Here is a 72,089-nt window from a genome sequence, read left to right on the forward strand (position 1 = left end):
AACAATACTTGGAATAAAAAACTGAAAAGGCATAAAGAACCCAAGTCATTTCTCTCAGTTCATCTGTCTGAATACTGGTTTTCATTAACTGTACACAGAGAAAAGAATTCCTCCTCCTTAGTCTGTCATGAATGTACATATACTCCATTTGATGTGAGAACTGGAATTTGAAGTCCAAATAGAACAATTCCAGGGAGAGAAACTATGTGGTTGGCATGTGCAGAAGCTAATTTTTAAGACTTCTTTCTTATTATATACCAAATTAATTTTAGCAATGATCATGAAATAAAATAAATAATATTAATGGCCAGAAGAATTGTGGCCAGTGAAAAACATTTCTATTGATCTATGTGTATATAATCTTGCAGATGAAAGTTAACCAAATGTATATAAAATAAAATGAACCAAATGTATATAAAATAAATAAATATTACAGACACCAAAATGGGGGAAAGTAATGAATCAATACTTTTTGAACTACATTAATGTATAGTCTTTAAAAGAGATAAAACGTTTATACCTATATATTGGTCTCAGTGAAGAATAAGAACATTAGAGTTTCTGTTTCTGGGTCTTAAGTCTTGTAAGTATGTCATGACATTGTAGAATTTTTTCTTCTATTCATGTTCAATAGACAATGAAGCCAGATTTGTTACTCTATTTTTGTTCATAGTTGATAAAATCACTTTTTCTTTAACTCTAATTTTTAAAATTTATTTTACGTGGAACAACAAATACACAAAAAGCTAAGAAAATTCTCAAATGTGTACAAAAGTTTGGCAGAATTCCACAAAATTTCATTTTACAGAAAATTCCTGAAAGTTCAAGTCTACTGAATGAATCTTAAAGACTGATCCAAGATAGCTTGGCCAATTTGGCAGAGTAGAAAGACTCTGAGCTCACCTCCTTTCATGAGCACAACAAAATCACAACTATCTGCAGAACAACCATAAATGAAAAAGAGTGGAACCTACTAGAAAAAGATCTTCTACAACTAATGACATAAAGAAGGAACCACAATAAAATGGGTAGGAGGAGCAGACTCATGATATAATCAAATACCATACCCCTGGATGGGCAACCAGACAAACTGGAGAACAATTATATTGCAGAGTTTCTCCCACAGGAGTGAGAATTCTGAGCCGCACATTGGTCTCCGCAGCCCCGTGCGTCCTGCACCAGGAAGATGATCCCTCAGAGCATTTTATTTTGAAAACCAGCAGGGCTTAATTTTGGGAGCACCACAGGACCAGAGGAAAAACAGTAAGTCCCCTACATATGAACCTTCAAGTTGAGAACTTTCAAAGATATGAATGTGTGTTCATATGTCCAATCATGTAAGTTAATTCACGTGTCTGGCGTACATTTTCACATGCATGCATCCTCTATAAGTGGTTGTGCTTTTGTGTACTTTACTTTACAGTACTGTATAGAGTAGAGTAGTACAGTGTCTTTATTTCAAGGCTAGGATGTCTCCAGAAGCAAGCATAATAGCAGCAGTGATGTACCTGGCACTGCTAAGAAGTGCCAAGCACCAAGAAAGGACAAAGAGAGACAAGAGGAAGAAGAAGTAATGGAAGAACTGAAGAGGTTCATGACACAGAAAGTGACACTTAGTTTTTGAGGCACAGGACCCGAAAATAGAACAGTACATGAAGGTTGCAGTAGCCGTTCAGAATGCAATCCAGTGCTACTATGTCATCTATGATGAGAAAAAGAGAGCTACTAACCAGATATCACTGGATTGTTTTTTCAAGAGGGTGGTTAGAATTGAATCCAGCAAGGAAGTAGAACCTGTGCCATCAATGTCAGGTGTGAGTGAAATTGAAGCTTGCCCTCTGTCTCCTATTGCTGATGATTCTTCAGCTCTACCATCTCCCACCTCCTCTCCCTCCTCCAGTCAGTAACTCTTCTTGCCTGTTCACTCGATGCCAGCCCCTGTATGCCAGCTGTTGTACTGTACTACTGTACTTTTCAAGGTACTGTACTGTAAGATTAAAAATGTTTTCTTTATTTTTTGTGTTTGTTTTTTATGTATTATTTGTGTGTAAAGTATTATAAATCTATTACAGTACAGTACTGCATAGCTGATTGTATTAGTCGGGTACCTAGGCTAACTTTGCTGGACTTATGAACAAATTGGACTTATGAACATGCTCTTGGAATGGAACTCATTTATATGTAGGGGAAACTTACTGTAGAGACTTCACCCTTAAAGAGCACACACAAAATCTCATGTGCACTGGGACCCAAGGCAAAAGCAGTAATTTTGTAGGACAATGCAACAGACTTACCTGCTGGTCTTAGAGAGTATTCTGGAATGGTAGGGGGCAGCTGCAGATCACCCTGGGGACATAGAAACTGGTGGCTGTCATATTTGAAAAAATTCTACTGCTTGAACACTGCTGCTGGTGTCTTCCATCTTGGCTCACTAGTACTAAGTCCTGGTCCCACTCAACAGCCAGTAAGTACCAGTGCTAGGATGCCTCAGGCCAAACAACTAACTGGGCTGGGACACTTCCCCACCCACCAGCAGACAGGCTACCTAAAGATTTCCTGAGCCTACAGCCACCTCTAGACATGCCCCTTGACACAACCCTGCTCACTAGACAGTTAAGACCCACCTCCACCAGCCAGTGGACAGGTACAATCTCTTCCCTCCAGGAAGCCTGCACTAGACAAGCCTCATCCACCAGGGGGCAGACACTAGATGCAAGAAAAAAACAATCTTGAGGCCTCTAGACCTAGTCCCCCACAGAAGGCCAGACCCTACACTGGGGCAAGCTGGGCCCTGGCCCTGTCCACTAGGAGGCCAATGCAGACATCAGGACACCACAGCCACCCATAACCAACTGTGTCAGGAACTGCCATTCCACACCCTCGGGGATCTGAAATGAACTCTGGGATCACTGGGCCCAGGATCCAGACTCCAGGAACTGGCTCTGAATGCCAGTGACTGCACTAACCTCAGGACCAGGCTTCACCCACCAGTGGGTGGGCAAGAGTCCTGGAGTTGGGGCTTCCCTGGTGGTGCAGTAGTTGAGAATCTGCCTGCCAATGCAGGGGACACGGGTTCGAGCCCTGGTCTGAGAAGATCCCACATGCCGCGGAGCGACTAGGCCTGTGAGCCACAATTGCTGAGCCTGTGCATCTGGAGCCTGTGCTCTGCAACAAGAGAGGCAACGATAGTAAGAGGCCTACGCACCGTGATGAAGAGTGGTCCCACTTGCTGCAACTAGAGAAAGCCCTCACACAGAAACGAAGACCCAACACAGCCATAAATAAATTAAAAAAAAAAAAAAAGAGTCCTGGAGTCTTCAGGACCCTGATTTTGCTCAGCAGTGAGCTATCTCTGGTCTCAGGGTCCCTAGGATTCTGTGACCCAATGCCGTGTGGCCAGGGTCTGTTAACCAGCAGCCAACAACATCTGCACAAGGCAGGGCTTAGAAGCAAATCAGGTTAGGGGCCAACAAAGTCTACCAGACCACCCACATAGTGAGCACACTACTGCAGAAGGGCACACGCAGCCCTCTTAGGGGGAATCCCTAGATGATATAGCATAGGTGATAAGATGGGTGTGCACTACTGGGACTCAAAGACATCTCCTACAGTAGGTGAATTCTCCAAGGTTGGGAAATGTAGCAAACCTACTACATACATAAAAAAACAAATAGCAGAGGAGCTTCAAGATGGCAGAAGAGTAAGACGTGGAGATCACCTTCATCCCCACAAATACATCAAAAATACATCTACATGCGGAACAACTCCTACAGAACACCTAATGAACGCTGGCAGAATACCTCAGACCTCCGAAAAGACAAGAAACTCTCCACGTACCTGGGGAGGTCAAAAGAAAAAACAGACACAAAAGAATAGGGATGGGACCTGCACCAGTGCGAGGGAGCTGTGAAGGAGGAAAGGTTCCCACACACTAGGAAGCCCCTTCGCAGGCGGAGACTGCAGGTGGTGGAGGGGAGAAGCTTCAGAGCCACGGAGGAGAGCACAGCAACAGGGGGTCGGAAGGCAAAGCAGAGAGATTTCTGCACAGAGGATCGGTGCCAACCAGCACTCACCAGCCCGAGAGGCTTGTCTGCTCACCTGCTGGGGCGGGCGGGGGCTGGGAGCTGAGGTTCGGGCTTCAGAGTTCAGATCCCAGGGAGAGGACAGGGCTGCGTGAACACAGCCTGAAGGGGCTAGTGCGTCACAGCTAGATGGATGGGAGTCCGGGAAAAAGTCTGGAGCTGCCGAAGAAGCAACAGACTTTTTCTTGCCTCTTTGTTTCCTGGTGCACGAGGAGAGGTGATTAAGAGCACTGTTTAAAGGAGCTCCAGAGACAGGAGCCAGCCGCGGCTATCAGCGCGGACCCCAGAGACGGGAATGAGATGCTAAGGCTGCTGCTGCAGCCATCAAGAAGCCTGTGTGCGAGCACAGGTCACTCTCCACACCGCCCCTCCTGGGAACTTGTGTGGTCCGCCACTGCCAGGGTACCGTGATCCAGGGACAACTTCCCTGGGAGAACACATGGCATGCCTCTGCTGCCGCAGGCTCGACCTGCATTTCGTAACCCTCCCTCCCCCTGGCCTGAGTGAGCCAGAGCACCTGAATCAGCTGCTCCTTTAACCCCATCCAGTCTGAGCGAAGAACAGACGCCCTCAGGTGACCTACACGCAGAGGCGAGGCCAAATAAAAAGCTGAACAACAGGAGCTGTGCGAACAAAGAATAGAAAGGGAAATTTCTCTCAGCAGCATGAGGAGCAGTGGATTAAATCTCTACAGTCAACTTGATGTACACTGCATCTGTGGAATACCTGAATAGACAATGAATAATCCCAAATTGAGGACGTGGACTTTGGGAGCAACGATATATATATATTTTTTCCCTTTTTGTCTTTTTGTGAGTGTGTGTGCATATGATTCTGTGTGTGATTTAGTCTGTATAGATTTGCTTTTACCATTTGTCCTAGGGTTTTGTCTGTCCGTTTTTCTTAATTTTTTTGTATTTTTAGTATAGTTGTTACCACTTGTTCTCATTGATGGATTTGTTTGTTTGGTTTGGTTGCTCTCTTCTCTCTTTCTTTTTTTATTATTAAAAAATGTTCTTTAATAATTATCTTTAATTTTTTATTTTAATAAATTTATTTTATCTTCTTCCTTCTTTCTTTCTTTTTTTCCTCCCTTTTATTCTGAGCCTGTAGATGACAGGCTCTTGGTTCTCCAGCCAGGCACCAGGGCTGTGCCTCTGAGGTGGGAGAGCAAAGTTCAGGACAGTGGTTCACAAGAGACCTCCCAGCTCTATGTAATATAAAATGGCAAAAATCTCCCAGAGATCTTCACCTCAAAGCCGAGACCCAGCTCCACTCAACGACCAGAAAGCTACAGTGCTGGACACCCTGAGCCAAACAACTAGGAAGACAGGAACAAAATCCCATCCATTAGCAGAGAGGCTACCAAAAATCATAATAAGGCCACAGACACCCAAAACACACCACCAGACGTTGACCTGTCCACCAGAAAGATAAGATCCAGCCTCATCCACCAGAACACAGGCACTATTCCCCTCGACCAGGAAGCCTACACAACCCACTGAACCAAACTTAGCCACAGGGGACAGACACCAAAAACAACGGGAACTACGAACCTGCAGCCTGTGAAAAGGAGACCCCAAAACACAGTAAGTGAAGCAAAACAAGAAGACAGAGAAACACACAGCAAATGAAGGAGCAAGGCAAAAACCCACCAGACCTAAAAAATGAAGAGGAAATAGGCAGTATACTTGAAAAAGAATTCAGAAAAATGATACTAAAGATGATCCAAAATCTTGGAAATAGAATGGAGAAAATACAAGAAACGTTTAACAAGGACATAGAAGAACTAAACAGCAAACAAACAGAGATGAACATCACAGTAAATGAAATTAAAAATTCTCTAGAAGGGATCAATAGCAGAATAACTGAGGCAGAAGAAAGGATAAGTGACTTGGAAGATAAAATAGTGGAAATAACTACTGCAGAGCAGAATAAAGAAAAAAGAATGAAAAGATTTGAGGACAGTCTCAGAGACCTCTGGGACAATATTAAATGTACCAAATTTCGAATTACAGGGGTCCCAGAAGAAGAAGAGAAAAAGAAAGTGACTGAGAAAATATATGAAGAGATTATAGTTGAAACCCTCCCTAATATGGGAAAGAAAATAATTAATCAAGTCCAGGGAACACAGAGAGTCCCATACAGGATAAATCCAAGGAAAAACACTCCAAGACACATGTTAATCAAACTATCAAAAATTAAATACAAAGAAAAAATTAAAATCAACAAGGGAAAAACAACAAATAACACACAAGGGAATCCCCATGAGGTTAACAGCTGAACTTTCAGCAGAAACGTGGCAAGTCAGAAGGACATAATTTAAAGTGACAAAGGAGAAAACCTACAACCAAGATTACTGTAAACCGCAAGGATCTCATTCAGATTTGGCAGAGAAATTAAAACCTTTACAGACAAGCAAAAGCAAAGAGAATACAGTACCAGCAAACCAGCTATACAACAAATGCTAAAGAAACTTCTATAGGCAGGAAACACAACAGAAGGAAAAGACCTACAATAACAAACCCAAAACAATTAAGAAAATGGTAATAGGAACATACATATCGATAATTACCTTGAATGTAACTGGATTAAATGCTCCAACCAAAACACATAGACAGGCTGAATGGATACAAAAACAAGACCCATATATATGCTGTCTACAAGGGACCCAATTCAGACCTAGGGACACATACAGACTGAAAGTGAGGGGATGCAAAAAGATATTCCATGCAAATGGAAATCAAAAGAAAGCTGGAGTAGCAATTCTCATATCAGACAAAAAAGACTTTAAAACAAAGACAATTACAAGAAACAAAGAAGGACACCGCATAATGATCAAGGGATCAATCTGAGAAGAAGATATAACAATTGTAAATATTTATACACCCAACATAGGAGCACCTCTATACATAAGGAAAATACTAACAGCAATAGAAGGGGAAATCGACAGTAACACAATCATAGTAGGGGACTTTAACACCTCACTTTCACCAATGGACAGATCATCCAAAATGAAAATAAGTAAGGAAACACAATCTCTAAATGATACATTAAATAAGATGGACTTAATTGATATTTATAGGACATTCCAACCATAAAGAACAGAATACACGTCCTTCTCAAGTGCTCATGGCACATTTTCCATCATAGATCATATCTTGTGTCACAAATCAAGCCTTGGTATATTTAAGAAAATTGAAATAGTATCAAGTATCTTTTCCAACCATAAGGCTATAAGACTAGATATGAATTACAGGAAAAAACCTGTATAAAATTCAAACACATGGAGGCTAAACAATACATAACTTAATAACCAAGAGATCGCTGAAGGAATCAAAGAGGAAATCAAAAAAAACCTAGAAACAAATGGCAATGAAAACACGATGACCCAAAACCTACAGAATGTAGCAAAAGCAGTTCTAAGAGGGAAGTTTATAGCAATACAATCCTACCTTAAAAAACAAGAAACATCTCAAATAAACAACCTAACCTTACACCTAAAGCAATGAGAGAAATAACAAAAAAACCCCAAAGTTAGCAGAAGGAAAGAAATCATAAAGATCAGATCAGAAATAAATGAAAAAGAAATGAAGGAAATGATAGCAAAGATCAAGAAAACTAAATGCCAGTTCTTTGAGAAGATAAAAAAATTGATAAACCATTACCCAGATTCATGAAGAAAAAAAGGAAGAAGACTCAAATAAATAGAATTAGAAATGAAAAAGAAGAAGTAACAAGTGACACTTCAGAAATACAAAGGATCATGAGAGATTACTATAAGCAACTATATGCCAACACAATGGACAACCTGGAAGAAATGGACAAATTCTTAGAAATGCACAACCTTCTGAGACTGAACCAGGAAGAAAGAGAAAATATGAATAGACCAATCACAAGCACTGAAATTGAAACTGTGATTAAAAATCTTCCACAAACAAAAGTCCAGGACAAGATGGCTTCAAGGGCGAATTCTATCAAACATTTAGAGAAGAGCTAACACCTATCCTTCTCAAACTCTTCCAAAATATAAGAGCGGGAGGAACACTCCCAAACTCATTCTACGAGACCACCATCATTGATACCAAAACCATACAAAGATGACACAAAGAAGGAAAACTACAGGCCAATATTACTGATGAACATAGATGTAAAAATCCTCAATAATATACTAGCAAACAGAATCGAACAACACTTTAAAAGGATCATACATTATGATCAAGTGGGGTTTATCCCAGGAATGCAAGCATTCTTCAATATATGCAAATCAATCAATGTGATACACCATATTAACAGATTGAAGGAGCAAAACCATATGATCATCTCAATAGATGTAGAGAAAGCTTTTGACAAAATTCAACACACATTTATGATAAAAACTCTCCAGAAAGTAAGCATAGAGGGAACTTTCCTCAACATAATAAAGGCCATATATGACAAACCCACAGCCAACATTGTCCTCAACAGTGAAAAACTGAAAACATTTCTACTAAGATCAGGAACAAGACAAGGTTGCCCACTCTCACCACTATTATTTAACATAGTTTTGGAAGTTTTAGCCACAGCAATTAGAGAAAAAATAAATAAAAGGAATCCAAATTGGAAAAGAAGAAATAAAGCTGTCACTGTTTGCATATGATATGATACTATACATAGAGAATCCTAAAGATGCTACCAGAAAACGAGTAGAGTTAATCAATGAATTTGGTAAAGTAGCAGGATACAAAATTAATGCACAGTAATCTCCTGCATTCCTATACACAAATGATGAAAAATCTGAGAATGAAATTAAGAAAACACTCCCAATTATCATTGCAACAAAAAGAATAAAATATCTAGGAATAAACCTACCTAACGAGAGAAAAGACCTGTATACAGAAAATTATAAGACCCTGATGAAAGAAATTAAAGATGATACAAATCAATGGAGAGATATACCATGTTCTTGGATTGGAAGAATCAACATTGTGAAAATGACTCAACTACCCAAAGCAATCTACAGATTCAATGCAATCCCTGTCAAGCTACCACTGGCATTTTTTACAGAACTAGAACAAAAAAATTCACAATGTGTATGGAAACACAAAAAACCCCGTATAGCCAAAGTAATCTTGAGAAAGGAAAATGGAGCTGGAGGAATCAGGTTTCCTTTCTTCAGACTATACTACAAAGCTACAGTAATCAAGTCAGTATGGTAAAGGCACAAAAATAGAAATATAGATCAATGGAACAGGATAGAAAGCCTAGAGATAAACCCACACACATATGGTCAGCTTATCTTTGATAAACGAGGCAAGGATATACAGTAGAGAAAAGACAGCCTCTTCAATAAGTGGTGCTGGGAAAACTGGACAGCTACATGTAAAGGAATGAAGTTAGAACACTCCCTAACTCCATACACAAAAATAAACTCAAAATGGATTAAAGACCTAAATGTAAGTCCAGACACTATCAAACTCTTAGAGGAAAACATAGGCAGAACACTGTATGACATAAATCACAGCAAGATCATTTTTGACCCACCTCCTAGAGCAATGGAAATAAAAACAAAAATAAACAAATGGGACCTAATGAAACTTCAAAGCTTTTGCACAGCAAAGGAAACCATAAACAAGACCAAAAGACAACCATCAGAATGGGAGAAAATATTTGCAAATGAAGCAACTGACAAAGGATTAATCTCCAAAATTTACAAGCAGCTCACACAGCTCAATATCAAAAAAAAAAAAAAACCCAATCCAAAAATGGGCAGAAGACCTAAATAGTCATTTTTCCAAATAAGATATACAGATTGCCAGCAAACACATGAAAGAATGCTCAACATCATTAATCATTAGAGAAATGCAAATCAAAACTACAATGAAATATCATCTCACACCGGTCAGAATGACCATCATCAAAAAATCTACAAACAATAAATGCTTGAGACGGTGTGGAGAAAAGGGAACTCTCTTGCACTGTTGGTGGGAATGTAAATTGATACAGCCACTATGGAGAACAGTATGGAGGTTCCTTAAAATCTAAAAATAGAATTACCATACAACCCAGCAATCTCACTACTGGGCATATACCCTGAGAAAATCATAATTCCAAAAGTGTCTTGTACCAAAATGTTCATTGCAGCTGTATTTACAATAGCCAGGACATGGAAGCAACCTAAGTGTCCATCAGCAGATGAATGGATAAAGAAGATGTGGCACATATATACAATGGAATATTACTCAGCCATAAATGGAAACAAAATTGAGTTATTTGTAATGAGGTGGATGAACCTAGAGTCTGTCATACAGAGTGAAGTAAGTCAGAAAGAGGAAAACAAATACCGTATGCTAACACATATATATGTAATCTAAAAAAAAAAAAAATTATCATGAAGAACCTTGGGTCAAGACGTGAATAAAGACCCACACCTACTAGAGAATGGACTTGAGAATATGGTGAGGGGGAAGCCTAAGCTGGGACAAAGTGAGAGAGCAGCATGGACATATATACAGTACCAAACGTAAAATAGATAGCTAGTGGGAAGCAGCTGCATAGCACAGGGAGATCAGCTCGGTGCTTTGTGACCACCTAGAGGGGTGGGATAGGGAGGTTGGGAGGGAGAGAGATGCAGAGAGACGAGATATGGGGACATATTTATATGTATAACTGATTCACTTTGTTATAAAGCAGTAACTAACACACCATTGTAAAGCAATTATACTCCAATAAAGATGTTAAAAAAAAACAAAACCAAATAGCAACTTAGATAAAATGAGGTCACAGAGAGACACAGTCCAGACAAAGGAACAAGATAAAACCCCAGAAGAAGAACTAACGGAAATGGAGATAGGAAAGCTACCTGAGAAAAAGTTCAAAATAATGATTGAAAGATCATCAAAGAACTTGGGAGAAGAATGGATGCACAGAATATGTTAGAGGTTTTTAACAAAAGTTAGAAAACTTAAAGAACAACCAAACAGAGATGACAAGTACAATAAATGAAATGAAAATTACACTAAAAGGAAACTACGGTAGACTCGATGATACAGAGGAATGGATCAGAAAACTAAAAGACAGAGTACTGGCCATCACTGAAGATGAACAGTTAAACAATAGCATAAAATGAAATGAGGAAAGTTGAACACACCTGTGAAGAACATCAAGTGTACTAACATTTGCACTATACTGGTCCCAGAAGGAAAGAAGGAAAGAGAAAGGGGTGTAGAACATACCTGAAGACATAAAAGCTGAAAACACTTCGTACCTGGGAAGAAAAACAGACATCCAGGCCAAGTAAACCAGTAAGGCCAAAACAGATGTCAACCCAAAGAGGGAACCACAACCAAGACTCATGTAATTAAAATGGCAAAAAATAAGATAAAAAGACACTATTAAAAAGGAGCAAAGGAAAAGCAACAAAGTACAAAACATGGGAACTTGAATAAGTTATCAGCATGACTTTTCACGGATAACCTTGCATGCCAGAAGGAGTTGCATGGTAATTTAAAGTCATGAAAGGGAAAATCCTACAACCAAGAGTACTTTACCCAGCAAGGCTCTCCTTCATATTTGATGGAGAAATCAAAAGCTTTACTGACAAGCAAACACTAAAAGAGTTCAGCACCACAAAATCAGCTTTACAAAAAATGTTCAAGGAACTTCTCTAGGCAAAAGAAGAAAAGGTCACAAGTAGAAACAAGAAAAGTATAACATAATAAAGCTCACTGGTAAAGACAAACATACAGTAAAGGTATGAAATCATTCACACACAGAGTTGCTAGAGAAGTAAAAGACAAAAGTACTAAAATCATCAATATGCATAATAAGCAGTTAAGGGTTACACAAAACAATTATTTGTAAAATATGATATCAAAAAGAATAATCATGAGAGGAGGAGAGTACAAATGCAGGGTTTTTAAAATGTATTTCAAAAGGCAAGCATACAGTAAATGTAGGAAATCATCCACACACAAATTTGATATCAAAACCAGAATCATGAGAAGAGGACAGTACAAATGTAGAAATGCATTTGACATTAAGAGAACAGCAATTTAAAACAGTCTTGCATATGCATATATATAGACTGCTATATATAAATCTCATGGTAACCACAAATCAAAAATCTACAATAGATACACACACAAAAAAATAAGAAGTAATCCAAACGCAACACTAATGATAGTCATGAAATCACAAGAGAGAGAAAAAAAAAAACAAGGGAAGAAAAAAATCCCTACAAAACCAAAATAGCAATAAGAACATACATATCAATAATTACCTTAAATGTAAATGGATTAAATGCTCCAATCAAAAGATATTAACTGGCTGAATGTATATAAAAACAAGACACATGTATATGCTGTCTACAAAAGGCCGACTTCAGATCTAGGGATATATATTGACTGAAAGTGAGGGGATGGAAACAGATATTCCAAGCAAATGAAAATTTTAAAAAAGTTGGAGTAGAAATACTTATATCAGACAAAATAGACTTTAAAATATTGTTACAAGAAATGAAGAAGGACACTACATAATGATCAAGGGATCAATCCAAGAAGAAGATATAACAATTAGAAATATATATGCACCCAACATAGGAGCACCTAAATACTAACAGACATAAAAGGAGAAATCAACAGTAACACAATAACAGTAGGGGATTTTAACACCCCACTTTCATCAATGGACAGATCACCCAGACAGAAAATCAATAAGAAAACAAAGGCCTTAAATGACACATTAGACCAAATGAACTTAATTGGTATATATAGAGCATTCCATCTAAAAGCAGCAGAATACACACTTTTTTCTCCAGGAACATTATCCAGGATAGATCACATGCTAGACCAAAATACATGTCTCAGTAAATTTAAGAAAATTGAAATCATATCAAGCATTTCTTATGACAACCATTCTAGGAGACTAGAAATCAACAACAAGAAAAAAGATGTAAAAAGTACAAACACACCAAATGTAAAATAGATAGCTAGTGGGAAGCAGCCACATAGCACAGGGAGATCAGCTCAGTGATTTGTGACCACCTAGAGGGGTGGGATAGGGAGAGGGAGAGGGAGACACAAGAGGGAGGAGATATGGGGATATATGTATATGTATAGCTGATTCACTTTGTTGTAAAGCAGAAACTAACACACCATTGTGAAGCAATTATACTCTAATAAAGATGTTTAAAAACAAAAGTACAAACATGTGGAGACTAAACAATATGCTACTAAACAACCAATAGATCAGTGAAGAAATTAAAAAGGAAATTAAAAGGTACCTATAGACAAATGAAAATGAAAACACAACATTCTAAAACTTATGGGATGTAGCAAAAGCAGTTCTAAGAGGGCAGTTTATAGCAATACAAGCTTATCTCAAGAAAAAAGAAAAACCTCAAACAACCTAACCTTGAAGGAACTAAAAAATGAAAAACAAACAAAACCCAAAGTTAGTAGAAGGAAAGAAATCATAAAGATCAGAGCAGAAATAAATGAAATAGAGACTAAAACAATAGAAAAAAATCAATGAAACTAAAATCTGGTTCTTTGAAAAGATAAACAAAATTGATAAAACTGTAGTCAGACTCATAAAGAAAGAAAGGAAGAGGGCCCAAATGAATGAAATCAGAAATGAAAAAGGCAAAGTGACATCCAACACCATAGAAATACGAAGAATCATAAGAGACTACCTCAATTAACAATACACCAATAAAATGGACAACCTAGAATAAATAGACAACTTCAAAGAAGGGTACAATCTCCCAAGAAGGAACCAGGAAGAAATATAAAATATAAACAGAAAAATTAACAGTAATGAAAATAAATCAGTAGTATAAAAACTCCCAACAAAGAAAAGTCAAGGACCAGGTGGCTTCACAGGTGAATTCTACCAAATATTTAGAGAAGAGTTAATATCTATCCTTGTGAAACTATTCCAGAAGACTGCAGAGGAAGGAACACATCCAAACTCATGCTATGAAACAAGAATCACACTGATACCAAAACCAGACATAGATATAAAAAAGAAAAGTACAGGCCAATGTCACTGATGAACATAGATACAAAAATCCTCAACAAAATACTTGCACACTGAATCCAACAATACATTAAAAGGATCATACACCATGATCAAGTGGCATTTATCCCAGGGAAGCAAGGTTTTTTCAGTATCCACGAATCAATCAGTTTGATACACCACATTAACAAACTGAAGAATAAAAACCATATGATCATCTCAATAGATGCAGAAAAAGCTTTTGGTAAAATTTAACATCCATCTGTGATAAACACTCTTCAGATAGTGAGCATAGAGGAAACATACCTCAACATAATAAAGGGCATATGTGACAAACCCACAGCTAACATCATATTCAATGATGAAAAGATGAAAGCATTCCCTAAGAGATCAGGAAGAAGAAAAGGCTGCCCACTCTTGCCACTTTCATTCAACATAGTTTTGGAAGTCTTAGCCACAGCAATCAGAGAAGAAAAAGGAATAAGAGGAATCCAAATTGGAGTGGAAGAAGTAAAAATGTCACTGCAGATGGCATAATATTATACATAGAAAATCCTAAAGAAGCCAACAGAAAACTACTAGAGCTCATCAATAAATTGGTAAATTGGCAGGATACAAAATTAATACATAGAAAACTCTTGCAGTTCTGTACACTGAGATATCATAAAGAGAAATTAGGAAACAATCCCATTTATGATTGCATCAAAAAGAATAAAAAACCTAGGAATAAACCCACCTAAGGAGGCAAAAACCTGTACTACAAAAACTATAAGACACTGATGAAAGAAATGGAAGACAACACAAACAGATGGAAAGATATACCATGTTCTTGGATTGGAAGAATCAATGTTGTTAAAATGACCATACTACCCCAGGCATCTACAGATTCAATGCAATACATATCAAAATACCAAAGGCTTTTTTATTCTCAGAACCAGAGCAAATAATTTTAAATTTTAAATAGGAACAAAAAAGAGACCCCACATATCCAAAACAATCTTGATAAAGAACAGAGCTGGAGGGAATCATGCCCCCCTGACTTCAGACTATACTACAAAGCTACAGTGATCAAAACATTATGGTGCTTGCACAAAAACAGACACATAGATCAATGGAAAAGGGTAGAAAACCCAGAAATAAACCCATGCATTTATGCTCCATTAATCTATGACAGTGGAGGCAAGAATACACAATGGAGAAAATACAGTCTCTTCAATACTTTGTGCTGTGAAAACTGGACAGCTACATGTAAAAGAATGGAATTAGAATATTCTCTAATAGCATACACAAAAATAAACTCAAAATGGATTAAAGACCTAAATGTAAGACTGGATAGTATACAACTCCTAGTGGTAAACATAGGGAGAACACTCTTTGACATAAATTCTAGCAATATTTTTTTTGGATCTGTCTCCTAAAATAAAGGAAATAAAAGCAAAAATAAACAAATGGAACCTAATTAAACTTAAAGGCTTTTGCACAGCAAAGGAAACCATTGACAAATTGAAAAGACAACCCTCTGAATGGGAGGAAATATTTGCAAGTAATATGACCAATACGGGATTAATGTCCAACATATATAAACAGCTCATACAACTCAACATAAAAAAAACCCCAAAAAACCCAATTACAATATGGTCAGAAAAACCGTATAGACATTTTTCCAAAGAGGAAATGCAGATGGCCAACAGGCACATGAAAATATGCTTCAGCATCAATAATCATCAGAGAATTGCAAATCAAAACCACAATGAGATTGTGGTTTTATCACCTCACTCCTGACAGAATGGCTATCATCAAAAAAGAACACAAATAACAAATATTGGTGAGGGTATGGAGAAAAGGGAACCCTTGTACACTGTTTTTGGGAATGTAAGTTTCCAAAATGTAGCCACTTTGGAAAACACTATGGAGGTTTCTCAAAATACTAAAAATAGAACTACTGTATGACCCAGCAATTCAAGTCCTGGGTACCTATGTGAAAAAAATGCGAACACTAATTCAAAAAGATACATGCACCCAATGTTCATAGCAGCATTATTTACAATTGCCAAGATATGCAACCTACGTGTCTATCAACAGATGAATGGATAAAGTAGATGCAGTACATATATACAATGGAATGCTACTCAACCATAGAAAAGAATGAGATTTTGCCATTTTCAGTGACATGGATGGACTTGGAGGCTCTTATGCTAAGTGAAATAAGTCAAACAGAAAAAGACAAATACTGTATGATATCACTTACACGTGTAATCTAAAAAAAATACAACAAACTAGTGAATATAACAAAAAAAGAAATAGACACAGATATAGAGAACACACTAGTGGTTACCAGTGTTGACAGGCAATATAGGAGTGGGGAAGTGGGAGACACAAACTATTACTGGATGTAAGATAGGCTCAAGTATGTATTGTACAACACAGGGAATATAGCCAATATTTTGTAATAACTGTAAATGAAAAGTAACCTTTAAAAATTGCATTAAAATTTTAAAAATTAAAAATAAAAAATCTAACAGAGTAATTTGACTGACTTTTAGATGTCTCTGTAAGCAGTTTAAACAGATAACATCTCCAAGTAGTCACTTAGACAAATTGAAGTAACTCAAGTTCTGATTCTTCATTTTTATTATCACTGTGGTACCACTGTGGGTCATAGTCGTGAATTGTAAGTGAAGGGAGTTGGAACAATTTTGAACTCTTAAAAACATATTAGAAACGAATATAACCAAATCTACTTGTTTTGAAGGCCATTGTTAAAGGGAGAATTAAAAAAATTCCCCTTTATGTTCAATATTATTAAAGATAAGAAATAACAAATGTGCTAAATCAAAAGCTCATATATATTATTATAACTCAGTAACCACAGCACAAAGTTTAAACCTCAGAATAACAAATTATTTGGAGAAAAGAAGAGAATTTTGTCACTGAAATTGTTCTAATTTCTGGCTTATGATGATCATAAAATGTAAAGTAATTAGAGTCTTTTTTTTTTTTATTTCTAAAAGCAAAGCACCCCTATTTCCTGCACTGTGGGGGAATCCTCTCCCACCACCCTGACCTTTGTTTCTTTTCCTGTCTGGATGTTATCCATTGGTGACAAAGTAGTTTACTATTAAGACAAATGTGTCTCTTGGGATGTCCATTCTGAGAGAAAGGATAGTTAAGAGAAAAATCCTGATCTGGATAGGTGCATCACAGTAGTTGATAGTTTACATTCAGGAAGAATGTACTAGACTTTCTATGTGTAAGGGATTTCTCTATGATTCAAGTCTTCTGTCATGCTGATTAATAACTGTGATTTTTTTCATAATAAACATATACACCTTTTGTTGAATTTATACTTAGTTACCTTATATTGTTAATTAGGAGTTTTTATCTGTAAAAAAGAAGATAATTTCTACACTCTAATAAGTCCATTCATGTCTCTGTGTTGGCTTTCAGTCCACAAACACGCTGACCTATTTTATTGGTTTTTATACTTCTTAGTTCTCTCGGATCATTAATATTGAATATAAATTCAATGCATATTTCTTATTGAATTGACTAGAACAGCCAGTAGAGTGTGACTTAGAGGCAAAAATAATGGGCCTACCTTTATTGTCCTCAATTTAATGGAAATATTTAAAGAGTGTCACCATAAGTATAATGAATGCTATTGGTAAGGATTTTTTAAAATATTACAATCTTTTCTCTCTATTCCCTGTTACTTGAGATTTTTAAAATCATAAGTGGGTTATGAATTTTTCAAATGTTTTAAAATATCTCTTACAAAAGCCATGTTTCTTTCCTTCTTTTAATCTATGGAAAGTAAGATAAAAATTTTTTCTGTCAATGAATTCCTAAGATATATTACATAATTATGATGTATTTTCCATTATACAAAAGTACATTCCTAGAATTTCCTTTAGGAGTGTTACATCTATGTTAATAGGTAATATTTACCTATAGTTTTCTTTTATTACACAAATATTTTTGTTTGTTTTACAATCAAGTTATACACTCATGATAAATTATTTGGATGTATGTCCCTCCTTTTTTAACTCTCTGAGAGAGTTTAAGAGAGGGATTGTCTTTGCCTTGAAGTTGTGTTCAAACTCATTGGCAAAACTATCTTTTCCAACTGTATTTTCCCTTCTTTTTAAAGGAAAATATCTTTTTACAGGTCCAACTACATAAATATCCATGGTTTTATTTAGAGTTTCTATTCCTACTCAAATCAATTTTGGTAATTATTATTATTTTGTTAGACAATAAACTATCTCATGTAAGTTTTCAAATTCATCATAAAGATTTTATTGTACTCTCATATTTTAAAAATATTCTATTCTTTTTGTTTTATATCTATTTATTAATTCTTAATACTGTTTATTTGTACTTTTGACAAAAAGTACAAATGATTCATCCTGGTAGAAGTATATACATTTTTTTTTTTTTAATTTACAAAGAACCTGCTTGTAATTGTGGTGCTTCTTTGTATTATTTCTGGCTTTAAATTTCATGAATTCCTACATATCTTTAGTATTATATTTTTCATACCCACTTTAACTATATTATGTCATTTTCTCAGTTTCTTGAAGGCAATGCATACCTCATTTAAGGCTATTCATTTACTTTTAAATGACTTTAGCTGCATCCCAAGTACTTTCATTTTCATTTGTTTCTATTTATTTGGAATTTCCATTTTGATATTCTCTTTAACCCATAAGTTACTTAGTAATGTTTTTGTAAGTTTGTAAACACTTGTGTTTGGGGAAAAAACCTCAATTGTCAGTTTCAAATTTAATTGATTTACAGTAATGTGCTATATATGTGCTATCAATTATTTGATATAGCTTGAGGTTTCCTTTGAAATCTATTATGTAATCCATTTATGTAAAGTGGCCACATGTACACATATATTAAAGTTGCTAATTGTGGTAATCAGTTCTTCTATTTCCTTGCTAAATTTTTTTATAAGCAAGAACTCTTAGCTTACAATAAAAACGAATTTAAAAATCTTTGAAGTTGATTATGGATTTACTAAACTATTGTAAAATAATCCTGAGAATTTTGCTTTGTGTATTTGAAGGCTTTCTTGTCAGCTTACCTTAAGATATTTTCTTTGTGCATTTTCTCATTCATTAATATGCAGTGATGATACATTTATTATAAGGAATTCTACTTTAAGGTATCTTTTGTATGTTATTAAAATTTTTGCATCAACATTCTTAGGTCAATGTTTCATAGATTAGTTTTCTCTCTCCCTTGATTTTCAACATTTTTATGTAGTTTTTTTCAAACTAAATCATTTGGGATGGCTAAATAATTTCTTCATAGTCACTGTTATTATTGATATATTTTAATTTATTTCTACTAGAGTATGATGTGTTTTTTTATTTTGAATTGTTTTCCTTTGCTTCAACTTTAATTTTTTTTTTCCACTGTCCTAAGTCTGCATGAAATTTTCATCATATTCTACTCTCTTAAGTCTCTTTTGGTTTAAGAATTATAGATTATATTTCTAGTTAGTTAGGCAGGTCTCTTAATTATTTAGCACAAAATGTTTAACATATATTTTAAAATAACATACTTCTAAAAATTTAAATTCCTTGTCCTTGACCAGGACAAGGAGGTTAAACATGTTTCACCTAACCATCAAAAACCTCCCTCCCTTATCTTTTTATTGCTAGCTGTAGTTTTAGTTTTACATTTCTAATATATAATTATTATTAATTTTTATAGTCACAGTTAAATGTCTAATAATTGATTTACTAATTCTTTGCTTTTGTTTTTTCTTTAGTCCCATAACATTCCAAAGTTATTCCTTTTTTCTTATTGAAATGAATACTTCAGTAATTGTTTATGCAAAGGATGTGAGAATGGTAAGCTTTGTTTTCCCAATGTATCTGATTATGTCTTTATTTTCCCTCATTCTTAACTATGCACTCTAGAGAACATCCCTGCTGGTTATCTGATTCTGATTCTAGGGGTGGATTTGAGTCTTTTAAGCTTTTGAGCTTTAAGTGAATTTAAAACTTCATAAATTGTGTATAACTGATAGCCCTGCAAAATAACGCTTGTCTGTGGAAATACAAACTCTGTCCAGTAGCGATTCAGTTGACTTTCTTTTCCCACTGAAAGAAGATAGTTATACTTCAATTTGCACATTATTTTCAATATTCCTGATGCATACATGTGTCTACTATATGTATTACCCTTTGAACTGCTTGTAACATCCTACTGATTACCTGATTAACAATGAGTTAAATACACTCTTTAACAGGTGGTCACTTTGTATCTCTATGAAAGTCATTATTTTACTATATTTTGAAAATTATCCTTTAACACACGTATTATTTGTCAGGAATAATCATGAAATCAGTTTGGGCATGCTAAGTTTTAAATGTCTATCAGACTGAGAGAAGATGTTGAGTGGGCAATTGGATTTGTACTTGTTTAAGAAAGTTCTGGTTTGCAGCTATGTATATGGGAACTATAAGCATATAGATGATATTTAAACTTGTGTGGATGAACTCACCACAGGATGATTGTAAGTAGATATGAGAACTAAGGCTTAAACTCTGACATATCATTTCTGTGTCAATAGAATAACATCTTAAATATGTTTCAATTTAAACTGTTTAAAAACACCAAATGAGGTATGTTTATCTCTTATCAATTTGCATTTAAAACTGTGTATTATGTGCAACCATATGTCAACTACAAATTGGCACTTGCCATCTAACTCTATAAGGATTAAGTCATGAGTTGCTGCAGCCCCTGACTTTCAACACCCCCTGAAAGGAGTTCAGGGTGGAGAGCAGAAATGTGGCACTCTGTGCCCTGGGAAAAACTGTCAGAACAGGTCTTCAGATAGTTAAATATTTTCAGGAGATGATTTTATGAGCTCAATTCTTGCATCTCATCATGTCTAGAAAGGCATTAAAATCCTTCATGATGACGTCTGCTCCTCGTGACTAGCAGTAACCTTCATGAGACTAGCAGAAACCTTCTGCAAAAAAATATGTGTTTGATTGCATGTACTCCCCCTTCACCAAAATCACATATATACTGACCCTCTGCCCTACCTCTTTGGAGCAGTTTCTCAGAGCTATCTGAGATTCTGTCTCCTGGGTTATAGTCCTCATTTTGCCCAAAATAAAATTTAACTCACAACTCTCATGTTGTGCATTTTTTTAAGTCGGCACATAGAAGACAGTAAATATGTGTTGAGTACATCTATTCATTCATTTCATGAACCATTTATTTTCTTATTCTATCAATATTTATTGAATTAAATACCATCTATCTCTGGTCCAAGTCTAATCATGGTCAACTCAAAAATTTATAGTTGGTTAGGCTTACTGACACATAACAATGTTCATTTCCTTCTAGGCTTTACTCATATTTTGCAGATGATTGTAGGTTCACGTGTTAGGAGTTTGACTCTTTCTCTTAGAAAACTGTTTCATATTACATTATCTTCTTCTGGCATGTGATTATCTCTAACACTCTGTATCAGGCTAATTCAACTCTATATCAATAAGTTATTATCCCAAGTGTCATCTTCTTTGATAATTGTATATATAGACTGTGCATACCTTATCAAGCTGGCTTTTTATCATCTTAGCCTTCTTGATCTGTTTCCTAGATTCATCTCTTTTGTAGGGGCAAAATGATAGACAATTTACAAACATTCTTTTCTTTGCTAGGTTGACAATAAGTAGAAAAATTAAAAGGTCAAACGCATTTATGACTATAACTTTCTAAAATGGTGAAGAAAGTAATTTTCCTAGGCTATTTAATTTCATAAGTCACAGGCAAACAGCACTCCCCAAAAGCTCCAATCAGTCTCAGTGTTCTTTCACTGAAAACACTATTTGACTTTAAAGTATAGAGCCATTAAGAGTCTCCAGTGAAAAAGGCAATATCACAGATATTTTTTACATAAATTTGCAAAAATCAGACAGTCAGTTTACACATTAGCATCTTGCATGCCTTAGTTGATAACATCTAACAGATCTAAAATTTAGGAACATTCTTGGTCACACAAGAAGAATCCAATAAAATTCCAAGTCAGGAGCCCATAAAATAATCCACAAAAGACTCCTAATTAAAGAATATATCCAGAATACTAGGTAGGAATCTATTTGGCATTCAGGGATAGGAAACATTTTAGGTATAGAAATACAGGTTTAAATATAAGATATGATTATTTATAATAGCAAAAAAGGGTATGTTGAGAAAATATAATTACAGATATGAAGTTCAAGAAACAGAGAATCCTCATGTCAAATTAATATTTACTGTGGGTTTCATGCTGTCTTGTGTTGATAAAACAAACTTCTTGAAAGCAAAAATCCAACCTTTTTGATCAATTTCAGTTTCACATAGCTCTTTTATGTAGGTCCTACAACATGTGAATTTTCAACTGCATTTCAGTGACAGTTTTTACCATAGTACCAAATGTCCTTTAGGGTGCATTTTAAGATTCAATTGCTTCTTGTCCTTAATAGATATAATCAAGTAAGTCATGCAAGCCATTAAAAGAATAATGTAAATTTGGAGACTTCTCCACCTGTTGCTTCAGGCCACTGAGTCTTTTCTTGTGCTATGTCCTCTTCTTGAAATGTCCTTTCTTAAATTATTTATCTAGCTGATACTCTTAATAATTCTTATTTGCTTTACCTGTTCCATACTACAGGTATTATTTCTTTACTTCTTCAGTCTGAGTCAATCATTCTTTTTTCTAACAGCAGTTTCTACACTGTTACAACTTTACCCAGGTCTTTGTTTTTTTTGTCCACCAAATTGTAAACTGTAAACTCCCTGTAAACATGCACCATTCATTTTGGCCATTAGAAATCTGACAACATTCCCTATTTGGGGAATTTCCTACCTTGTGAGGCTTGGTGGGAGAAAATATGTCCCCCTATGAAAGCTAAAAATACTGGATTATCTGCTTTTCAAGTTCTCTCACATCTGTGGTCTGGGAAAGTGGACTGGATCCCACCAATCAGACACACAGTCAAGACTTTGACTCAGGAGCTCAAGAGGGACCTGATGGTAGCTCTTTTTCTATCTCTGGAATTAAGAGAATCAGAGACTTAAAGGTGGAACTCCTAACTCATAAAGACAGGGGGACATATTTCAGCATCTGGTTGTGGTCCTGGCTGTTTGAGCCTGGTTCTCCAGCCTTCCTAACAATTCTATGAGCTATCTTAAAAAATTTCTAATAAACTCCTTTTCATCATAATCAGCTAAATCCTTTGGCTTCCCAGGAGTAAAGATTATGTATTTTTTTTCTCAGTTTTTTTATCAACTCTAATGATCTCTGACTAAGAACAATTTTCTCAATAAATATAATATTTGGCATTCTAAACCACTTTCATTGGACACCTGTCCTTCAGGGAGGGAGAAGAGGGAAATAGAAGAGAGGAAGGGATACAGTACCAACTGGCAATTTGCCTTTGATAATGTAATCCATAAGGTCCTTAGTACCCCAATTCTTTTGTTGACGATTGCCACATTCACATTGACCTATAGATATGCAAATTTTACTTTATGGATCTCACTGTTCTCTGGCTGGAAAAATCAAAATGCCACAAACAGCACTTGTTCTCTGGAAATTGAGCATAAGAGATTCTTCTGTCTTCATTAAGGTGTTAATGAGTAGGTCAGATGCTTTTAGATTTTCATCATATTAATCAAAGAACCTTATAGTTAACTTGACTTCCTTTTTCCAAAGTATTAAAGTATAATCTTTGGCAATTAACTGAAACATTGCTTATCTGTTGTTGGGATACTATTTTCCTCCTCTAGTCAATAAAATACTTATGATAGAAAGAGAGAAAAATAATGTTTGGCCAAATGCACATCTGGAAGGTATTCACTGTTACCCCAATATTAGCTTTCATAAGCTACTGGAGCATAGTAAAACTAAAAGGAAAAATAGTCTGAAGAATTTCTTTTGCAATTGTGGAAAATTTTACCTAATGTCAAGAACTCAAACACTTAAGTTCATATAGAAAATTACGTGTAAAATATGGGCAGGTGTATTGTATCATATTTTCATTAATTTTGTTTGTTTCCCTAAATAAAGGTTCCATTGTGGCTATTCGATCCACATTGTCCTTAGCAAAATATGTTTAATTTCTCACTCTACACCCTTGTGTGTAGTTGTTCCTTCATGCTAGAAAATTATCTTTCTTTCTCTTTCTCTCTCTCTCAAAGCCATCAGTAACGAGAGTTCTAGAATGAGCCTAAAGAGGAGTTTAGGACTATTATATTATATCTGGAAAACTTGGTAGATCAGGATGCTAGAAGCCTATGGAGAACAAAATCATATATCCCCATAAACAGATGGGCACTAAGGACTGAAAGAACCTACTCCCTCCCACCACCAGCTTACTGATTACAAAACATGACATTACTATTCTGTTGTCTTCATTAGCATAACAATATTATTCCAGGAAATTCTCCCTCATGTAAATTACCTGATTATTCATTACAAGAACTCCTCAAAAGACTCATCAATTTTCAATAGAATTTTGCCTTTTTATTTTCATCAGTTCTCCCATGCTGCCATAATCCTTATCTAATCTTTTTTGAAATAAATTTTTATTGGAATATATTTGATTTACAATGTTTTGTTAGTTTCTGCTGTATGGCAAAGTGAATCAGTTATATATATATATACATATATCCACGCTTTTTTAGATTATTTTCCCATATATGTCATTACACAGTATTGAGTAGAGTTCCCTGTTCTATACATTAGGTCCTTATTAGTTATCTATTTTATATATAATAGTGTGTATATGTCAATCTCAATCTCCCAACTTATCCTATCCCCTTTCCTACTTGGTAACCATAAGTTTTTTGTTGTTTTTTTTTTCTATATCTGTGACTCTATTTCTGTTTTGTAAATAAGTTCATTTGTGCCATTTTTTTTTTTTTTAGATTCCACATGTAAGTGATATCATATGATATTTGTCTTTCTGTCTGACTAACTTCACTCAGAATGACAATCTCTAGATCCATCCATGTTGCTGCAAATGACATTATTTCATTATTTTATATGGCTGAGAAATAGTCCATTGTATATACGTACCACTTCTTCTTTATCCATTCAACCATCGATGAACATTTAGGTTGCATCCATGTCCTGGTTATTGTTAAAAGTGCTATGATGAACATTGGGGTGCATGTATCTTTTCTACTATGGTTTTCTCCAGATATATACCAGGAGTGGGATTGCTGGCTGATATTGTAACTCTATTTTTAGTTTTTTAAGGAACCTCCATACTGTTTTCCATACTGTCTATATCAATTTACATTCCCACCAGCAGTGTAGGAGTGTTCCCTTTTCTCCACACCCTCTCCAGCATTTATTGTTTGTAGCCTTAGAGAAAGAAGAACAAAAAAAACCTTCAAGTTAGTAGAAGGAAAGAAATCATTAAGATCAGAGCAGAAATAAATGAAATAGAGAGAAAGAAAACAATAGCAAAGCTCAATGAACTAAAAGCTGGTTCTTTGAGAAGATAAACAAAATGGATAAAACTTTAGCCAGACTCATCAAGAAAAAAAAAAGGAGAGGACTCAAATTAATAAAATTAGAAATGAAAAATTACAACTGACACTACAGAAATACAAAGAAGGATAATCAGAGACTACTACAAGCAAACGTATGCCAATAAAGTGGGCAACCTAGAAGAAATGGACAAATTCTTAGAAGGTACAACCTTTCAAGACTGAACCAGGAAAAAATAGAAAATATGAATAGACCAATCACAAGTACTGAAATTGAAACTGTGATTAAAAAAACTGCCAAGGAACAAAAGTCCAGGACCAGATGGCTTCACAGGTGAATTCTATCAAACATTTAGAGAAGAGTTAACACCTATCTTTCTGAAACTCCTCCAAAAATTGCAGAGGAGGGAACACTCCCAAGCTCATTGTATGAAGCCACCATCACCCTGATACCAAAACCAGAAAAAGATATTACGAAAAAGAAAATTACAGGCCAATATCGCTGATAAACATAGATGCAAAAATCCTCAAGAAATTAGCAAACAGAATCCAACAACACATTAAAAGAATCAGACACTATGATCAAGTGGCTTTTGTCCCAGGGATGCAAGGCTTCTTCAATATTTGCAAATCAATCAGTGTGATACACCACATTAACAAACTGAAGAACAAAAAAACATATCATCAACTCAATAGATGCAGAAAAAGTTTTCAACAAAATTCAACACCAATTTATGATAAAAGCTTTCCAGAAAGTGGGCATAGAGGGAACCTACATCAACATAATAACGGCAATATATGACAAACCCACAGCTAACATCATTCTCGATGGTGAAAAACTGAAAGCACTTCTCTAAGATCAGGAACAAAACAAGGATGTCCACTCTTGCCACTATTATTCAACATAGTTTTGGAAGTCCTAGCCACAGCAATCAGAGAAGAAAAGGAAATAAAAGGAATACAAATTGGAGAAGAAGGAGTAAAACTGTCAGTTTGCAGATGACATGATACTATACATAGAAAATCCTAAAGATGTTACCAGAAAACTGCTAGAGCTCATCAATGAATGGTAAAGTTGCAGGGTACAACATTGATGCTCAGAAATCTCTTGCATTCCTACACACTAACAGCAAAATATCAGAAAGAGAAATTAAGGAAACAATCCCATTTACTATCACATCAAAAAATAAAATACCTAGGAATAAACCCACCTAAGGAAGTAAAAGACTTGTATTCAGAAAACTATAAGATACTGATGAACAAAAAAAAGATGACACAAACAGATGGAGACATATATCATGTCTCCATATATCATGTTCCTGGATTGGAACAATCAATATTGTCAAAATGACTATACTACCCAAAGCAATCTACAGATTCAATTCAATCCCTATCAAATTACCAATAGTTTTTTTCACAGAATTAAAACAAAATAATTTTACAGTTTGTATGGAAACACGAAAGAACCCAAATATCCAAAGCAATCTTGAGAAAGAAAAACAGAGCTGGCTGAATCAGGCTCCCTGACTTCAGACTATACCACAAAGTGACAGTCATTAAAACAGTATGTTACTGGCACAAAAACAGAAATATAGATCAATGGAACAGGATACAAAATCCAGAGATAAACCTACACACCTAAGGTCAATCTATGACAAAGGAGGCAAGAATATAAAATGGTGGAAAGACAGTCTCTTCAATAAGTGGTTTTGGGAAAACTGGACAACTACATGTAAAAGAATAAAATTAAAACATTCTCTCTAACACAGTACACAAAAATAAACTCAAAATGCATTAAAGACCTAAATGTAAGACTGGATACTGTAAAACTCTTAGAGGAAAACATAGACAGAACACTCTCTAACATAAATCACAGCAATATCTTTTTGGATCCACCTTCTAGAGTAATGAAAATAAAAACTTAAAAACTTTTGCACAGCAAAGAAAACCATAAACAAAATGAAAAGATAACCCACAGAGTGGGAGAAAATATTTGCAAATGAAGTGAACAACAAGGGATTAATCTTCAAAATATACAAACAGCTCATGGTGCTAAATATCAAAAAGCAAACAACCGAATCAAAATATGGGTAGAAGATCTAAATAGACATTTTCCCAAGGAAGACATACAGATGACCAAAAAGCACAATAAAATATGCTCAAAATCACTAATTATTAGAGAATGCAAAGTAAAACTATACTGTGGTATCACCTCATACCAGTCAGAATGGCCATCATCAAAAGGCCTTCTCAAATCCTAATCAAATTCCCACTTTGAAATATTTGCCTTAAACCAAACTTCAAATTCTTACTAAATCCCTTCCTTGCTTTTTCCCTTTGGTGACATTCCAAAGGTCTGCCCAGGTAGGATTCTCCTTTACTGTTGTAAAAGATAAACAGCCTATTTTACCAACAGGTTGTGTCAGTGATATTGAGGGAGAGGGCATTTGACACTGCACAAAGACTGAAGAGTTTTCTGGGAGAAAATGTGTCCTCATGGAGGAAGGAGCCCAGAATCATGAACTTAAAGAAATCAAATGTGAGTTTGAGATTGCACATCTCCATATAGCAAAGTGTTTTTAACATATTTTGTCTTCTGGGTTGGGCCAACATTGGAAAAATAACCAAAACTTAATTAGAAACCCTATAGCATATTGAGGTAAAAACAGTGTGGGTATTCTTGTTAGTCAAGGTTAACAGGAAACAAATAATTGAGTAACATATAGTGGGGAAAAGTAAAGATTGCTGGAAATTTCACCCAATTAAAAATAAATAATCTTAGCAAGTACAAAGAGCTGAGTGGTCCCTTGATTACAGCAGCAATCTGTAAGTATTCTGTGGAGGACACAGTGATTGGTTGCAGCTCAGATCAAATCACTCTTAGATTCTTTCCCTCACGTAACTTCTAGGCTTCCTGACTTCTGACTGTTCAAGAAGGACAAATTCCCAGTATAAGTTAAACATCCACCTATGAATGCTCTGAACCCGAGAGTAGTTGCATGTTATAGAGATATGGCTGCTGGGAGCTCATCTTGAGGAAAAAAAATGTTTTTCATGTGAGTTTCTCTGATTAATATTATTAATGAAGAAGTTGAGTATTTTTAATATTTACCAAAAATTTGTGGTTCTGCTTTTATAATTTTCTCTTTTTTGTGTTTTACTTATTTTCTCTGGATATGTCCTTTTCTAATCTTATTGCCTAGAGTAAGTTTTCTTCTATTAAAGGTATAAATCTTTGGTCAGGCGTATGTGGAGAAAATATTTTTCTTATTGAGTTTTTGTCTTTTAATGTTATTTATAGCGTTTTGTGCTGTACAAAAACATTTAATGTTTTGACGTCAAATCAGTAATTCTTTCATTTTTACAGTTTCTACCTTTGAGAATAAAGAATAGGTCCTTCCTAATCCCAAGACACTATCATAATTGATTTATATTTTGTTCTGGTAATTTTATAATTACCTTTACTCTTAAAATTTGAAATCTACTTTTAGATTGTATCAGTGTGAGGTATAGATCTTCGTTTATTACCTTCTCAATGTTATTTGAACAGTTTTTTTTGTGAATGATTCTCATTCATCCACTAATTACTCTCTGTGTAATGAAATCTGTTTTCAGAATCTAAAATCAGACTAGGATTGACTGTTTACTCCTCAGATATATTTTGTTTCTCTGCTCGTTTTACCCTATACCAGTACAATACTGTTTGAATTACCTGGGCACTGCAAATATTTTAATGTTTAGTAGAGAATTGCTTCCTTACTATCCCTTTTTTCAAAATTATGGTCAATGGAAGGTCTTAATTATCTCAATAAACTATGGAATCATGTGTCAACCTCCAAAAATCACTCACTAGAGGTTTTAATTGGAATTACACTGATTTATAAATTGAATTGATGAAAAATTTTAAATGTGTGTGTAATACAAAAGCTTGTGTGACTGAATTACAATCTTCATTTGAAACTTTGTTAGTAGAAAATATTCAAAACAGATAAAATTATACCATTTTAAAGTTGTATAAGAGAGGGTATTTTGGTTATTAGCAACTGAAACTGATTCTGATAAATAAGTCACAGATGGCTTTACTGCAAAAGTCAGTGTAGCTCCCAGAATCAAAGGAAGACCTGAGAAACTAAGCCTTAGGAAGGAAAAGCATCCAGAGAGCTCTGGAAACCAAGAAAGAGGGACTTCTGACCCACGATCAGATGAGTTGTTTCCACCACCTTCTGATCTTTCCTCTATGGGGAATGTGTTTTGCTACAAAAGTTTTTGTTTGTTTTGCTTTATTTAAATCATAACATACATACTGACAATGTACAAAACACAAACGCAAAAGTCGAACACACAAAAACAAACAAAAAACCATACACACACAAAACATCCCTTAAATACATTGCTTAATTATTCATCACAAAATGAACACTTGGATAATCACCACTGAAGTCAAGACAGTATTGTCAGCACCTTCCAATCTCTAATTATGGCCTTTGTAATCCCTACTCCCCTTTTCCTCCAAAAGGTAATTATACTGACTTTTAACATAGGATCATTTTGCGTGTTTTATAGTTTAATATCAATCAAATTATATGTCACATATTATTTTCATCTAGCTTCTTGGACTCACTATTATGTTTCCTAACCATGTAGCTGTAGTTTGTTCTTTTTCTCTACAGTGTAGGAGAATATTCCATTGTATATAATTTATTTATCTTTCCCCTCCCACTCTTCATGAACATTCATCTCTTATGAGTAATTTTGCTAAGGACATTCTTGTGCATTTCTCTTGGCACATATCCTCTAGTGAGCATATATCTGAAGAGTGGAGTCAGTAGGGTGTGGCACATTAATATTTTCAACTCTAGCAAATAATGGCAAATACCTTTCCAAAGAGGTGTAACAATTTACACTACAGCCATCAAACAGACTTTTCCTCTTGTTCCACATCAACAAAAACAATTGACTGCATGAGTCTTTTTTTTGTTTTCATATTTGTATTGGAGTATAAATGCTTTACAATGTTATGTTAGTTTCTGCTGTACAACAAAATGAATCAACTATATGTATACATATATCCGCATATCCCCTCTCTCTTGAGACTTCCTCCCACCGTCCCTAACCCATCTCTTGTCACAAAGCATCAAGCTGTGCTATGCAGCAGATTCCAACTACCCATACATTTTACATTTGGTAGTCTATATATGTCAATGCTACTCTCTCACTTTGCGCCAGCTTCCCCTTAACACCCTGTGTCCTCAAGTCCGTTCTGTACATCTGCATCTTGATTCATGCCCTGTCACTAGGTTCATGAGTACCATTTTTTTTTAGATTCCATATATGTCCATTAGCATATGGTATTTGTTTTTCTCTTTCTGACTTACTTCACTCTGTATGACAGACTCTAGGTTCATCCACCTGATTACAAATAACTCAATTTCATTCCTTTTTATGGCTAATATTGCATTGCATATATGTGCCACATCTTATTTTCATTCCCCTGTTGCTGGACATTTGTGTTGCTTCCATGCCCTGGCTATTGTAAATAGTGCTGCAATGAACATTGTGGTACATGTATATTTTTGAACTTTGGTTTTCTCAGGGTATATGCCCAGTAGTGGGATTGCTGGGTCATATGGTAGTTTTATTTTTAGCTTTTTAAGGGACCTCCATACTGTTCTCTATAGTGGCTGTACCAACTTACATTGCCACCAACAGTGAAAGAGGGTTCCCTTTCCTCCACACCCTCTCCAGCATTTACTGTTTGTAGATTTTTTGATAATGGCCATTCTGAATGGTGTGAGGTGATACCTCATTGTGGTTTTGATTTGCATCTCTCTAATGATTAGTGATATTGAGCAGCTTTTCATGTGCCCCTTAGCCATCTGTATGTCTTCCTTGGAGAAATGTCTGTTTAGGTCTTCAGCCCATTTCTAGATTGGGTTGTTTGTTTTTTTGATATTGAGCTGCATGAGCTGCTTGTGTATTTTGGAGATTAATATTTCATTGCTTTGTTTGAAAATATTTTCTCCCATTCTGAGGGTTGTCTTTTTGTCCTGTTTATGGTTTCTTTTGTTGTGCAAAAGTTTTCAGGTTTCATTAGGTCCCATTTGTTTATTTTTTATTTTATTTCCATTATTGTAGGAGGTGGGGCAAAAAGGAGCTTGCTGTGATCTATGTCAAAGAGTGTTCTGCCTATGTTTTCCTCTAAGAGTTTTATAGTGCTTGGCCTTAGGTCTTTAATCCATTTTGAGTTTATTTTTGTGTATGGTGTTAGGAAGTGTTCTAATTTCATTCTTTTACAGGTAGCTGTCCAGTTTTCCCAGCACCACTTATTGAAGAGGCTGTCTTTTCTGCATTGCATATCCTTGCCTCCTTTGTCAAAGATAAGGTGACCATATGTGCATGGGTTTATTTCTGGGCTTTCTATCCTGTTCCATTGATCTACATTTCTGTTTTTGTGCCAGTACCATACTGCCTTGATTACTGTAGCTTTGTAATACAGTCTGAAGTCAGGTAGCCCAATTCCTCCAGCTCTGTTTTTCTTGCCAGGATTGCTTTGGCTATTCGGGGTCTTTGTGTTTCAAAAAAATTTGTAAATTTTTTGTTCTAGTTCTGTGAAAAATGCCATTGGTAATTTGATAGGGATTGCAATGAATCTGTAGATTGCTTTGGATAGTATAATCATTTTCACAATGCTGATTCTTCCAATACAAGAACATAGTATATCTTTCCATCTGTTTGTATTGTCTTTGATTTCTTTCATCAGTGTCTTGTAGTTTTCTGTGCTCTGGCCTTTTGCTTCCTTAGGTAGGTTTATTCCTAGGTGTTTTATTTTGTTGTTGTTGTTGCAATGGTAAATGGGAGGGTTTCTTTCTGATTTTTTGTTGTTTGTGTATAGGAATGCAAGAAATTTATATGCACTAATTTTGTATCATGCTACTTTACCAAATTCATTGATGAACTCTAGTAGTTTTCTGGTGTCATCTTTAGGAATTTCTATGTAGAGTATCCGGTCATCTGCAAACAGTGACAATTTTACTTCTTTTCCAATTTGTATTCCTTTTATTTATTTTTCTTCTCTGATTGCTGTGGCTACAACTTCCATAACTATGTTAAATAATAGTGACGAGAGTGGGCAACCTTGTCTTGGTCCTGATCTTAGAGGAAATGCTTTCAGTTTTTCACCATTGAGAATGATGTTGGCTGTAGGTTTGTCATACATGTCTCTTATTATGTTGAGGTAAGTTCCTTCTATGCCCACCTTCTGGAGAGCTTTTATCATAAATGGGTATTGAATTTTGTTCAAAGCTTTTTCTGCAACTATTGAGATGATCATTTTGTTTTTATTCTTTACTTGTTAATATGGTGTATCACATTGATTTGGCTATATTGAGGAATCCTTGCATTCCTGGGATAAACCTCACTTGATCATGGTGTATGATTCTTTAATATGCTGTTGGATTCTGTTTGTTAGTATTTTGTTGAGGATTTTTGCATCTAAGTTCATCAGTGATATTGGACTGTAATTTTCTTCTTTTGTGATATCTTTGTTTGGTTTTAGTATCAGGGTGATGGTGGCCTCGTAGAATGAGTTTGGGAGTGTTCCTACCTCTGCTCTATTTTAGAAGGGTTTGAGAAAGATAGGTGTTAGCTCTTCTCTAAATGTTTGATAGAATTTGCCTGTGAAGACATCTGGTTCTGGGCTTTTGTTTGTTGGAAGAATTTTAATCACAGTTTCAATTTCATTGCTCATGATTGGTCTGTTTATATTCTCTATTTCTTCCTGGTTCAGTCTCAGAAGGTTGTGCTTTTCTAAGAATTGGTCCATTTCTTCCATGTTGTCCATTTTATTGGCATGTAGTTGCTTGTAGTAGTCTCTAATGATCCTTTGTATTTCTGCAAGGTCAATTTTTACTTCTCCTTTTTCATATCTAATTCTGTTGATTTGAGTCTTCTCCTGTTTTTTCCTGATGAGTCTGGCTAATGGTTTATATATATTGTTTATCTTCTCAGGGAACCAACCTTTAGGTTTATTGATCTTTGCTATGGTTCCCTTCATTTCTGTTTCATTTATTTCTGATATGATCTTTATGATTCCTTTCCTTCTGCTAACTTTGGGTTTTTCTATTGTTGTTATTGTTCTTCTTGTTCTGTTCCTAATTGCTTTATGTGTAAAGTTAGGTTGTTTATTTGAGATTTTTCTTGTTTCTTGAGGTAAGATTATATAGGTATATACTTCCCTCTTAGATCTGCTCTTGCTGCATCCCATAGGTTTTGGGTCATTGTGTTTTCATTGTCATTTGATTCTAGGTATTCTTTTATTTCCTCTTTGATTCCTTCAGTGATCTCTTGGTTGTTTAGTAGCATAACGTTTAGCCTCCATGTGTTTGGTTTTTTTTACAGTTTTTTTTCCTGTAATTGATATCTAGTCTCATAGTGTTGTGTTCAGATAAGATGCTTGATATGATTTCAATTTTCTTAAATTTATTGAGGCTTCATTTGTGACCCAAGATGTGATCTATTCTGGAGAATGTTCCATGAACATTTCAGAAGAAAGTGTACTCTGTTGTTTTTGGATGGAATGCTCTATAAATATCAATTAAGTCCATCTGGCCTAATGTGTCATTTAAAGCTTGTGTTTCCTTATTTATTTTCTGTTTGGATGATCTGTCCATTGATGTAAGTGGGGTGTTAAAGTCACCTACTATTGTTGTGTTACTCTCAATTTTCCCTTTTATGGCTGTTAGCATTTGTCTTATGTATTGAGGTGCTTCTATGTTGGGTGCAGAGATATTTAGAATTGTTATATCTTCTTCTTGGATTGATCCCTTTATCATTAGGTAGTGTCATTCCTTGCCTCTTGTAAGAGTTTTTATTTTAAAGTCTATTTTTTCTGATATGAGTATTGCTACTCTGCTTTCTTTTGATTTCCGTTTGCATGGAATATTTTTTTCCATCCCCTCACTTTCAGTCTGTATGCATCCCTACATCTGATGTGGGTCTCTTGTAGAAAGCATATATGTGGGTCTTGTTTTTGTGTCCATTCAGCCAGTCTGTGTCTTTTGGTTGGGGTATTTAATCCATTTACATTTAAGGTGATTATTGATATGTATGTTCCTATTACCATTTTCTTAATTGTCTTGGGTTTGTTTTTGTAGGTCTTTTTTTTCTCTTGTGTTTCCTGCCTAGAGAAGTTCCTTTAGCATTTGTTGTAAAACTGGTTTGGTGGTGCTAAATTCCCTTAACTTTTGCTTGTCTGTAAAGCTTTTGATTTCTCCTTCGAACCTGAATGAGATCCTTGCTGGCTAGAGTAATCTTGTTTGTAGTTTCTTCCCTTTCATCACTTTAAATATATCTTGCCACTCTCTTCTGGCCTGTAGAGTTTCGGCTGAAAGCTCAGCTGTTAACCTTATGGGGATTCCCTTGTATGTTATTTCTTACTTTTCCCTTGCTGCTTTTAATACTTTTTCTTTGTGTTTAATTTTTGTTAGTTTGATTAATATGTGTCTTTGCATGTTTCTCCTTGGATTTATACTGTATGCGACTCTCTATGCTTTCTGGACTTGATTGACTATTCCCTTTCCCATGTTGGGGAAGTTTTTGACTGTAATCTCTTCAAATACTTTCTCAGACCCTTTCTTTTTTTCTTCTTCTTCTGGGACACCTATAATTCGAATGTTGGTGCACTTAATGTTGTCCCAGAGGTCTCTGAGACTGTCTTCTGCTCTGTGGCAGTTATTTCCACCATTCTATCTTCCAGCTCACTTATCTGTTCTTCTGCCTCAGTTATTCTGTTATTGATTCCTTCTAGTGTATTTTGAGTTTCAGTTATTGGTTTGTTCATTACTGTTTGTTTGCCCTTTAGTTCTTCTAGGTCCTTGTTAAATGTTTCTTGTATTTTCTTTATTCTATTTCCGAGATTTTGGATCATCTTTAACTATCATTACTCTGAATTCTTTTTCAGGTAGTTTGCCTATTTCCTCTTCATTTATTTGGTCTTGTGGGTTTTTATCTTGCTCTTTTACTTGCAAGATATTTCTCTGTCTTCTCATTTTGTCTAATTTACAGTACTTTTTCTCTCCATTCCCCAGGCTGCATGGTCGTAGCTCCCCTTGCTTCTGTTTTCTGCCCCAGTGGTGAAGTTGGTCGAGTGCCTTGCCTAGGCTTCCTGATGGGAAGGACTGCTGCTTGCATTCTTGTGGGTGGAGCTGAGTCTTTTCCTTCTGGTGAGCAGGGCCATGTCAAGTTGTGCTTTGGGGAGTCTGTGAGCTTAGTATGATTTTAAGTAGTCTGTTTGCTGATGGGTGGGTTTGTGTTCCTGTGTTTGTCGTTTTGTGTGAGTCATCCAACGCTGGGGGCTGCTGGCAATTGGTTAAGGCCGGGTCTTGAATTCAGATAGAGGCCTGTGTGAGAGCTCTTGGAGATTAATCTCCCCTGGGGCCAGGAATTCTCTAGTGGTCTAGCATCCTGGACTCAGTGCTCCCACCCCAGAGCCTCAGACCCAACTTCTGGTCGAGGGACCAATACACCACAAGTCACTCATTCTGGCTTTAAAGGGGATAAAAAAAAAAAAAAAAAAGACTAACAGAACCCCAGACAAATGGTTAAAAAGTAAAATCAAACAAACAGAAGCAGAAACAAGGAAACATGCACACACACAAAAGAAACAACAGAACCAAATAAATCAAAAAGTGTGAGAACAACCAGATAAACAAAAGAACCCAAGAACGAAATCAAACAATTAAAAAGAAAACTGACAAAATCACAAAACCATAAAACAAACCAAAGCAGAGTGTCAACTGAGGAATGAAGCAAAGAAACAAATCAAACAGACAAAAACAATTAAAGAAAAGAAAAGAAAAAAAAGTGTGTGTCTTTTTGAATTTTCCATTTTGAAGAATGTCATGACCTCATGGTTTTAACTGCATTTTCTTATTATTAATATAGGTGAACCTATTTCATATGTTAACTGGCCATTAATATAGGTGAACCTATTTCATATGTTAACTGGCCATTTGTAAATTCTCATTTGTTTATCCCCTCTTAAAGTTCCTGATTAGTGTCTTGCCTATCTTAACATTTGTTTATTTGTAATTTTTCTTTCTGACTTGTATGGATATTTTATATCTTTCAGGTATAGGCTCTATGCCTGCTCTCTGTGTTGCAAATAATTCATTTTTATAATTTATTTGGCACTCTCTTAATAGTGTCTTTTAGTGAAAAAAATTAATTTTAATATATACAAATTTGCCAATACTTACTACTGGATTGTTTCCTTTGTCCTGTTTAAGAAACAGCTCACATCCCAAAATAATGAAGAAATTATCTTATAGAAAATTTAATGTTTTGCCTGTCATGTATCAATCTTTAATACTCTTGGATTAGCTTTTTGTTAATTCTATGAGAAAGGGAATCAAACATTTGTTTTTAATTCAGGTGTCTAATTAATAGGATAATTATTTGTCCTAACTCCTCATTACTTTGGTGGAATTATCAAATAATGCTCTTTCACTGCAAATTGTCCTAATATGGAAAGTAAAATATATGATCACCCTCCAACTGATCATCCTTTAAGTCATTAATCAACAGTTAGCTTTGTCTTAAATTCAGTTTCCACATATATATGGTTCTGTTCTTGGACTCTCTATTCTATTTAGAGGCATAATTGCCTATTTTTGTACCAATATCAAACTGTTTTAAATTGGCTGTATAGGAAGTCCTATCATCTAATATAATAAATCAGTTTTTCATCTCATTTTGTTCATCTTCAATACAGAGCTCTTCTTTTTCCTTTTCCTTTTCACATACAATTTAGATGCAATTTGTTAATTTTTAAAAAAGTTCTGGTTTTAGTTGGTATTCATTGAATCTATAAATGAATTCACATATTCTAATTTGTAAGTAATGTTTATCCATTTATTTAAGTATCCGTGAGTCTTTCTAAATGGTACTTTACAGTCTTTTGTGTCGCTATCTTACAGTCATTAGTTTTATTCCTAGATATCTGATGTATTTACTACGATTTAGCTGGTATCTTCAGATTAATTTCATTAAGTATGTGTAAATGGCATAAAGAAATAAAATCTATTCTTTTTGAAATACAACAAATTTAGTTAATATCCAGAGATATGGAAAATATACAATTTTAAATATAAAACGAGAATAAATTGTTAGGAAAAAGAACTAAACATTTTGGAAATAAAAGCTGTGATCATTGAAAGTTGTATGTGAGCTACAAGAAATATATGCTCATTCCAGAAAGCTGAAAAATTACTGAAAGGTATTTGAGAAGCTGGAAATATCACGCCATAAATTTACCACTCAAAGATTACTGCTGTTAATGTTTAAGCATATTTGTTTCTAGTCATTTTCTCTTCACATTTTTTACAAATTTCATCATACTGAGTATAAGATTTCTACCTGTTATTTTTCCAGAACATTTTAGGAAAAAGATAATTTGAGGTGCTATACTAGATACCTTTCCTGATAATTAATATATATTATTCACTGAGCTTTTCATACATAGAACTTTTTGGAACATTTTATGATAATGCTTTACATTAACAAGGAGTCCAGTTATATGGCTTGTGCTTGACTCTTTAACAATCTGGTGGCCCCTTCATTGTCTTCTTTTTCACATTAACTTTGGCAAAGATATGAGCATACACTTTCCTTTTCAATGTAGAGTGTTACTTTCATGCTTAATGCTTATGACTCTTATAATTACTCTTATAATAGATCCCCACTCTTATTAGAAATTTCAGCTCTGAGGTTAATAATCCCGCTTTTTTTTTTTTTGATCTTTATATGTTAACTTTGATAGTCAGCAGCTTCAATAAACTAATTTATTATTTCTCATATATCTGCATATTGTTTTGCATTTTGTAGGGAAATAACCAAATTGTATGATAATGTTAATTATTTTCTAATTAACATTATTGTTAGCATTATTTATTTATTTTTATTGCTTTTTATAACACCTAGATCTCTAGGACAATGTTAAAAAGAAACAGTAATAGTGGACATCTTTTTCTCCTCCCCAGTTTTATAGGAAAATGTTTCAGTGTTTCACCATTAAGCATAATCCTGCCATAGTTTTTTTTTTTTAACATATCCATTGTGAAATTAAAGAAATTCTCCTCTACTTATAGTTTAATAAATGTTTACTCATAAATAAATGTTAAATTTTTATCAAATTGCTTTTATTATCAATTGAACAATAATATGATTTTCCCCTTTATTTGGTTAATAGAATGAATTGCATTGACTGAGGACAGGGGAGATTCCCAACCTCTTCTTTGAGGAACAATAAGAAGTCAAATGAAATGACTAAGGAGCTGGATGGTGACAAAAGAGACAATGAGACTTAGAAGTGTGGAGCAAGACAGTTTATCACTCACAACAGAGTAAACAGCAGAAGCTTATACATGGTAGCTCCAGTTCCACTAAGCCCAAGTCCCACTGTGTAAGGCAACCAGCCTAGATGATGGCTATACCCAGTGGGTTGTGCAGTAGCCGAGGAAACCAAGGTCAAGTGCTCAGCATCATTTGTAGCACAAAACAAATAAACCAGTTTTGCTTCTCCAAGGATTAACCAGTTGCATGATAATCATGTTGTGGTCATCTCGACATATTTCATTGTCTATGTGGCTATTAAGAGGACTCAGAGTCAGAGGATGGCTAGGGCTCGCACCAAAGATATATAGGAGAGCTGCGCTCATGGATGACTGCTTCTCTCAACCACTGAATTTTGTAAAAGGCCAATCTGACAATCTATTTCTTTTAGTAGAATATAGTTAGGTACATCTAATGTTACCAAAGATATAATTGAGTTTATATCTGCTATCTTAATTTGTCCTATTTGACACAACTTTTTACATTTATTACTTATTTCCTTCTCTCTTGTCTTTTTACAAATTAATCAAATTTTAATCTCCTTTTTCTCTATTGATCTTTTAATTATACATTTTAGAACAATTTACAGGAGTTATCCTGGAGATAAATCTTTGATTCATTTCAGTCAATTAAAAATTATTATTTTTACCACTTCCTTGATGCTTTTAGATATTTAGAAATTCTTCTCTATTTTGCCTCCTCCAAATAATCTTGTTATTGTTGCCATGCATTTTTTTTTTACTTTTTTAATTGAAATATAGTTGGTTTACAATATGATAATAGTTTCAGGTGGACAACATAGTGATTCAATATTTTTATAGATTATACTCCATTTAAAGTATTACAAAGCAATGGCTCTATTTCCCTGTGCTGTACAATATATTCTTGTTGCTTATTTAGTTTTTACATAGTAATTTGTGACCCTTAATCCCATACCCCTATCTCATGCCTCCCCCCTTCCCTCTTCCCATGGGTAATCAGTATTTTGTTCTCTGTATCTGTGAGTCTGCTTCTGTTTTGTAATATACATGTGTTTGTTTTATTTTTTAGATTCCACATATAAGTGAGACCATAAAAGATTTGTCTTTCTCTGAGTTATTTCACTGAGCAAAGTACTCTCTAGTTGCATCCACATTGTTGCAAATGGCAGAATTTTATTCTTTTTATGGCTGAGTAATATTCCACTGCATAAATATACCACATCTTCTTTACCCATTCATCTGTTGATGGACACTTATGTTGCTTCCATATCTTGCCTATTGTAAATTTGTAAATAATGATACTATGAACTTTGTGGTATGTATATGTTTTCAAATTAGTGTTTTCACTTTCTTTGGATATATAACCAGCAGTGGAATTGCTTGATCACATGGTCATTCTATTTTTAGTTTTTTGAGGAACCTCCCTACTGTTTTCCATAGTGGCTGCACCAATTTACAATACCATCAATAGTGTACTAGGGTTCCTTTTTCTCCACATCCTTGCCAACATTTGTTACTTGTAGACTTTTTGATGATAGCAATTTGACAGGTATGAGGTGATATCTCTTTGTGGTTTTGTTTTGTATCTCTCTGATGATTAGCGATGTTGAGCATTTTTTCCTTGTCTGTTAGCCATCTGTATATTTTCTTTATTTTGCATACCATGCATTAGTTTGTGTAATGAACAATGTTATATATTCATTTATGTTTTAACACCCCTAACAAATTGTAGTTTTGTACTGTTAATGGTCATGTAATTTAATTTTTTTACTTAGGTGAAAGTCACATGACATAAAATAAGCCTTTTTAAAGTAATCAACTCAGTAACAGTTATTGCATTCTAGTTCCCAAATATTTTCATCACCCCAAAGAAACCCTGTACCCAATGAACAATCAGTTCTCCTATCCTCCTTCTTCCTGTGGCAAGCACTACTAGGACATTCTGCCTCTATGAATTTACATATTTTGAATATTTTATATGTGAAATAATATAATTTGTGGGGTTTTATATCTGGCTTCTCCACCTAGCATAATGTTTTCAAGGTTCATCCACATTTTATCATGTATCAGTACTTCATTCATTTTTATGGCTGAATAATATTGCATTGTATGGATATACCACATTTTATTTATTTATTCATCTGTTGACGGACATTTGGATTGTTTTCACCTTTTGGCTGTTTGGTGCTGCTATAGACATTTTTGTAATGTATTTGTTTTAGTATCTTCCTCAGTTCTTTTGGGAATATATCTAGGAGTGGACTTGCTGGATCATATGACAATTCTCGTTTTAACCTTTTGAGAAGCTGCAAATTTTTTCCATACTGACTGAATCATTTTACAATCTCACAAGTAAGATACAAGAGTTCCAATTTCTGCATGTCTTTGCCAACAAAGATGTGCATTTTCCATTTTTTAAAATTATAGCCATTTTAGAGAGTGTGAAATAGGTCCTCACTCTAGTTTTGACTTGCATTTCCCAATGACAATAATGTTCAGCATCTTTCCATATGCTTGTTGGATATTTGCATATCTTCTTTGGAAAAATATCTATTCAAGAACTTTGCCTATTTTAAAATTATGTTTTTGTATTTTCATGTTTGAATTGATATTCACTTTAATTTACTCATTAATCTTTTTCTTATCCTTTATTTTTTCTTGCATTTGCATATTTTTATCTGGAATTGCCTTACTCTTTGTCTGAGGAAGTTTCTTTAATATTTCTTTTTTTTTTTGTTCAACCAACAGGCTTTTATTACCAGGCACCACTGGCTGGCCTGGGACACCTGGAGACAAATGAGCCTTGTTTCCTGCCCTCTGTTCATCACAGCAAGACATCTGTGATCCATTTTACAGGTGAGAGAAACAGTAGGAAAGATGAGAATGGACTTGTAGGAACAGAAGTGGGATCCATTTCTTTTTTTTTTAATTCAGGATTTCTGATGGAAAATTTCCTCAATCTTTTTATGAAAGTCTTCTTGCTTTATTGAAATATAGTCAATGCACATTATTATGTTAGTTTTAGATTACTACCTAGTGATTTGACCTTTACAGACTTTACAAAATGATCACTATGATAAGGCTAGTAATCATCTGTCTTTGTATAATATACAAAGTTATCATAGTATTATTGACCATATTTTTAGGCAGTGTGTTATATCCCCATGGCTTACTAATTTTATAACTGGAAGTTTGTACTTCTTAATCATCTTCACCTATTTCACCCAACTCTCCACCCCCTCCCCTCTGGTAACCACCCATTTGTTCTCTGTATCTATGAGTCTGTTTTTTGATTTGCTTTGTTTGTTTTGTTTTTTTGAGTCCATGTATAAGTGAGATCATACAGTTTTTGTCATTCTCTGACTTATTTCATTTAACATGGTACTCTCTAGATCCATCCATGTTGTCACAAATGGCAAGATTTCATTTTTTTTATGGCTGAGTAATATTACATTATGTATATATACATACATGAAAAACAACTTCTTTATTGATGGAAAATTAGGTTGCTTCTGTGTCTTAGCTATTGTAAATAATACTGCAATAGACATTGGGGTACATATATCTTTTCAAATTAGTGTTTTCACTTTCTTTGGTAAATATCCAGTAGTAAAATTGCTAGATTGTATAGTAGTTCATTTTTAGTTTTTTGAGGAAACTCCCTACTATTTTCCATAGTGGCTGCACCAATTTACAATTCCACTAACAATGCACGAGTTCTCTTTTCTCCACAACCTCTCCAACACTTGTTATTTGTTGTCTTTTTGATTATAGTCATTCTGAAATGTGGGAGATGATATCTCATTGTAGCATTTCACTTAAGATTAGTGATGTTGCGCATCTTTGTATGTCCCTCTTGGCTATCTGTATGTGCTCTTTGGGAAAATATCTATTGAGGTTGTGTGAACATGGTTTTATTTCACCTTTACTTTTTTTTTAACCAGGATATTTTTACTGGGATAGAAATCCAAGTTAGCTTTTTTTTTTCTTTCAAGCTTTTAAGGACTCTTTCATTCATTCATTCTTTTTCTTTTTCTTTCCTTTTTGTCTCTTACAAAGTCAGTTATCAGTCTTATTGTTGTCTTTTTATGCTAATGTGTTCTTTTCTCTCTAAGAAAACTTTTAAGATAGTCTCTTTGTCTTTTAGCACTTTATGGCCTATTAGGTGGTTTTCCCATGTAACTATCCTGCTTGGTTTTCACTGAGATTCTTAATTAAATCCATGATTTGGTATTTTAAATCATTTTTGAAAAAAAATTGGCCAGTATCTTTTCAAATATTCTGCTCATTCTCTTTCTCCTCTCCTTCTGAGAAGCCAATTCTCATGTTAGAACATTTGAGTGCATTCCACAACGTTTCTGATTTTGTGTTATTTTCTTCCTCTCTTTGGATTGATTCACCTTTAGTATTTTCTATTTATCTGTCTAATTTTGTCTTCTGCTGTGTCAAATTTTTTGTAAATCCATGTACTAAACTCATTAATATCTTATGATAGATTCCCATTTGCTGCTGAAATCTACCATCTTTTCATCTATTTTAACCATTTTATCCTCTATATATGAATAAATTAGTCATAGTAACTTTAATGCTAACTCTTATATCTGGAATAGCTGTAAGTCTATATTTATTGTATGTTTTTTCCTGATTATTGGTAGTGTGGTTTTTGTATAACTAGTAATTTTTATTATATTCTGAATTATATGTATGTGAGATATATATATATATATATGTATATATGGAATATATATATATATATATATACATATATATATATATATATGGAATATATATATATATATATATCTCACCCTTTCTTCTGTTAGGTATATAGGGTGGGATACTGATCACCTAATTCCCTTAGAATCTAAGCTTCTCAAGGACAGATTGCAATTTATTAATCCTTAATAAACCTTAATAAAGGTTTATTATTTATCCTTAATAATCCTTAATAAACCTTTTATTTACCCTCGTTCTAACTGCATTATTCTCAAGGCTTTCACTTGAATATCTGACACATCTTTTCTTCCTCAGTACTGAAAAAAATATTGGGATTAAGACCTAAAGAGTTTTCTTCTAGCAACTTCTGGTCTTTGACATAAACATCTTGAAGGTTTGGCACAAATTTTGAGACTGACAATTATTTTGTATGTGTTTTCTTACTTTCCAGTTTGTCCTGCCAGCCTTGCTTAAATATCAAAACATCTCCTGCTATCTCTGCCCCTAGCAGCAGTCTTCTCCAAGGGCTAAAGCCCACATCCTTGGCCTCTATAAGTGCCTAGAGTCAATTAATTTTCCCAGGTGAGAGGTGATTGTATATCCTCAATTGTGATTTATATCTTCCTCTACAAATTCATCTCTTTCATGTGTTGATTTCTGTGCTTCTCTAACTCGTTGATATTTTTGCTCAAAGCACTGTGAAACTACATATCTCACTCTGCCTTTGAGATATTTTTAGACTGTTTTTTTAAATTGAGGTTTTTAATTGATATATATGTATACATGTACATATACATATATCAACAGATATACATTATGAGATACATATATAATGTGTATATATACACACACACACTCCATAAGTGCACACCTCAGTGAAGTTTTACATATGTATATGTTTTTAAAATCACAAAATGGATCAATACTTAGAACATGTCCAAGACTCCAGAACTTATGTATTTTCTGATTTAATATTCTCAGAACACAAATGAACTTAGATATTTATGTCCCTTCCCATTAAATTCCCTCAGAACCCAAGATCCTAATTCACCTTTCCATTTTATAAACCCATAGACAATCACTATTTTGACATATATTTGTTTTGACTATTCTTAAAGTTAACATCAATAAAATAATACGTACACATTAATTTTTCATTTTATTAACCTAATGTACATTTTATAAAATATAATGTACATATATAATATAATATAATATATATCATATTGTGTGAGTAGACATTAATTTATACTCCTTTTGACAGACATTAGGTTGTTTCTAATTTTAGACTGTTATGAATAAAGTTTCTCTGACCATCCTTATATATGACATTAGTGGACATACGTTCTCATTTCTCTTGAGGATATACTTATGAGTGGAGTTTCTAGTTCATAAGATCAGCATGTTTGGCTTTAGTATATACTGCAAAACAGTTTTTCAAAGTTGTTGCCACAGTTTATATTCCCAACGGCAATTCCATGTATTTATAGCCTCACAAATATTTGAGAGGTTGTTTTTTGTTTTGTTTTGTTTTTTTAATTTATTTATTTATTTTTGGCTGTGTTGGGTCTTCGTTTCTGTGTGAGGGCTTTCTCTAGTTGCAGCAAATGGGGGCCACTCTTCATCACAGTGCATGGGCCTTTCACTGTCACGGCCTCTCCTGTTGCAGAGCACAGGCTCCAGACACACAGGCTCAGTAGTTGTGGCTCATGGGTCCAGTTGCTCCACGGCATGTGGGATCTTCCCAGACCAGGACTCGAACCTGTGTCCCCTGCATAGGCAGGCAGATTCTCAACCACTGTGCCACCAGGGAAGCCCTACTTGAGAGTTTTAATCTTTAAAAACATTGGTCATTCCAACAGGTGTGTTGTCATACCTCATGATGTCTAATGATGTTGAGTACCTTTTCAAATGCTTATTAGTCATTTTGGTTTTCTGTTTCTTCAGTGCTTGTTTAAGAATTGTGCCTATTTTAAAAAATTGGGTTGTATTTTACTGGCCGGTAGAAACTTTTAAAAATTAATTCTGGTGATAAATCCTTGGATATCTTCTCCCAGTCAGTGACTTGCCTTTTTTTAGTCATAATGACATCATTTGATGGACATAGAAGTTCTTAATTTCATTAAAGTTTAATTTATCAATGTTTTTCTCTTATGGTTAATGCTTTTTTTTGTCCAATTTAAAAAAACACTTAAACATTCTTATAAATTCTTTGTTGAGTTTGTTTTGCTTTTCACATTCTTTTTTATAATCCATCTCATATAAGTATAATTCTTTTGCCTACTGTCCAGCCTAATTATTCAGCTATTTTTTTTTTTTTTTTTTTTTTTTAGAAATCAGCTTATTTAAGGACTCATAAGTATCCAGTTTTGTCACTCTGAGCCTTTACAATCTCCCTTCCTCACTTTGATAATTTCCTCATGTGGCAGCCATTCTCCACCTGGACCAAGCCCTGACTCTTAGATTATGTCCAGAATTGGCAGATTCACAGAGGGAGGGGAGAAATTGCTTCCAATCATTAGGAAACTTCTGGATTGTTTTCCCTTCTCTGGAATTTCTACTGAACTTCAAAAAATAATAAAGATTACTATAAAATGGAGAAAATAAAAATCATGTCTTCTGTTTCTAGCAAACCTTTAGACTAAATATCATTAAAAAGTTTTTTCCCACTTAATCACCAAGAAAACTGTTTATATTAGATAGATAGATATAGACAAATAACTGAATAAATACATATATATTGAATTAAATTTGTAGTTGAGGTAGAAGGTAGAATGTAGGTGAAATCCTTTGTAACCAAAATTGCTTGAAGACATTAGACAGCAAACACACACACACACACACCAAGAGTAGAATAAAGTAAATAATTACATAACAGTCCAAATTAATAATCATGTATATTTTCTTAATGATACCAGATCATTAAGAGAGTTAAAAAGCAAACTGCCAAATTAGAGAAGATATAAGACAAAGGCTTCATATCCAGACTATATTAAAATATATAATAGAGTGAACCAACTAATCCAAAGTTATTCTTTGAAAACAATAATCAATTTAATAACCTCTTGGGAAGATTGATCAATAAAAATAGAAAAGGCACATTACAAGTATGCTAGAAGAAAAAGAAATATATAGATACATCCTACTGACTATGAAAAAAGGTATCCACTGAATTTATAGCCAATACATTATAAAATTCAGGTGAAATATATAATTCTTGCAAAATTACAATTTCTAAATCCCAGATGACTTCTTAGACTTTCACCTGCTCCCAAATACCACAAAGCCCGTTGAAGACCTTAATCCTGATGATTCTACTTCCTCTCTTGTGAGTTATTAATATCCAGTTTTTAAAAATTCTAGCAGTTTCAAACTTTTCATTTTGGAATGATTTTACAAGAAAGTCTCCTGAGTGACTCAAAGGCTTCTCAATGACAATTGTTAGAATTTTCATGTATTTCCCCATTCTCCATTTTTGAAGCATTTGTGAGTGTGTTGCAGACATAATGCCTAATTATACCTTAGATATTCAGTGTGAATTCAATAAAAACATAATCACAGTACAACCATCAAAATCTTAAAATTGAAATTAATGCAATAATGCCATATATACACACACTTTATTCACATTTATTATTGTTGCAATAATGCCCTTTATAGGTTCAATATTCAATGATGACTCACTTGCTTCATTCAGTAGTCTTGTTTCTCAAGTCCCCCCAGTACAGAGAAATTTCTTGGTCTTTTCTTATCTTCATGACTGGAACATTTTTTAAAAGAACAGGCCAACTGCCTTGTCAAATGTCTCTCAGTTTGAGTCTGATTTTTCCCTAAGGTTATGTAACATTGGAAAGTTGTGCAACTATGACAGGAGTACTACATTGTATCCTATCAATAGGTGCATGATGTCAATACATCCCATTAGTGGAGATGATAAATTTTACCACTGGATTAATTAGTGTCTGCCAGTTTTCTCCAATATAAATTTAATGAATAAGTATTTCAAATTTATTAATTAATAAGTGATTATTCTAGCTCTCATTCTATTGTAAGATAAAGATTTTTCTCTCTGCCATTTATTTATGTATTCAGTTACTTACATATCAGTATGGATTCATGGATTTCTATTTTTTAATCACTTACAATCCCTATCATTATTTAATTTGATGGTCAAATTGCCACATAATTGAACAGTAGGAGTCCCTTCAATCTGACTTATTCCTTGAGCACCTTTTAATTTACAGGCACAATAAGACGTTCCAGGGCTGATCTTATTCTTTTCTCCAGTCCAGCCCCAGCATGAATTATTTCTCCAAACTCTGCTGGTGTCATTTAGCAGGGAATGCTATTTGAAAACCAAGATTTGGATATCACGTTTGCTTGTTGCTCTTGGGGTACCAGTAGGTTTCTTTCAGAGGACAAGGTAAGAAAACATATCTGTGTATGGACACATACACAATACACTATATCTATATGCATATGTATATATCTAAAAATCATAAAGTTCATAGCAATAACTCCAATTACAGTCTTACACCATAAGGTTTAATTTAGTTTACTCCTTTCCATATGTGTAACTTTCTTCTCTGACAGAGAAAAGCCTGTCTCATTATTCATTACATATTTATTTATTTGCTCAGTTGCTTTATAATTAACTTTTCTGCCAGTTGAATCTCTCAGGTGTTGCTGATTTTGTGGGTTACCATTTGCCAAATGGGAAACTTCCAGTCATGCAAGCCTCAATGGACTACATTATATGAGCTCCAGGGAGAAAAAAAAAGGAAAACAGGAATCTATCTTGTTCTTAATCTGCAGTGAAAGATAGTTATTGTTCTAAACAATCTTATTTGCCAATATATTTGCTCAAAATTTCTTCTGGCATTCTATAACTTCTGAAGTCATTTAACTTTTGCACAAAGGATATTCTTTAGAATTTTCTTCATATGATGGCATGTTGGTGGTAAACTATTTAAGTTTGTGGGGTTTTCTGCAAACATCTTGATTCTCATGCTTAAAAGATAGTTTTACTTGTTATAGTAATTTAGGTTGACAGTAGTTTTGTTTTGACACATCACTGACTATTACATACATCACTTAATATTACATAACCTTCTGACTTCCATTGCTGATGTTGAGAAGTTGACATTTGGTCAAATAATAGTCTTTAATTAATTAATAATATTTTTAAATTTAATATTCTTTGTCAAGGATCTATCTTTTCTTTTTGTCTGCTTATATAATCATATCTATTTCATTGACATTGCAGTTCTCACTATGATGGAGGAGTGTATTTCCTTTTTGCTTTCCTGCTTAAAATGTTATTAGGTAACTTAGATCCAAGCATTCCTATCTTTGCAAATGTTGCAAATATTTTGAATACTAGAAAATATTTGAACACTATTTTTCCCCATTCCCTTTTTTGTTTGAGTTTTAATTAGATATACATTAGAACTTCCTATATATCCCCCATGTAATTTAACATGTCTATCACATTTGCCATCTCTTTACATCTCTGTGCTATGTTTATGCTATATCTTCCTCTTTATTTATCCTCTGTTTAGCTGTATCTAATCTATGTAACCACTCTTTGAGATTTTATTTCAATTATATCTATCATCTCTAGAAGTCATATTTTTATTTATTCATTTATTTATTTGGCTGCAATGGGTCTTAGTTACAGCATGTGGGATATTTTGTTGTGGCATGCAGGCTTCACTTTAGTTGTGGTGTGCGAGCTCCAGAGCATGCAGGCTCAGTAGTTGTGGCATGTGGGCTCCAGAGCATGTGGGCTCAGGAGTTGTGGCACACAGCCTCTCTAGTTGTGGTGCATGGGCTCTAGGGCATGTGGCCTTGGTTGCCCCATGACATGTGAGATCTTAGTTCCCCACTCAGGGATCAAACCCACTTCCCCTGCATTGGAAGTTGGATTCTTAAACACTGGACCACCAGGGAAGTCCCAAGAAGTCATATTTTTAATGTCTTTTTAAGGATGTTTATTTTTTCTTTATATTCTCTTGTCCTTTTTATGAATTCAAGACTTAATGTGGTTTAAAAATATTCAATGTAGGCACTTTATATACTGATATGATATTTCAATATTGAAGTATTTATCATTCTATTGTCTCTTTAGTGGTGTTCATTAATGATGAGTTATTTTTGTGTGTGTTTATAATTTTGAAAGTAAATATTTTCTCTGGAAACTTATCTTGGGTATGCTTTGTGTCCTAGGCTAAAGCTGCATTTTTCTAGAGGACAAAGAGGGGATTTTTGTGTGCTTCTGTCAGTCCTCTCTTGGGCACTATCTTAAATCATTATAAATGAAATTCTCCTCTTTACATTTTAAAGATCCTCACAAGAAATAATATTACAGATAGATTTAAACTTGTATAAATTCTATCTTATTAGAAATTCTCAGGGAAGATTATTTTTCTATCAACTCAGGGTGAGTAATGAGACAAGCAAATTTATTCTTTATCCCATTCTTTGCAGCATATTTGTCATTCAACCCTTTGGGATTTCTGTTTCATGTTTGGGCTGCTATTGGATGTGCTGATCTGGTAGTACCCAAGGCTATATATAATTTTAGCCTTCTGAGAACACTAAAGCAAGGTGACAAGTTCTTCAGGGCTTGGCATAAACCTTCAAGTAAAGCCAGTATGGTGATTAATTATTTCTCAGGCTTGAAGCTTTATTTTGACCACTGAAGATGTCTTCCTTTCAAGGAATTCTGGAAATTCATTTAAACAGAAATACAGGTATTAGCATTTTGGTTACTTTGAATGGGAGAGTTGTTTGTTATATTTAGTCCACCAATGGCTAATAAACAAAGACCACATTCAACTCAATGTTCTTTCTACTAATTTCATACAAATAGTTGACTAAGACATTCCCCCCATGTTCTGTTTGTTCATATTCTTTTGTCTTGGAATTCAAGCTTATCCCTATTTTGTTCAGAAACTATCTTCATAGTCTTATTTCCTTTTCATCCATCTTATATAACCTGCACCCCAGCAAGACAGCTATTGTGAGTTCCTGCAAACTATTTCATGTCACATACCACAAAGCATTTGGGCTGGAAGAGGGTTGAAGATGGTGGAGCAGGAAAACCCTTAGCTCAACTCCTCCCCAAAACATACCAAAACTCTAACTACATGTAGAACAACTCTCTCTGAGAATGACCTGAAGACTGTCAGAACAACTCTTCTACAACTAAGATATAAAAATATACACATCAAGATGAGTAGAAGGGGAAGAAAAGTGATATAATCAGGAACTATACACCAGCAGGCAAACCTGAAGAGAAAGGGGATATCACAAGGAGTGAGGGTTTTGAGCCTCATATTTGGCACCCCAGCCCTGGAGTTAAGCACTGAGAAAACAAGCCCACTTAATTGGTTTTGAAAACCAGTGAGGTTTACAACCAGGAGAACTGGAGGTCTGTAGAAAACCATGATTCCACTGTTAAGGGATAAGCACATAAACTTACTTGCTCCCAGTCGCAGCACAGAGACAGCAGATTAAAAATCTCCTGGTGCTCTAGCCAGCTTGTTCAGACCACCCAGGACAACACTTATCCCATACAGGGCTCAGCTCCCAACTGTCACCCACCTCATGAAGGCAGCAGAACTGGAGCAGCCCCAGCCAAAACCAGAGTCTAGCTCTAGCCTCTCTAGCTCCAGCCCTGCCCTCCACCAAAGTGGTGGACACAAGGGAACCCAAGAGAAACCCTGGCTCTCACTGGACTCTGGATCTAGCTCTCGTGACTCCAGCTTACTTCTGCCAAGGTGGTGGCATCCAGTGCATCCTGGGATAAACCCTGACCCACACTGGGCTCTGTCTCTGTTTTCCCCTGGTTTCAGCCCACTCCTATGAAAGGAATGGCTCCAGTGAATCCCAGAAAAAACCCCAATCCATGCTCACTTCAGCTCTAGCCCTCACTTCAAAGCCACTGGTCACATATAGACTGTATAGGGATGGTCCTGAACAAGAGCAAACTGTCAGGACTGGGATAGGTACCTGTTTTACCTAATTTCATAGAGACAAATAGAGAAAGTCAAACAAAATGAGAATATAGAGGAATATGTTCCAAATGAAAGAATAAGATAAAACCCGAATGAAGTGGAGATAAATAATTTACCTGATGAAGAGTTCAAAAAATCAGTCATAAAAAAGCTCACTGATCTCAGGAAAAGAATAGAGGAACACACTGAGAACTTCAACAAAGAATTAGAAAATATAAAAAAGAACCAGCCAGAACTGAAGAATACAATAACTGAAATGAAAAATACACTGGAGGAAATCAACAGCAGATTAGGTGATACAGAAGAACACACAAACAACCTGGAAGAGAGAATAGTGGAAGTCACTCAATCAGAACAACAATTTGTGTTTTTTTTTTTAATTTAAAAAATGAAGATAGTTTAAGGGACCTCTTGGACAACATAAAGCATACTTAACAGTCACACTTATAAGAGTCTCAGAAGGAGAAGGGAGAGGAAAAGGGACAGAAAATAGATTTGACGGAATAATTGCTAAAAACTTCCCTAACCTAGGAATGGAGACACATCCAGTTTGGGAAGCACAGAGAGTCCCAGACAAGATGAACCCAAAGAGATCCACACCAAGATATATCTTAACTAAAATGGCAAAGTTAAAGAGAGAATTTTAAAGGCAACAAAAGAAAAAACGTGTCATATACAAGGGAAACCCCCTAAGGCTATCAACTGATTTTTCAGCAGAAACTTTGCATATGAGAAGAGAGTGGCATAATATAGTTAAAGCCCTGAAAGTTAAAAAAAAACAAAAAACAAAAACAAACCTACAGCAAAGGATACTTTACCCAGCAAGGTTATCATTTAGAATTGGAGAGATAAAGAGTTTCTCAGACAAGAAAAATTAAAAGAGTTCATCACCACTAAGCCAGGCCTATAAGAAATGTTAAATGGTCTTCTTTAAGTGAGAAAGAAAAGACCATAACAATAACTCATGGCAGACAAAGTAGACTTTAAAACAGTGTCTATAACAAAATACAATAAAGGGATCAATCCAAGAAGAAAACGTAACATTAATAAACATATATGTGTCTACCATAAAAGCACATAAATATGTAAAGAAAATATTGATAAAGGGAGAAATTGGCAATATTATAATAACGGTAAGGGAATTTAATACCCTACTTAGGATAATGAATAGACTGTCCAGAAATAAAATCAATAAAGAAGCAGTCACTTTTAAATGACACATTAGGCCAGATTGACTTAATAGATATTGGCAGAACATTCCACCTCAAATCAGCAGAATACACATTCTTTTCAAGTGCATATGGAACATCCTCAAGAATAGATCACATGATAGGCCACAGAAGAAGTCTCAATAAATTTAAGAAATTTGAAAATGTATCAAGCAACTTTTCCAATCACAACCATTGAAACTAGAATCAATTACAGGAAGAAAACTGAAAGAAAAAACAACACATGGAGACTAAACAACATATTACTACAAAAGCAATGGGTCAATGGAGAAATTTAAAAATACCTTTAAACAAATAAAAATAAGAAAAACAACTTTTCAAAATGTATGGGACACAGCAAAACCAATTTTAAGAGGAAAGTTTATAGTGATACAGGTCAATCACAAGAAACAAGAAAAATCCCAAATATACAACCTAACCTTCAACATAAAGGAATTAGAAGAAGAAGAAAAAACAACACCCAAAGTTAATAGAAGGAAGGAAATAATAAATATCAGAGTAGAAATAAAAGAAGCAAAGACCAAAAAAATAGTAAAGATCAATAAAACTAAGAGGTGGTCCTTTGAAAAGATAAACAAAATTGATAAACCTTCAGTCAGACTCATCAAGAAAAAAAAAGAAAGAGGGCCCAAATAAAATTAGAAATGAAAGAGGAGACATTACAACCAATATCACAAAAATATAAACAATCATAACAGAATACTATGAACAATTACATGCCAAAAAATTGGGCAACCTAGAAGAAATGGATAAATTCCTAAAAACATTACAATATACAAATACTGAATAAGAAAGAAATGGAAAATCTGAACAGACTGATTAATAGTAATGAAACTAAATAATAATAATAATAACCTCTCAAAAAACAAAAGTCCAGGACCAGATAGCTTTCTGGGGGAATTCTACCAAACACTTAAAGAAGAGTTAATACTTACCCTTCTCAGACTATTTCTTCAAAAAAATTGAAGAGGAGGGAACAGTTCCAAACTCATTCTATGGGGAGAGCATTACCTTGATGTCAAAACCAGACAAAAACACTACAAAAAAAAAATTACTAGCCAAAACCCTGATGAACATAGATGCAAAAATTCTCAATAAAATATTAGCAAATTGAATTAAAAAATACATTTAAAAAATCATACATTATGATTGGACAGAGACTTATTCCAAGGATGCAAGGATGATTCAATATCCACAAATCAATCAATGTGATGTGCAACATTAACAAAGGATAAAAATAATATGATCATCTCAATAGATGCAGGAAAGAATTTGGCAAAATTCAACACCATTCATGATAAAAATTCTCGACAAATTTGGTAGGAGGGAATGTACCCCATATAATAGAGGACATTTATGACAAACCCTCAGCTGATGTCATACTCAATGTTAGAAAGCTAAGAGCTTTCCTCTAAGATGAGGACCAAGACAAGGATGCGCGCTCTTACCAGTTCTATTTAACATAGTAATGGAAGTCTTAATCACAGCAATCAGATAAAAGGCATCCAAACTGCAAGGGAAAAAGTTAAACTGTCACTATTTGCAAGCAACATGATAATATATGTAAAATACCCTAAAGTCTCAACTAAAAAGCTATTAGAACTAATAAATGAATTCAGTAAAGTTGCAGAATACAAAATTAATACACAAATCTGTTGTATTTCTAAATACTAATAATGAACTATCAGAAAGAAAAATCAAAAAACAACCTCATTTACAATTAAATCAAAAGAAATAAAATGCTTAGGAATAAATTTAACCAAGGAGATGAAAGACCTCGTCTCTGAAAACTGTGAGACATCAATGAAAGAAATTGAAGATGATACAAATAAATGGAAAGATATTCTGTGGTCAGAGATTAGAATAATTAATATTGTTAAAATGTACATAGTACCAAAAGCAACCTGCAGAATCCATGCAATTTCTATCAAAATACCAATGGCATTTTTCACAGAATTTGAACAAATAATTTTAAAATTTGTATGGTAATACAAAGACTCCAAATAGCCAAAATAATCTTGAGAAAGAAGAACAAAGCTAGAGCTATCACACTGACTTCAAATAATAGGACAAAACTATAGTAATCAAAACAGTGTTGTGCTGGCACAAAAACAGACACATAAATCAATAAAATAGAATACAGAGCCCAGAAATAAACCCACACTTATATGATCAATTAATCTATGACAAAGGGGGAAAGAATATGTGATGAGTATAAAATACAGCCTCTTCAATAAATGAGGTTAGGAAAACTGGATAGCTACATGCAAAAGAATCAAACTGGACTACTTTTCCACACCACACACACAAAAAAGCTAAAAATGGATGAAAAACTTAAATGTAAGACCTGAAACCATAAAACTTCCAGAAAAAAACTGGCAGGATGCTCTTTGACATTAGTCTTAGCAATATGTTTTGGATCTGTTTCCTCAGGCAAGGTAAACATAAGCAAAAATAAATAAATGGGACTACATCAAACTAAAAATATTTTCACAGCAAAGGGAACTGTCAACAAAATGAAAAGTCCTACTACTGAATGGGAGAAGATATATGCGAACAATATATCTGATAAGGGGTTAATATCCAAAATATACAAAGAACTAATACAAAACAACATCAGAAAATTGATTGTTGGTAAGAACGCGGAGAAAAGAGAATCCTTGTGCACTGCTGGTGGAAATGTAAATTGGTGCAGCTACAATGGAAAACTATGGCGTTCCCTCAAAAAGTTAAAAATAAGGGAATTTCCTGGTGGTCCAGTGGTTAAGACTCAGTGCTTTCACTGTCATGGCCTGGGTTCAAGCCCTGGTGGGGAAACTAACGACCCTACAAGCTGTGCAGTGCAGCCAAAAGAAAAAAAAAAAAAGAAATAGAAATACAATGCAAACCAGTAATTCCACTCTTGGCTATTTATCCAAAGAAAGTAAAAACACTAATTCAAAAAGATCTATGCACCCCAATGTTCATAGCAGCTTTATTTACAATAGCCAATACACAGAAGCAACCTAAGGGTCCATCAATAGATTAATGGATTCAAATATGGTATATATACTATGGAATATTACTCAGCCATAAGAATGAATGAAATCTTGCCATTTATGACAATATGGTTGGAGATGGAGGGTATTATGCTTAGGGAAATAAGTCATAAGGAGTAAGACAAATATGTATGTTTTCACTTATATGTGTAATCTAAAAACCAAGACAAACAAACAAATAAAACAGAAACAGGTTCACAGATATTGAGAACACACTAGTGCTTGCCAGAGTGTAGAGAGATTAGGGGAGGGGTGAAATAGGTGAAGGGGATTAAGAGGTATAAACTACAGTATTAAGTAAATAAGTCACAGATATGTAATGCATAGCACAGGGAATATAGTCTATATTTTATAATAACTTTGCATGGTATATAACATAAAAATATCAAATTGCTATGTTGTACACCTGAAACTAATATAATATTGTTGGTCAACAATACTTCAAAGAGAAAAAAGAAAACAAAAACTTGCTACATTGGATATCATCAAAATGTTGTTCTTTGAATGACTATTAAGAGAATGCAAAGGCAGTGTGCATTCTGGGAGAAGATATTTGTAAATCATATATAATGAGGGACTTGTATCAAGAATGTTTAAAAAGCTGTCAACTAAATAAGAACAAAATAAGCAACCCAATTTTTATAATGAGCAAAATATTTGAAGAGACACTGCATCAAAGAAACTATGCAGATATCCCTCTCGCCAAAACAGACAAACAAAAAACAGAAAAAAATACTCAATATCCTTAGGCATTAGAGAAATGCAAATCAAAGCCACAACGAGATATCTAACTACACATCTATTATAATGTTTAAAAGTAAAGACAAACCTGGCCAAGTCATGGCAAGTATATAGAACAACAGAAATCTCAGACACCGATAAGGTAAATATAAATTCTTACAATCATTTTAGAAAATACCTTGGCAGTTTCAAAAAAACATAACCACATACTACCTACCATACAGCCAAGCTGCTACTATGTATTTACCCAGCAAATAAAAACATAGTATTTTGGAGGGCTTTTACAAGAAATGTTAATAACAGTTATATTGGTAATTGACAAAAAATGGAAACAAACCGAATTTCCACCAGCAGGTAAATGGATAAGTTTCTGTGTATCCATACAATGGAATACTATTTGTCATTAAAAAAAGAATGGATTCTTGACATAACAAGCAACCTGGTAAATTAAGGAAACTAGATATTATTACGGAATGATTCAATTTACATAAAGCTCTAGAAATGCTAGTGGCAAAAAAAAAAAAGCAGAACAGTGGCTGCTAGAGGGTGGGAGTGGGGTGGGCAGGGACAAAAAGGAGGGATTACAAGGGGGAATTCGAAAAATTTTGAGGAAGGTAGATGTCTTATCTTGATGGTATGATAATTTCATAAGTCAAAACCTCAAACTGTACACTTTAAATATATGCAATTTACAGTATGTCTATTGTCACAATAAAGAAGTTTAAAAAGCAAATACATATATACATTATATATATAATATATATATATTTGTACTGGTCATTTTAGTTTATAAAGAACATTAAGGTACATTAATTATCTCAGTGGAATCTGTCTACACTGCTGTGAGTGCCAGCCTTATTGCCCCATTATGCAGAAGATGAAGCCCATTGTCAGAAATGATAAATGATGCAACTTAATTCATATAGCAAAATTGTATAGCATTTGGCAAGGTCATGTATCCCAAAATTTAACTCAGATACTACAAGTTATCTTCTAGCACTCATGCCATGTTAAGTTGTTCTATTGGACTTTAGGAGATATCTTCAGCTTGAACTTTTGAAAGGAACTTTTGTACAAAAGGGAAAAGGATCTATCAGTGTTTTCAGATAATGCCATGTCTCATGACTGGAACAATGAAATAATGAACAGAATTCTCCTGTTATTTAATGAAAAAATAAAAGGTAGAAACTTGTCAAGACCTTCTTCTGTTCTTTATTACACAATATCTACAGTCTTATTATTTGCTAGCTCCTCTGGAAGACATTAGAGGAGAACACTCATTTATCATCAGGTATAAATTTGTATTTGTCATGAAAATAACATAAAACCCAGTAAAGACCTCATTAAGAAAAAAAGAGTCATTTCACTCTCTTTGATTTTAAGAATGACGGTTTTCTTTTTATTTTATGTATAAAGTAGGAAAACTTGTAATTATTTTAATACACAGTCTTGAGAAAAAGTTATATGATTCCTTAGGTGCAGGCTTAGCTCTTGTGAAGTGGGTAAATTTATCTTGGCTAGAGATAAATCCAACCATACCCATTTTTCTGGTATCCTTCTTCCCATCATGTCATTCATCCTGTCTTTACCAGGGGCTTGCTTTCAGAATCTTGTTAAATACTTCCTGAATTTTAGTAATAAAACGTCAGAGTGACTATCAAAATAAGGTCCACAATTATCTGCAGCATAAAACCTGTTGTGTCAGGTAACCTTGCCTATTCCTGGACCACTGCCTTGCTCTACTAAATCAGGTACTGTGAATATGGACTACCAAAATCTGAATTTCAGCATTTTCCCAAATGACTTTTATGTACCATAGAGTTTGAAAGCACTGGTTTAAACTCTTGTATTATTTGACCTATATCACCTTTCTATTTAACATGTCCCCATCCATCTAAATCACATACACAGATAAACTCACCAAGAAATTTGCATTTCAATCAATGATATAAAAGTACAAATTAAATGATAAAGTAAGGAATTTCTTGTGCTTTGTTCTCAGCTATTTGGGGACACTTAAGGAATATTTTTTGAACATAAATACTCAGAGTTCATGAATTATATGATGATAATTGTCTATTCTGCCTATACATAAGATTGGCCTTGTGCCAAGCTGATCTTAGCTCTGCACACTATAAGTGCAGGTGAATGTGTGGTAATCACATTTTGATACTGTTGTATGCATATGTTAGAGGTACCATGTGGAAAAATTCAGTAGCTCTCTCTAGTGGTTTGTAATCTTTCTGACATTGTCAGATCTCAGGAGTAGAGAGGGGTCCTAGGGAAAATAAGGATCAGATATAACTTGAAGGCCTTGATAGCAAGGGGTCAGAAAGATGTGACAGCAGAAATTTAAAAACAAACAAAACATAGATGCTAGAGGGCAGAACAATATGGGGTATTTAGAGTTACTGGATGCACAGTGAGAACTTTATTGGAGTTTGTCAGAGAACTGGTATGATAAAGTAGAAAGAGGATGAACTTAGGTAAAATTTGGAAATGGCACTTTTGAAGACCATTTCTTTCACTCTATTGGGAAAATAAATTGTACAACGTATTTAATCCCAGATTCTTCATCCATAAAATTGGAATACTAGTGTCTATTTTACAATTGAGTCTATACATTTAAATTTTATTATTCAAGCATAAAATAATATACATGATATTATAAAGTAACACATTCATGTAACCACCACACATACCAAGATAATAGCACATTACCAACACAGAGGCTTCCCTTTTGCCCCTTCTGGTCATTATCTCTACCAAAGTTACTCACTACTCTGATTTCAGTCAATATAAATTTTGTTTTGTTTGTTTTTAAATTTAATTTATGTAATGAATAAAATATTATATGAACATTTGAAGTTGACTTCTCTCTACATATTAACTTCAAGATTATTAATGTTCTTGCATACAACAGTAGTTCATTCTTTGAAACTCTATAGTACAGTATTTTATGAACATACCGGTATTTCTTTATACATTCTAGTATGGCTGGGTATTTGAGTTGTTTTCAGTTATCTGCTGTTATGAATAATGTTACTAGGAATATCTTTGTATATGTCTTTGGTTTCTCATATTTATGTAGTCTGTATGAGTGGAATTTCTAGGCCAAGGTAGGAATATTTTCACCTCTAAAGCCATTGTCAAAAATTTGTTCAAAAATAAAATAACTTAATATTCTTATAAGCAGTGCTGAGAGTTGTAGTTGCTCCAAATCCTAATACTTTGAATCATAAAACTGTCATTGTTTTGTTTGTTTTGGTCTTACTTCTAGTTATTCTGGTAAAGATGTAGTAATATATTAGTATGGTTTTAATTTGCATTTCCCTAATGAATGATGATATAGAATATCTTACCTTGTTTGAATATCCTTTTTTGTGAAATGTCCATTCAACACGTTTGCCTATATTTTTGTATTTTTCTATTGTTATTAGTTCTGTAAATTCAGCATATAATTCCAGAAGATATAATTATTATTTTAAATAGTAAATATATATTTAGGTTTATCTATATAAAAAGTTAACCCTTTACTTGTTTTTAATTTCTTTCTCTATTACTATTCTTCTCTCTGAAATCTTATTTTTTCTATATGAAAAAAGTCCCTTAGGTAAGATATTTACTTTTATGCAAATCTACTTTGGTAATTTGTTATTCCTAATGCTTCTCTATTTTATGTTCATTCTTGAAGCTTATTCTCACTAGGTATGGCATTCAAATGGGACCATTATTTTCCCTCTACCCTTTAAAACAGGCATTCCAGTATTTTATAGATTCCATTGTTTCTGTTGAAAAGTCAGCAATAATGTTTTTGTTATAGCTTTGAAGGTAAATGATTTCTTTTATCTGGCTGATTTCTTAAACTTTTAAATTTATCTTTGGGTTCTAGAAATTTTCTCTAAAGTGCTTAAGTATATCATTCTCCCAGTTTACACTACTTGGTGATTGTATATCTTCTTCATTCTTTGGCTTTATGTCTTTCATCAGTTTGGGAAAATTCTTGGCAAATATATCTTTAGATATTTTATCAAGTACCTCCTTTATTTCTTGGATTGGAATCACATACATATTAGATATCTCCATGATGTCCTATACGTTTTTATCCATTTGAGTGTAATTACTTTTTGTAGTTACTATGCTTCAATACTGATATTTTCTACCATTAAGCTCATGTATTGAATTCTTAGTTGTACTGATATTTTTAAATTCTAGGATTTTCATTTTTTGTTGTATAAATGCCAGGTATCTGATATCTTTTAAAATGTATCTTTAAGGTATTTATCAGATTTATTTTAAAGTTTATGCCTGAGCACTAGTATCTGGATCATTCATTAGCTTAAATTTATTGACTTTTTCACTTGGATTTTGGTCATTTGTTCGTTTTTCCTAGTATGTCTGGCAAATTTTGATTTTAGGTTGTAAAATATATAAGAAAAAATATTGAGGCTCTAAATGTTGTTATATTATTTCAAGAGAGCTTTTACTTTTTTAATATGTTGTAGAGAAGGTATGGGCATGGCCTAATTGTAGTTTGTTATTAATACCTGTTCATATTTCTTCCAAGGTTACAACTAAAACCTAGATTTTTTAAACAGAGATGGCTCTTATTTCTTAATTACTCTAAACTCCAAATACATATATTGCTTTTTAGTCCCTTAAAAGTTGCTTTCTGTTTATTTTTGTTTGTTTGTTTTGTTTTGCTTTGTTTTGTTTTGATCTAACCATATCAATGTGCAACTTAGAAGTTAGCAAATTGCTCAAGGGGAAGTTATGTGCAGAATGTTAAACTCACCTTAGAAGGTCTTTTTCTCCACCTGTCTGCTCAAGTTCTGCTTATTCTGTTGCTTTTTCATTCTTTCAAGCAGTTGTTCATTGCTTTTTTTTTTTTCTTGGTGGCTGCACCATGCAGCATGTGGGACCTTTGTTCTCTGACCAGGGATTGAACCCATGCCCCCTGCAGTGGAAGTGTGGCATCTTAGCCACTGGACCACCAGGGAAGTCCCATGTTCATTGCTTTTATTCTTATCTCTTGCTAGGAGGTTTAATCTAATATCAGTTTCTTCTTCATAGGGAAAGGGTGACATTGGTGTATGAATATTTTAATTCATAACATCTGTTATATTCTTCAGAATAGTGACAACTATTTCCTATTACCAGAAATTTATAAGCTTTATCATATCCCAACTTACCTGTCGCTATCTTGCAATTTAACTGATGTTGTGATACCTAATTTTTGAAATTTTAATTTTTCTTATTAGTGACAAGTTTCAACATATTTTCATGTCCTTGATAGCATTTGATTTTTTTCTCCTCTGTAAATTTCTCATCTCAAAATAATCTTACATGCTTTGTTTTAAATCTCTGTTGTCTATTAGTCAAACACTTCATTTAAACTATGATTTTCTTAGACCTTATAAATGACTGATGATCTTTTTCCTTCTCTAAGTGGTCAATTCTTGTCTATTTTGGAAGACCCAACACCAGCATCATCTTTAGTGAGGAGCCTTCTTTGACATCCAGGAAGAATATTTTTGTTGGAAAAAAGATTGGTAGAACATAAATCTACTGTACTGGTTGTGACAGAATAGGCCCTATGATACTAATTGCCACAGCAGCAGATAAAAAGAGCAAAACTAGTTCCCCTCACAAATTTTCCAAGAAAAATCCCCACAGTTTCTGTTAAGAGCTTTAATTTATGTTGTCCCAGACACAAATGCCCAGTTTTACAGGAAGACAAATACTATGCTTTTGATTATTATCCCCAGTGCTGGGGTAAAAAACACCTCCTTCAGGAGGGCTACATCCCTCACTGTAGTTAAAAAATTCCTTGGCTGAGGCCCCAGTTATTTTGAGGCTATCCCTGGTAATAGCTGCATTAAAAAAGTAGTTCACTGAAGCCCACTTAAGAGAATTGCTGTTAAAAGAATAAAAGGTTTAACAAAATCAATTCTCTTGGCCCCAAACTGCTCAATAATAACTGTATCTGGTAAAGAAATCACTGTTGCTAAGTGAATAAAACAGTTTTAACAGGAATCTCTGAAAGGCCTTCAAATCCAGTCACATTACTGGAAATACTCCCTACCAGCCTCAGTTCTTGGCACTTTGAAATCTCACATTAAGTTAAATTCTGGATGAAGCAGAGCAAAATGTTGGAAATACTGAAAGTGTAAGGCTTCCTGTTAGGTAAATATTCTCTCTTATGAGAGAAATTAGAACTGTCATGGCAGCAAGAACAATATCTTACATATATTTTTGTATCTATAGGAAGAGAATTAGTAGGTGTCTAGAAAATTACTCATAGTGAGAATATAATTGAATTGAACTATTATTTTAATATGTTTTCTGGGAAATATTCCTGGATAGAGATCTACACAAAACACTTAGGATAGGCCCAATCTTCAAAGAACTGCAATTTAAATGGGCCAATAAATACATACTTGAAAAATTTGTGTCCAATATAAAGATCTATTTCCTAAATAATAAGACATTGCAAAAATTCAAATGTGGAAAGACTGTACATTGGTTATTGACTTGGGTCAAGGAAGTCTTTGTGAAGGAAGTGGGGACTACAGTGGAAGACACTTTACCAATCACCTCACTCCTACCAATCTAATATTGTTCAGTAACCTGATAAAAACATCAGTGTATAGTAGAAATCTTTCTAGTCTCCTAGGTACCTCATTCTAAGGCTTTGAAATTCCCATCAGACCCCACGTGCTCTGTCAAGTTTATCATGTCCTTTCAAGGGCAAGGATGGTCAGTCTGATGAATGTGAACTTTTGATTCAGATACTCTTGAATTTGAGGTCCATCTCTAATAGTTACTTTATATCTCAGACTGATTATTTAACACAATTTGTGCTCAGTTGTCTAATTTCCCAACTTAGAATAGCAATGTAGAAACTTACTTCATAAGTATGCTGTGAATATTAACTTAAATAGTTCACCTAATTTACAGCCTGACTCATAGTAATTGCTCATTAAATGCTATCGATCTTGAGTATCATTTTCATATACTATATCCTAACACTAACCATAATTCTCAGTCAATAGATGAGCCTAAATAACTGTGTCATACATGAATTAATGTGGGAAGTGACACAGGTTTGGCAGCAGATAATAGAGTCACACTGAGGACAAGAAGGATATAAACCAGGGGACTAGTATCATTCTATAAGTTCCTGGAAGTCAAAAATAGCATCTTATTCACCTTAATTTTCCACACTTGTCTCAGCATATTTAGATAAAATATGTAGGTAAGTATATAAATTTAAAGTAATAAGCAAAGAAAAAGCTATTTTAAAAATAGCTCATAATTAATAAATATATAATGAATGATAAAATTGTCTTCCATTGATTAAGTACCTGATATAGGCCTCATACTTCTGCTAAATTCTTTACAAATATCCTCAGTGTAACTTTTTGAAGAAACTTTTTGAAGAAACTGCAGTTTCTTTTGAAGAAACTGCACTAAAATGTATATTCTAGGGAATGATTATAACAAAGAAGTCTATGTAGAACTGCAGTCCATGAAACACCAAAGCTGGTACGTGCTAGATAGTTTCATAGACTGGTGATTTAAGAGTTAGATCTTCAGGTACAATAATTCAAATATAAATCTCAGTCAAATGAGAATTAAACAAGTTCAAATTCAGCAAATACTAAAATATCCTTGAGTGCTTTAAGCCATACTGAGATCACAGCCACCTATAAACATGCCCCCTTGATATGGCCCTGCCCAACAGAGGGACAAAAGCCAGATGAACCAACCAGAGGGAAGGCACCTGTCCCTCCCACCAGGCAGGCTGCACAAGACTCAGAGCCAAACTCACCCACCAGAGGGCAGACACCAGAAGCGGGAGGAACTATGACCCTCCAGTCAGCAGAAAGGAGAGTACAACACAGAAACTTAGACAAAATGAGATGGCAGAGTAATATGTTTCAGATGAAGGAACAAGATAAAAGCCCACAAGAACAAGTAAATGAAGAGGAGATAGGCAACTTACCTGAAAAATAATTTAGAGTAATGATAGTAAAAAATATCTCAGAAAAAGAACGGAGGCACAGACTGAGAAGTTACAAGAGATGTTTAACAAAGAGATAGAAGATTTAAAGAACAATCAGAGATGAACAATACAATAACTGGAATGAAAAATACACTAGAAGGAATCAATAGCAGAATAATTGCCAGAACAAATATAACTGCTAGGCAGAAGAATGAATAAATGAGCTGGAAGTCAGAATGGTGGAAATCACTGTCATGGAACAGAATAAATAAAAAAGAATGAAAAGAAATAAGGACAGTCTCAGAGACCTCTGAAACAATATTAAACACACTGGCATTCACAATATAGGGGTCCCAGAAGGAGAAGAGAGAGAGAAAGAGCCTGAAAATATTTGAAGAGACTATAGCTGAAAAATTCCCTAACATGAGAAAGGAAACATTCACTCTAGTCCAGAAAGCACAGAGAATCCCATACAAGATAAATCCAAGGGGGAACACAATAAGACACATATTAATCAAACTGACAAAAATTAAAGACCAAGAAAAAATATTTAAAAAAACAAGGGAAAAGCAACAAATAACATACAAGGGAACCCCCATAAGGTTATCAGCTGATTTTTCAGCAGAAACTCTGCAGGCCAGAAGGGAGTGGCATGATATAAAGTGAGAAAAGAGAAAAACCTACAACCAAGATTACTCTACCCATCAAGGCTTTCATTCAGATTCTAAGGAGAAATCAAAACTTTTACAGACGAGCAAAAGCTAAGAGAATTCAGTACCACAAAAACAGCATTACAACAAATTCTAAAGGAATTTCTCTAGGCAGAAAAGTAAAGGCCACAAATAAAAATCAAGAAAATTACAAATGGGGAAGCTTACTGGTACAGGCAAATATAAAGTAAAGGTAGGAATTCATCCACACACAGATATATCAAAACAAGCAATCATGAAAAGAGGAGAGTTCAAATGCAGGATATTGGAAATGCATTGGAAACTAAGAGACGAGCAACTTAAAACGATCTGATAAAAAAAAAAAATGTGATACATATAAAGACTGCTGTATTAAAGCCTCATGGGAAACACAAACTAAAATCTACAATAGATACACACAAAAAAAAGAAAAAGCAACCCAAACACATCACTAAAAATACACATCAAATCACAAGAGAAGAGACCAAAAGAGGAAGGGAAGAAAAAAGAACTACAAAAGCAAATCCAAAACATTAAGAAAATGGCAATAAGTACATTCATATTGATAATTACCTTAAATGTAAAAGGATTAAGTGCTCCAACCAAAAGACATAGACTGGCTGAATGGATACAGAAATAAGACCTATATATATGCTGTCTACAAGAGACCCACTTCAGATCTAGGGACACATGCAGACTGAAAGTGAGGGGATGGAAAAAGGTATTCCATGCAAATGGAAATCTAAAGAAATCTGGAGTAGCAGTACTCATATCAGACAAAATAACTTTAAAAGAAAGATTGTTTCAAGAGACAGGGAAGGACACTACATAATTATCAAGGGATCAATCTAGGAAGAAGATATAACAATTGTAACTACATATGAACCCAAAAGAGGTGCTCCTCAATATATAAGGCAAATGCTAACAGCCATAAAAAGAGAAATTCACAATAATACGGTAATAGTGGGAGACTTTAATACTGCACTTTCATCAATGGACATGTCATCCAGACAGAAGATTAGTAAGCAAACACAGGCCTTAAATTATATAGTAGATCAGATGGACTTAAATGATATATACAGAACATTCCATTGAAACGCAGGCAAATACACTTTCTTCTCAAGTGCACATGAAACATTCTCCAGGATAAATCACATCTTGGACCACAAATCAAGCCTCAGTAAATATAAGAAAACTGAAATCATACCAAGCATCTTTTCTGACCACAACACTATGGGATTATAAACAAATTACAGAAAAAAGAACTGTAAAAATCACAAACACGTGGATGCTAAACAATATGTTACTAAACAACCAATGGATTACTGAAGAAATCAAAGAGGAAATAAAAAAATACTTAGAACAAATGACAACAAGAACACTGCAGTCCAAAACCTTTGGGATGCAGCAAAAGCAGTTCTAAGAGGGAATTTAATAGCAATATAATCTTAATTGAGGAAACAAGGAAAATCTCAAATAAACAACCTAACCTTACACCTAAAGCAACTAGATAAAGAAGAACAAAGAAAACCTAAAGTTAGTAGAAGGAAAGAAATCATAAAGATCAGAACAGAAACAAATAGAGACAAAGAAAATAATAGCAAAGATCAATGAAACTAAAAGCTGGTTCTTTGAGAAGATAAACAAAATTGATAAACCTTTAACCAGATTCATCAAGAAAAAAAGGAAGAGGACTCAAATGAATAAAATTAGAAATGATAAAGGAGAAGTTACAACTGACACCACAGAAATATAAAGGATCATAAGAAACTACTACAAGCAAATATATGCCAATAAAATGAAGAACCTAGAAGACAAGGACAAATTCTTAAAAATGTACAATCTGCCAAGACTGAACCAGGAAGAAATAGAAAATATGATTAGACCAATCACAAGTATTAAAATTGAAACTGTGATTTAAAAACTTCTAACAAACAAAAGTCCAGGACCAGATGGCTTCATAGGTGAATTCTATCAAACTCTTAGAGAATACTTAACATCTATCCTTCTGAAACTCTTCCAAAAACTTGAATAGGGAGGAACACTCCCAAGCTCATTCTATGAGGCCAACATAACCCTGAATCCGAAAACACAAAGATACCACCAAAAAAGAAAATTACAGGCCAGTATCACTGATGAACATAGACACAAAAATCCTCAAGAAAATACTAGCAAACTGAATCCAACAATACATTAAAAGGATCATACGCCATGACCAAATGGGATTTATCCCAAAGATGCAAGCATTTTTCAATATCCACAAATCAGTCACTGTGATATACTACGTTAACAAATTGAAGAATAAAAACCATATGATTATCTCAGTAGATGCAGAAAAAGTTTTTGTCAAAATTCAAGAACGATTTATGATAAATACTCTCCAGAATGTGGGAAAGAGGGAACTTACCTCAACATAATAAAGGCAATATATGACAAACCCACAGCTAACATCATTCTCCTTGGTGAAAAGATGAAAGCATTGCCTCTAAAATCAAGAACAATGTGAGGATGCCCATTGTCACCACTTTTATTCAACACAGTTTTGGAAGTTCTAGCCATGCAATCAGAGATGAAAAAGAAATAAAAGGAATCCAAATTGGAAAAGAAGAAGTAATACTGTCACTGTTTGCAGATGACATGATACTCTACATAGAAAATCCTAAAGATGTCACAAGAAAATTACTAGAGCTCATCAATGATTTTGGTAAAGTTTCAGGATACAAAATTAATACACAGAAATCTGTTACATTTCTAGACACTTACAATGAAGTATAAGAAAGAGAAATTAAAGAAATAATCCCATTTACCATTGCATCAAAAAGAATAAAATACCTAGGAATAAACCTACCCAAGGAGACAAAAGACTTCTATTCTGAAACCTATAAGATGCTGGTGAAATAAATTGAGATGACACAAACAGATAGAAGGATATACCTTTGTTTGGAAGAATCAATATTGTCAAGGTGACTATATTACCCAAGATAATCTACAGATTCAACTCCATTCCTATCAAACTACCGATGGCATTTTTCACAGAACTAAAGCAAATTTTTTTTTAATTTATATGGAAAGACAAAAGACCCTGAATAGCAAAAGCAATCTTTTTTTTTAATGTGCATTATTTATTTATCTTTTAATGAATAAATTCCTAGAAATAGAACAATTCGGTCAAAAGATAGGACTATTTTTTAAGGCCTTTTGATGCATATTACCAAATTATCTTCTGGAAAATGTATATAAATCACTGTCAAGATAGGCTGTAAAAGGTATCTTGTTTGTGTCTAGTGTGTTTCTTAGATTACCTACAAGTGAATTGGGGAATCTCATTGGGGGTTTTAAATTTAAGAGGTGATCTAGGGGAGAGTGCACTATGGCTATTAAGAGAAGAAAAAAGAAGAGAGAGAATGAAAGAACAAACAACAAAATCTCAAGTTTTACCCCTTTCAAAAGGTGTGTAAGCTCTGATGCACTGATTTGCAGACTGTGTCCTGGGCACTCCTAGGATTCTGCTGCAGGAGGTGGAGGCCTGTGAAGAGCTTGGCTTCTTTTTATGTATTTTTTATGTTTATACTTTTGGGTAAGATTTCTTTCAAATTAATGGTTCGAAACGTAAAAAGTTTGAAAGCTACAGATTAGTAGACCTCTAAGTTCACTAGTACTATTTTCAGACAAGTGATTCAAAATGGATCTTGTTCCTGCCTCTGCTTTTTTATTTGAGAAGTAAGTGTCCTGATTCACTGTTGCTTTCTTAAAAGAACCATCTTGCTAGCCTAAATAAGAGAGGAGTAACCTCTTGAGTTAGGGTCCCTCCTGTGCTTCACAGCTCTCCTGATACCTGGTTGACATCTGTGTGGTTAAGGCCATGTGGTGTCAGATCACTTCCTGATTCCAGCTCCAGAGGAGGAGCTGGGAAATAGCTGTTTTAGGCAAGGTAGAGGTTAAGGCACCTTAAGACCAAGACTTAAGCCTTAAGACTTCTTATCTTGCTTTTATTAGCAATGGTGTCAACATGCACTAAAATGTCTAGCAAAAGCAATCTTGAGAAAGAAAAATGGAGCTGGAGGAATCAGACTCCATGACTTCAGACTATGCTACAAAGTTACAGTAATTAAAACAGTATGGTACCGGCACAAATACAGAAACATAGATCAATAAAATTGGATAGAAATCCCAGAAATAAACTCACACATCTATGGTCAATTAATCTATGACAAGAGAGGCCAGAATATAAAATAGAGAAAAGACAGTCTCTTCAATAAGTGGTGCTGGGAAAACTGGTGAGCTACATGTAAAAGAATGGAAGTAGAATATTCTCTAACACCATACACAAAAATAAACTCAAAATGGATCAAAGATCTAAATGCAATGCTAGACATTATAAATCTCTAAGAGGAAAACATAGGCAGAACACATAAACCACAGCAAGATGTTTTTTGATGCACCTCCTAGAGTAATGAAAATAAAAACAAAAATAAACAAATGGGACCTAATTAAACTTTAAAATTTCTGCACAACAAAGGAAATCATCAACAAAATGAAAAGGCAACCCACAGAATCGGATATGATATTTTCAAATGATGTGGCTGACAAGAGATTAACCTCCCAAATATACAAACAGCTCATGCAGTTCCATGTCAAGAAACAAACAACCCAATGAAAAAATGGGCAGAAGATCTAAATAAACAGTTCTTCAAAGATATACAGATGGCCAAAAAGCACATGAAAAGATGATCAACATCTATAATTATCAGAGAAATGCCAATCAAAACCACAATGATGTATCACCTGGCACCATTCAGAATGGCTATCATCATCATCAAAAAGTCTACAAACAATAAATGCTGGAAAGTTTGTGTAGAAAAGGGAACCCTCTACACTCTTGGTAGGAATGTAAATTGGTACAGTCACTATGGAGAACAGTATGAAGGTTCCTTAAAAAACTTAAAATAGAACTACCATGTGATCCAGCAATCCAACTCCTAGGCATATATCCAAAGAAAGCCATGGTTCAAAAGGATATATGTACCCCAATATTCATTGCAATACTATTTACAATAGCTTAGACATGGAAAAAATATAAATATTCATCGATAGAGGAATGGATAAAGAAGTTGTTGTACATATATATATAATGGAATATTACTCAGCCATAAAAAAGAATGAAATAATGCCATTTGCAACCACATGGATGGACCTAGATATTATCATACTAAGTCAAGTAAGAAAGACAAATATCATATGATATCACTCATATGTGGAATCTAATTTTTAAAAAAATATACAAATGAACTTATTTACAAAACAGAAGCAAACATAGATATTGAAAACAAACTTATGGTTATGAAAGGGTAAATGTGGGGGGAGGGATAAATCAGGAGATTGGGATGAACACATGAACATTACTATATATAAGAAAGATAACCAACAAGGACCTACTGTATAGCCCAGGGAACTCTACCCAATATTCTGTGATAACCTATATGAGAAAAGAATTTTAAAAAGAATGAATATATGTATATGTATGACTGAATCACTTTGCTGTACACCTGAAATTAACACAACATTGTAAATCAACTATACTCTAATAAAAATAAAATATTTTTTTAAAATAATAAATAAATAAATAAAAATATTTAAAATGTCCTTGACCATATATCCAAAGGGAAGTGTGCAGGTGATGAAAGTTACAAGGATAAATTTGTGGAAGTAACATCATTTATCCATGGTCTGGCTGGAGATACAGATAATCCAAGTGTGGGAAGCTTGTGGTCAGGGTCTTGGGATCTACTTCCTAGGACAATGAAACTATCAGTCAAAACAAAAGTCAGTGTGAGGAACTTGGTTTCTTTAGATTTGCAATCGGTCCTCAGTTACCAAAAATTGATTCTCAAAGCCACTTCCTGGAGAAATTAAATAGAGGGCATAGATAAAATTACTGGAAACCTGGGTGAAAAGTTGAAAGCAAAGGGAACAGCTGGACCAACTGAATGAAGAGAGAAAGATTTGCACTTTCATTCCTCTTGGCCTAGACAGGAAGATGAAGCAGGTCCCATGAAATAGCCTGAGACCCCCAGAAATAAGGACCAAAAAGATTTTATAGCACATATGGAAACCTTCCAGTTATAATTTTACCATCTAAGTTTTGTTACTTCTGACCATAGGACATTTATGTTACCAAACTAAATAAGTGACTAACACACTTATTGTAATATTTAATTTTGTTATGAATTCTCATCACTTAACAGACCTGCCAAGTTCACCTTGCCATTAATATTTCTCAAAATTCTCAATATTATCGACTGTAGACAAAAAAAGAACAAAATATACAACAATCAAGCTCAAACAGAGAAATAAAAGAAGCAGATGGCAAAACAAGATTTATTGTGCAAGGATTTTCTTGGGGATGCCTCTATGATGGAAAATAGGGAAAGACCCAGGAAAGGTTGCAAGGGCTGTAAAACTATGATACAAATCAGATGCCAAGTGAAGTATAGAGGAAGGAAATATTGGGTGGAAATATGTTAGACTGTTATGCCAATCAAAGAAGTTGTGGCAAAAGCATCAGGGAATTCCCAAGCCAAAGACAGTTATCAGGAGGGTCCCAAGTTTCCAAGGAACAGGTCAGCCTTAGTATAGTCCTGTTGAGGTGCGGTCTTTTAGCACCTGCAGACATAGATTC

This window comes from Balaenoptera musculus, chromosome 14 (genome assembly GCF_009873245.2).
Source record: "Balaenoptera musculus isolate JJ_BM4_2016_0621 chromosome 14, mBalMus1.pri.v3, whole genome shotgun sequence".
Classification (NCBI taxonomy): domain Eukaryota; kingdom Metazoa; phylum Chordata; class Mammalia; order Artiodactyla; family Balaenopteridae; genus Balaenoptera; species Balaenoptera musculus.